The sequence below is a fragment of the Ruditapes philippinarum genome, unplaced genomic scaffold, assembly GCF_026571515.1.
Source record: "Ruditapes philippinarum isolate M1 unplaced genomic scaffold, ASM2657151v2 ctg3882_1_1_1_1, whole genome shotgun sequence".
Taxonomy (NCBI): domain Eukaryota; kingdom Metazoa; phylum Mollusca; class Bivalvia; order Venerida; family Veneridae; genus Ruditapes; species Ruditapes philippinarum.
In genome coordinates, this window is record NW_026861637.1 from 3,862 (window position 1) to 75,950 (window position 72,089).

General features: G+C 33.4%; 3 protein-coding genes, 1 long non-coding RNA gene and 1 pseudogene across 5 annotated transcripts; 1 reads left to right on the forward strand and 4 right to left on the reverse strand.

Annotated features, from left to right (window-relative positions):
* Positions 1 to 17,062: 17,062 nt before the first annotated feature.
* LOC132716380 (armadillo repeat-containing protein 7-like) lies at positions 17,063 to 19,263 on the reverse strand (annotated as a pseudogene).
* A 2,969-nt stretch (positions 19,264 to 22,232) lies between these two features.
* On the reverse strand, positions 22,233 to 35,844 carry LOC132716379 (uncharacterized). The gene is made up of 5 exons (XR_009623799.1): positions 35,729 to 35,844; positions 26,592 to 26,694; positions 26,232 to 26,290; positions 24,455 to 24,614; positions 22,233 to 23,677 (listed from the first exon to the last, which is right to left on the reverse strand). It is a non-coding gene; the product is annotated as an uncharacterized LOC132716379 (long non-coding RNA).
* Positions 35,277 to 55,535, forward strand: LOC132716378 (COMM domain-containing protein 6-like). Of its 2 annotated transcripts, XR_009623798.1 has the most exons (4): positions 35,277 to 35,508; positions 52,838 to 52,891; positions 53,494 to 53,646; positions 54,534 to 55,535. XR_009623798.1 is itself a non-coding variant. In XM_060699642.1 (3 exons), the coding sequence occupies exons 1-3, from the start codon at positions 52,850 to 52,852 to the stop codon at positions 54,582 to 54,584; spliced, it is 246 nt and encodes an 81-aa protein (XP_060555625.1). In that variant the 5' UTR covers positions 52,530 to 52,849; the 3' UTR covers positions 54,585 to 55,535. The 2 variants fall into 2 exon arrangements, 1 of the variants encoding a protein (XP_060555625.1); XM_060699642.1 differs by lacking the exon at positions 35,277 to 35,508 and having other exon boundaries at positions 52,530 to 52,891.
* Positions 42,856 to 48,311, reverse strand: LOC132716375 (uncharacterized). The gene is made up of 2 exons (XM_060699640.1): positions 46,870 to 48,311; positions 42,856 to 46,418 (listed from the first exon to the last, which is right to left on the reverse strand). The coding sequence occupies exon 2, from the start codon at positions 46,415 to 46,417 to the stop codon at positions 44,330 to 44,332; it is 2,088 nt and encodes a 695-aa protein (XP_060555623.1). The 5' UTR covers position 46,418; positions 46,870 to 48,311; the 3' UTR covers positions 42,856 to 44,329.
* On the reverse strand, positions 55,161 to 59,563 carry LOC132716376 (armadillo repeat-containing protein 7-like). Its single transcript, XM_060699641.1, has 2 exons — positions 59,467 to 59,563; positions 55,161 to 58,673 (listed from the first exon to the last, which is right to left on the reverse strand). Exon 2 carries the CDS (start codon positions 58,659 to 58,661, stop codon positions 58,080 to 58,082), a length of 582 nt encoding a protein of 193 aa, XP_060555624.1. The 5' UTR covers positions 58,662 to 58,673; positions 59,467 to 59,563; the 3' UTR covers positions 55,161 to 58,079.
* Between the last annotated feature and the right edge of the window lie 12,526 nt (positions 59,564 to 72,089).

Consider the following 72,089-nt stretch of genomic DNA (forward strand, 5'->3'; position numbering starts at 1 on the left):
TCTATGTAAAAGCTTCTGTGACAAGGTTTTTAATATGTGACAATGGTTTCCCCTTGTTTGTTTTTATACCAGTAATCTTTATTAAAATCTAAATGTATAGCAAAATTTGGGAATTTAAAATAACCATGTTTGTTTTTTAAAAACACCCCCAATAAAAACTTTGGGTATTTAAAAAATTTATTTAAATTTTTTTTCCCTTAAAGAAATTTGATGTTCAAAAAAAAGGGGGCAGGGGCTGATTTTGGGAAACATGTGAAAACTTAAACCCCCCCAATTGTGCCTTGCCCTTGACAGTAGCGACGCAGGGGGAAATCTCAAAAACTTTGAATTGTGGACCAAATTTTAGGGTAAGTAGGAAAAAAACAGGGTGCCCTGGACACATGATTTTTTTTGTTTTATTTGAAAAAAATCTGGGCCCCTATAAAACTTTTTTTAAAAAATTTTTATTTTTTCGGTGGTTTGAAGGGAAAAGATTTTAATATATTGCAAAAATTGTAAATTGAATGTTCCCCCATAGTGAATAACAAAAGTATTTGTCTCTATCACTAAATAAAATTGATTTTTTATTTAAAAAAAATTTGGCCAAGTGAATATTTAATACAGGGTTACTAAAATAGGGGGTTTTAGATGTTTTGGCAATGCTTAAAATATTCGGGTTTTGACTGGGAAATAAATTTAAATGAACCCTTTCCCCCCTTCATTTCGACTTGTATTTTTCCCCCAGAAAAATCTCCCCCCCAAAAAGCCAAAAAAAAGGTTTTCAAATTAAAAAACAAAAAAGGTTAAAAATTTAAAAATTCTTGCAAAATGAAAAAATTCCCTTACACCAGAATTTTGAGAAATTGATTTTCAATTTTGGCTTTAAATTATTTTTCAGATAAAAATGGATAAATGTTATTGAAATTTTAAATTTTGGAAACCTGAAAAATTTTTTATTTTTTTTTCCCAGAATTTTACCAATCGGGTTGAAAAAATAGGAAAAGTGCTGGGAAAGGTCAAAACAAGAACAAAAAGGGGGGAAAAAAGAAGGAATTTATACTTAGAAAAATCCCAGAACTAGTAATCTCTATTTTGAGGACTGCTTTAAAATGTTTAATTTAAACTTATAAAAACCCGAATTTTGATATTTAAATATTTACAAAAGTCAGTGATGTTCGCATAGCCGGGGAAAATAAAGAAAAATTTTTAAAAGATTTTTAATGTTTTTGATTTTTTTGGGAAATCTTCATAATAAAGTAATGCAGGGGGGGGCATCAAAGGCCTTTTTTCCCAATTTTACAGTGCTAGATATTTTTAAAAACCATCCCAAAAATTTTGTAAACTTATTTTAAAGGGTTATAACCCTATTATCTTTTTTTAGGTTTATCGGGTAAAATTTTAAACTTTTTCTTTTTCATTACTGAAATAGATAAATTTTGAAAAAGGTAAAAGTGTCTGACCAGTTTGTATAAATTTTAATTGGTATAAAAAAAAACCCAGAGCATTTAAAAGGCAGAAATAAAACATTTCAGACATATATTTTAAATTTTATTTTACTAAAAAACCCAATGTAGATATTTTTTAAATTGTTTTTAAATTTAAAAAAGAGTATATATTGGGTAAAGTTTTAAAGTTTTTTTTGTATAGTTTTCCACAAAATTTCCGGGGATAAATTAAACTTTTTCGGAGCCTCCCCGTTGCTTTTTAAAAATTTTTTAACAAAAATCGGAAACCCATCAAAAAACCTTTTTCCAAAATAAGTTAAGCAGAAAATTAATTTCTCCTAAAGGACGGGATACTAGTAAAAACTTTATTTTGGGCCTATTTAAAATTTAAAATCTTGCTGGAATAGGGGCATAATTTTTAAAATTTGTTTTAATTTCAAATAACTAAGTCTGAAAAAATAACTGTAAATAAGTTTTTGTTGACCTGTTGGTATGCTGTTGCATTATTATGGGTTAAAAATAGTTTTTTCAAATAAAACCCCGGGGATTAAAAATTGGTCCCCCCAGGGGGTTATTGATTTTTTTTATATGAAATATAAAAAAACTTAGAGAATTTTTGGGAAAAAAACAAAAAAATATGTCATGTATGTTGAAAAAATTTTAAAAAATTCTGCTTTAAAAACAAGGAGCTAGGGTTAGTTTTAAACCTAAAAAATTCCCCTAATTGGTGTAAACCAAGTTTGTTAAAATAAAACCCCTTGGGGTTTAAAAATTGCCCCTGCCATTTGAGATTTTTTTTTATATGAAATGTATCCTCAAAAAATCCCAAAATTAGCAAAGGCTTAGAAAAAATTCTGTGAGTGTCGACCAAGTTTGTTTAAATACAATCCCAAGGGTCCAAAATTTGGCCTGCCCCCCTGTGTCGTTGATATTGCTTTATGACATGTATAATAGGAAAAAATTTTTTTAAAAGTTCACCCCCCTGTGGGGGAGGGGTTTGAGTCGATGACTTCTAATTTCCCGTTACCCCTTGGCGTGGGTTTTTATCCCCCGGGGATGCTTTGGTGTTTAGGCGGGAAGGAGTCTAGTATGGTGTTAAACTCCAGGAAGATTTGGGGGGGAAAAATTAAAGCCTTTTTTGGGAAATACTGTTGAAAAAAAGGGGTAAAATGAAAAAAAAACAAAACCCAATTTTTTCAAAATTGGGAAACCCCTGGGTAGAAATTTGGGCCCCGTCCCCGGGGGGTCAAATTGAAATTTTCCCTTTTTTATGTATGTAGTAAAAAATTTTTTTTTTTAAAAAACCCGAAAGAGCTAAGCTTAGATATTTGGCTGAAAAAACTTTTTTAAAAGATGTTTTCTAAGTTCGTTCAAATAAAAAACCCGGGGGTCAAAAATTGGGCCCCGCCCCAAATGGGTTATTGATGACCTTTTAAAGTATATTTTAAAATTTAAAAAAAAAACTTAAAATTGGGGCTTGGGGGGGTTATTCATTTTCCTTATCGTAAAAAATCTTTTTTAATGTTTTTTTTACTTCGGAAAAAGAGAATAATGTTTTAAACCCTGCAGTATTTCCCGATACAAATTTTTAATTTATGATATCAAATCTAAGATTTGTTTTATATCTGCTTTAGTTAAAAAGGTTTTTCATAAAATTTCTTGTCCCTTTTCATGGAGGTTTTATATTAACGTGAGTTTTTCAGGACCCCTCATGGCCCTCTTGCTTAAATTACAGTATTTTATGGAAAAATTAAACCCTAAAATAAATTTTTTTGTATTGGTGTTTCAAATAATTTGGGTCTCTCTTGAAATCCCGCACATGAAATTTATACTATATTGGGGAAAATTCGAAGGGAAAGGTGTTCAAAATTTTTTCCCCTGGAGTTGCTTTAAAATTTAAAATTTAAATAATAATTTTTTTACTTTTTTTCAACTCATATTTTTTTAAAAAACAAAAGATATTTTTGGGAATTTTTCACATGCACACTTATTTGAGAGAAAAAGGAAGGTTTTTCCCTCTAAAAGGACTGAAATTTGGCTTGTAAATTTTTCCCTTAAAATTTTGGATGGCCCTTTGTTTAACGTAAAAAAGATTTTTTTGTCTCAAAAATTTTGAATGTATTTTTTTAAAAGATTTTCAGTAAATTTCCCAATTATCCAGGGTCTTGTTTTTATTAAGTATGAATTAAAGGGTTTGAATAGTCGAATGAGCTGTCCACTCAACTGATGTTTTTTCTTTCCCACAGGCATGGAAATTTTATTTTATTATAAAATTTAAAAATGTAAATTTTTACAAAAAATATGCCCATTTAAAAGGGGGAAATTAATATTTTAAAAAAGTATAAAATTTGATGCCCTTTTAGCTTGTAGCTATACCAAAATTTTTTTTCTTTTTCCTTTTTTCATTTTCACATTTTTTTCGTATTTTTTATTTCTTGCATTTATCAGTAAGATAAGGGGTTTTTATATGAATCTTTGCAGCATTTTGGGTTTTTCCTCCCTTTTTTAAGTGAATAAATAAAACTGTAAAAACATTTATTTCCCTTTTTGTTATGCCCTTTTTAAGAAAAATTTTAGGGCTGTTTTTTCGTGGGCCAAAATTTTGGGTTTTTCTTTTTTTGGTTCTTTTTAAATTTTAAAAGGTGGCTTGTTTTTGATCATGTCATTCCTTGGCTGTAAAAATTTGTTTGTAGAAAGTGAAAGGGAAGGGGGGGAAACCCCCAAATCCATACCCTTAATCTTTCTGTACGAAAAATTCTGTTCCCCTTTTTGTAATCTAAAAATTTTTTTCTGATTTAGTTGGTAACAGTGAATTTTTCCCCAAAGGGAAAATCTAACCCCTGATGCTGGTTTTATATGTAAAACTTCCCTTTATTATAATTGTTTTTTAAAATAAAGGAAAAACCTTGTTTAATAATTCCCTTTTTTCGATGACAAATACAGATAGGGGTCAACAATTTTTTAGATCATTTTTTCTTTCAATCTCCCCTGAGTACTGGTCAGCTTTTTGTATTTCTTTTAACGGGAGTATAAAATTGAAGCAGTTTAAATTTTTCTTTTAAGCCATCTGTAATCAGGGCAAATGAAATGAGTTTTTTAGGGGACCGGCTGATACGTGTTTATAAATTACGATGTTGGGGTGAAGGGGAGGACAGATAAAGTGTTTGTACAAAAACCCCTGGTAAAAAAAAGAAATGGGTGTCTTATCCAATCCCCTTTATATTGAAGTGGAATGCTTTTGATATATAGTTCTTTAATTTTTTTAAAAGGCCTTATAAGGAAATACTGTCCCTTAAAAAAAACTTATAAGTTTTTTTGGGGTTTTTAGATTTTTTTGGCAGCCCAAATTAAAAAATTCGTTCCCGAAATAGTGTCCTTGGTTTTGAAAATTGGGAAAAAAATTATGAAAATTTTATTGGGAAACTGGAAACCAAAAGCTCACATTTAATTCCCCAAATTTGTTGGGGCCCCCCTTCACTTTTTGATAATATTGTTTAGGTTTTTTCCCGGATATATGGTTTGTGAGGGAAATTTTCCCCCCCAATTTAAAATTTTTCCCCGGTATTTTTTTAAAATGTGGGCAATTTTCCCTTTTAAGATATTGGTGTAAAAAAGAATAAACACTGTGTTAAAAACAAGAAAAATAAGTTTTTTTTCCAGATGGTTTTTAATGTGTAAATTTAAAATCGTGGGGAAAACTAAAAATTTTCACATTTTAATGGATATCACATCCCTTTAAAGTTTGGGGGAATATAAAGCTTTTAAATCCTTTCATTAAGACTAACAGTGGAATTGTGTAATTTAAAGGGTTTAAATTAAAAACCTTTCGCTAAAAAATGTTTATATTTTCCCTTCAAATTGCTATTTTTTACTGCCTCTACTCCAAAAACCAACAAAAAGCATCCAGTTTGGGTGCAATATTGTTTTTTTTCAGCCCGATGGAAATTTACCCTTTCATCTTTTTGTCCAAATTTTAGGGTGTTGCGGCCATTTTGTAATTGTTGAGAAACACTTTATTAATCTTTGAAACTGGTTGTCCTTTTAATGTGTTCCTGCTGGCCATGTTTTCACTGTCTCTATTATAAAAAAATTTCTATAAAAATTTTAAAAAAAATTTCCCGTTCCCGTCTTTTAAAAGAATTTATGGGAAACAACATTAAAAGGGAAAAAGGAACATTATCTTTCAAAAACCCTTGAAAAACAATACCCCGGTTGAAAACAAATTATCTTGAATCATCAAGAGAATTTAAATAACCAGGTATTTAGTCCTCCGTTTGGGATACAGTGATATTTTTCTGTATAAAAGTTGATCTAGGGCTGGGTCCGGAATCCTTTTTTAGTTTTTACCCTTTGATTGATTCCCCAAAAAGTGGGGTTTTAAATCCCTTCTTTCAAGTAGTTGGTTTATTTTTGGGGTAGTGATTTTAGAAACCATGTTCTTTCCTTCCGGGAATTTATAAAATTATACCGAACCTTTATAAATCTCATTGAAAAGTCTGGGTGTAAATTTTTACTTTAAACAATTCCCGAAAAAAAACAAATTTTGTTTTTTTTCCTATTCAAATTTTTTTAATTCTTCTGATTTTTTTATCAAAAAATTTCCCTTATCAGATTAATATTGTTTTTTTGTGTGTTGAATTGTCAAAACCTTTTTAAAAAAATTGTTTAAAAAATAAATTGATACAAACATATCATTATATCATGGTTATTTTTTTTTTTTTTTGAGAAAAGTATTGTAGAAAATTTTTTTTTTGGTGAAAAATTTTTTATAAACGTTTATTTTTTATTTTACCCCCTGGGAAACGGGAAAACTCAATCAAAACCCTTTAAATTTGAATTTTTTAATCAACAATCAGTTTCATATTATTTTTAACCCTTTAAAAAATTGACCTCTTTTTAAAATAAATTTAACTTGTCAGTAGTGTGAAAAATCTTTTAAATTTTATTTTTGTTTTATTGTGCAGATTTAAGATCATGAAGTACAGTTTAGTTTTTAAAAGAAAAAAAAAATATTTTAGAAGTTTACAATAAGAGAATTTTTGGTTTTTGGGTTTTTCTGATTTATTTTTAAACTTCTTTTCTTTTTTAATTTAAAAAAGATAATCTGTTACTTTTTTCATATTGACTTTTGGGTTGTCTCCCTTTGTTGAAGAAAACTGACCGACATTGTCTCCCTTTGTTGAAGAAAACTTACTGACATTGTCTCCCTTTGTTGAAGAAAACTTACTGACAAGCTATTTGGACAAGATAAGATAAAGATAAACTATACTAAGTTCATGCTTCATGTATGCTTCTTGTATGTATAAAGGGACTCCACTGAGTTTTGTGTCATACCGGACTGAAATATTTTTTCAAGATTAATGTTCTATTTCATGTAGGTCTAGACGATATTAACTTTTGTTAAAAAAATCAGATCATTGACTCAGTTTGTTTTTCCAGCAAAGTTATTCTTATTGTGAACAGTGACACAAAACTTTTACTAAGTTACTACGCTTTTCCCTCAAATTGAGCTAAGAATAGCACAAAAGTATAATTTTTGTGTCGCCTCTACAGAGTAGTGGCAATAAGTAGAGACACCCTTTTTGTCGTTTGTCTGTTTCTGTTGTAAAACATAGTATTTAGGGGCTTTTGGAAAATAAAAACAGAAAAATTTCCCCTTTGATGCTTTTTCATTCTTATCTTAGTGGCCTTTTTTTTTTTGGGGTTTTAAAAAAGAACAAAATAGAAATTAAATAATAACCACTGGATAAAACTTTGAGCAAGTAGTTGGGTTTGTCCAAAATTTTAGGGACTACCCTCGAAACTAGGGTGCAATTTTCATCCAAATTTTAAGGGATTATCGTCCCAATTAAGTTGTGCATATCTTGGGCATTTTCTGGTTCAATGATTTTTGTCAGGGTTGTGGCTCGTTAATAATTATTATTTTAAAGTTTGTCAGGACTACTCTTCTTTAACCAGTCATACAATTTTAATTAAACTTTTACAGTTTTGATCTGTAGCTCAAGTACATGTCCAAATTACACAGATTTTCAGGTTAAATAATATTTGGTCGAATAATGGCCTTGAATATAAAAGGTGGTTTTTTTTGTTGGGCGTACATAGAACTTGTCCGGAATTTCAGAATACAGGTTCAATTTAAATTAAAATTCAAAATTTTTTGGGCCCCTTAGATATAAATGGATTTTGCTCTGTTAATAATTTATGTGTTTCTGCTAACATCTCCCCATGAAATTAACTTCATGAGGCGACATATGTTCAAGACCCTTTCTTGTTGAAATATACCCTTCCATTAAATGTTTTAGATTCCAAGGTCAAATTTTAAAAAATCTGAAATTTCAATGATTTCGTTAGTTATAAAAATGTATAGAGGGTTTTTATGTTTTCTGAACCCACTTTTATTTATATTTGTTTAGTAATCATCAATGAATTTAATTTTTTAAATTTACTGCCTGAATTCCATTTTTTAAATTTTATTTACTTTTTTTTAACTAAATTTTTTTAAAATTTTTCACTGGCTGAACTAATTTTTCCCGGCATGTCCCCGGGCGTGCTAAATTCGATGACTGGTATCTCCAAAGTTATTGAAAAATTAAAGGGCAGGCGCTTTAAAATGATAGTTAAAATGATATACCATAGAATCTTTATTTTGCTTAATAGATAAGAAAAAAATAGACTTTTTCATAACTAACAAAAAAAAAAATGCCATATTTAAAAAAAGTTTTTCCTAAAAATTTAAAATATTTTTGAAATTTTCTGCAAATTTAAAATATATGTTTTCCCTGCAAATTGGGAAATTTTTCCCAAAAAAGCTTCTGATTTTTTTTGTCCCTTTGAAAGGCGAAATATAGGGTTATTTTATCGGGGTGTTGGCAGGGTTTTTGGCATGGCGGTGTCGTTGTCGCGCCCCCAAAACTTGTGGGGAAAAGCTCAGTACTATATATATAAAATTTGGGATGCTTCAAACTTGGTATGCATCTTCTTTCAATCCCCAGTGCAGTCCAAAGAAATGTTATTTGCATTTAAAATTTTTTTTGATTTTATTCCCCTTTGTAAATTTTCATATTTGATTTTGTCCGGGCCATTTCTCTTCAATAAAATGGGGGAAAATTTTGCTTTAAAACTTAAAGGATGATAAATGAGAAAAAAGTGCAGTCCCAAAAAACGGTTTTACTTTTTCATTTCTTATTACCCCCCCATGGAATGGGGGGGGGGATATAGTTTTGGCGTTGTCCCCCTTCCCCGTCGGTCCATCCGTCCGTCCGAATTTCTTTTCCGGAGTATTTTTCTTGCAATATGGTTGAATTCAACGAAACTTTAGGGGAATTTTCAATTCAAGGGGAGATGCGCATATGTCAGCTTTTTTTGGTCAGACCTTTACTAGAGTTTGGCCCTTTTGATTTTTTATGTGTATCATATAGAGTAAAAATTTTTTCCCGCACTACTTTTTTGAAACTACTGCCTAGAATTAACGAAACTTTATGGGAATTCAATACTAAGGGGGAGATGCGAATATGTGGTTTTGGCCCCCGGGTCGACATTTAAAACTAGAGTTAGGGCCCCTTGTTTTATTTATGCAGATGCATATGGAGAAAAAAATTTTTTCGGGTACTTTTTGAAACTAGGGCTAAAATTAAACGAAACTTTATGGGAAATTCAATTTAAGAGGAGGGCATATTGTCGCCTTTTTTCCGGTCAGACCTTAAACTCAGAGTTAGGGCCCCCTTGTTTAGTTATGCATATGCTATGAGAAAATATCGTTACCCCGCCTTCTCTGCAATACGGGTGGATATAAATGAATTTTATGAAACCTTCAATACAACAGAAGTGCGCATATTTTTGCCTTTTTGGGGTAAAACATTTAAACCCAAGAGTTTCCCCTTGATTTTTTATGCAGTATCCATAAGAAAAATTTTTTTAAAATATTTCCCTAGGCGGTTCATGAAATTTATTGGAACTTCAATCCCAAGAGGAGAGGGCCCCCTTGTTTGGGTCAAAACATTTTAAATTAAAGTTATACCTTAATTAGGAGATACAACCAAGCAATAATCGTTTATTTGCTACTTTTTGTAACTATGGGGGGAATTTCAAAAAACTTTTGGGAAAAAAAGATGAATTGCATATAGTCGCTTTTTTTCCCGGTCAGATACTTATTCAGATTTTAGGGCCTTTATTAGTTATGTAGTATGCCATCCCCATTGGCATTTCCAGATTTACTTTTTTAAAACAAGTTATGGCTCTGTTATTGCCCGAATATTGATCAAGTTAAAAGAAATTATTTTATGCCCATGTTTAAAATATATAATAACCTTATGTCTTCATTGTTTGTGTTAATTAACCAGTTTTTCGGGCGGGGTTTTTTGAATTCAACAAAATTTGCTTTTTTTTGGTTATTCCCCTTTTTAATTTTTCATACTTTATTTTTGCCGGGCCCATTTCCCCAAATAAAAAATATGAATTTAAAACTTCTTTAAAAATGATAAATCTCTTTAAAGGGAGAAGTGCATGCACAAAAACCCTGTATTTGCATTTCTTATTTTTTAAAGTTTTTGCCCTTTGTTAATTTTCTTATTTTATTTTTGTCCTGGCTTTCCCCTAAAAGTAAAAATTAGGGGAATGAAACATAATGATAGATTCTTTTAAGAAAAATGCAGTGTCAAAAACCTGTTCTGCATTTCGTAATTTTTGATTTTATTACTCCTTTATTAATTTTCATATGTTATTTTTGTCCGGCCATTTTCATTTAAATTTTAAAGATATGGACTAATGAAATTATAAATGATAGATCTTATTGATAAAAGTGCAGTCACAGAAACTGCTGTTTTTTTTTTTTTTATTTTTTTTTTTTTTTTGCACTTCTTATTTTTTCGAATATTGCCCTTTGTAAAATTTTCATATTTCATTTTTGCCTGGCATTTTTTTAAAAACTATATTGTTCACAGGCGACACATCGACTCGCGAGTTCGTAAGTATTTTCTTGTATTTGAAAAAATAAAACGTATGTGTTTATGTATTTTCATGGCTTTTTGTATATTTGTTTTGATTGTTTCTGTGCCCGTTGAAAAAGTATAACCCATGCACATTGATCATATCTTACCTCTTGTTGTATAGTTGTAGTTTCATTCACTGAAACCTGGCTTGCTCTTTCCTTGTAATTTATGTAAAATAAATTTTGATTTTTATAGGATTTTTATACCATTTAGTATTTTTATACCAATAACTTTTTTGAAAAAATTTCAGATTTTTTTGTTACTCTGTTTTCTAGAAAAAAACTCTTTTTTACAAAAAAATCATTGTTATTGTGTAATATAATTGAATCATTTTAAATGATTTTTCCCCCGTATAAACAAAATAAAATTTTCAAATTTTGCTCAGATATGACAAAGAGGGTTTTAAAAAATGGCTGAAATTTAATATAATTTTTTTTGTTTTCTATAGGCATTTCTTTGGGATATAAGTATGGCTTGTTTCATTTTTATAAAAAGCAGTTTCCCCTACCCCTTTTTTAAATTTTTTTTAGGGAAGATGATGTCATGATTTGGGGTATGTGTTGGAGTTGGTCAGGTTTTTGTCCTTTAAGTTTTATTTTTAGATTTACTATTTGATATTTTTTAACCATTCCCTTTAAATTTTTGATTTTAAGGTGACCTTTTTAATTTGGAACTGGTCATTTATTTTCAGGGATTTAAAGGGGATCCGATGAAAGGTTTATAAAAAAATTAAAGTGAAAATGTCTTCCCAATTAATTTTGTATTGTTTTGTAACCTGTTAAATTAATAACATATATATTAATTTGTAAATTTTGCAATAATTTAAATTTTTGTTTCATAGATTAAAAAGAAAACAGGTATAGAGCAATTTAATTTTGTTGTAGTGTAAGGTGATACTGTACACAGTAGGCTAGATAAAATCAATTTAAAATTAGAAAAAATGTACCTTAGTGCTCTAATGGAATTAGTCCCAAATTTAATGGGAAATTTAAAAGTTATTTTCACTAATTTGGGATATAATTTTAATATTGTTAACTTGTCTTTAGTTTTTATTCAATAATGCTAAAATTATTTTATTAACATATTAAATGTTTATGGCAAAATCTGAGAGTTCAGTTCCCCCCCCCCCCCCCCCCCCCCCCCCCCAAAAAAAAAAAAATGATAAAAAAAATGCTTGTAAATTTCTAAATTTCCAGAATCATTCAAACATTGTATTTTAAAAGAACCACTTTGATATGTTCTCTTACAGTTTAAATTTATGTTCAAAAGGAAAGTGGGGATGGCAAAGACTCAGAACATGTAAACTTAAAATGCCCTTTGTGCCTTTGGGCCCTTTACAGTGAACGCAGGGGGAAAATTTAAAAAAATCCCCTAGAATTAGATGGACAATTTAGGGTAAGTTAAGTTAGGAGAAAGTGGATGGCCTGAAAAACTGATTTTTTTATGAATAAATTTAAAAAGTTGGTGTATCTAGTAGTTTGTTGAAAATTTTTGTTTTAAATTAGTGAGTAGAATGTTTTTGGGTTTACTTTTTTCATGATTGTAAATGTAAACAATTTCCCTAAAATTTTTTGGATTTGTTTTACTACATGAATCAAATGATATTTTAAAGGCACTCATGGCCCGGAAAAAAAAATTTTTTCTTCTTAGAAAGGGCAAAAATGAACTTTAGAACATGTTAGATGCTGTTGCCGAAGAAAAGTAGCACTTTATGTTGAAAAAATTGTTGTTGCAAAAGAAGCAAAATGTAACAAAATTAAGTTTTTTTTGACTACTATTAATTACTAAAATCACTATATTTGTTTTTCTAACTGCTAAAAAGCAACATGGAAAAAGAATGATTATAAAGTAAATGGCCAATTGAGTGCTTTTTTTGAACTATGGGAAGTACACAAAATTTAATATGAAATGCCCTTTGAGAAAAAAATGAAAACATTTTGGTGCATAATGGCCGAAATATTTGCAAAGAGCAGAGTTAATACAAATGTTTTGATACTGAAATTACATTTTTAGATCATGGAAATGCTTATCCCCTTCTATTTTTCCTAGATATAAATCCCAAAGTTTAATAAAATATCATTTTGGTATCTATATGGGCAGTGATAATCCCTTTTGTTCTCTTATAATATTAATAATCCTTGCAAAATATAAAAAGTGCTTACATCAGTATTCAAGTCGCATGCTTCCTTCAATAGATTTTAATTGATAGATATTTATTACATTAGATTGGGTTGTATTTATTGTTAATTTTAATAGGAAATATGTAAAATTTAAGTTGGTTGGTGCGGAGATTTAGTTGATATGTCAGGTTGTGCATGATTTGGTCGCGTTTGTTTTTTTTTTGTAAAAATTTTTTTTGAGTTTTCGTCTGGGGGGGCGTTGTATTGTGTATAAAGAAAAAATCGTTTTTTTTTTTGTTTTTTTTTTCTTGGGTTTTTCTTTATCTGGCTATGGCTTTCCTCTCTTTCTTCTGTTCTTTATTTTTTTCTTCTTCCCCTCCTGTATCGTCTTTTTCGCTCCTGTTGTTTTTTTTTTTCTGCTTTCAAAAGGTTGTGCTTTAAATAATAATAAATAAAGGTTTTTTTTTTTTTTTGGAAACATTAAATCCCCTTCCCCCCCCAAAATTATTAGTTTTTCTTGAATTTTTTTTTTTGTTTTTTTTTTTTGCTTTTAGTCTTTTTCTTTTTTTTTTGTGCGTTTTTCCTTAAACTTTGTTGTTTTTTCTCTTTCGGTATTTCTGTCTTTTTTTGTTGTTTGGTTTTATTTTTTTTTGTTATTTATTTGGGCTGACACAAAAAGGGCTTTTTGGGTGCGGACAAAAAAATGGGGGGGAAAAAAATAAAAGGAAAATTTGGAAGGTGGGGTGGGGGGGGTGGTGGGGGGGTGGGGGGGGGGGGGGGTGGGGGGGGGGGGGGGGGGGGGGGGGGTGGGGGGGGGTGGGGGTTGGGGGGGGAGTTGGGGGGGGGGGGGGGGGGGGGGGGGGGGGGGGGGGGGGGGGGAAAAAAAAAAAAAAACGGTAAAAAAAAAAAGAAGAAATGTGGTTTTTGGGGGGGGGGGGGGGGGGGGGGGGGGGGGGTGTGGGGGCCCCCGCCCCCGCCCTCTTTTTTTTGGCTCAGTGGTAGGTGGGTGGCGGCTTTTTCGGGGGGGCCGTGTGTGGGGGGGTGGAAAAAAAAAGAGCAGAAGGAGCAGCAAAAAGATGGAATCTCTATCACTTAGGAAAAATGGGCAGTAACTAGTAATCTTCTATATCCCAGAGGACTGCATTACATGCATTATGTTTAATCTTGGACATTATAAGAGACTGAAAAATGTATCATTTACAATATTACAACAGTCAGTGATGTCCGCATAGCCAGGAAAATAAATGTACATGTTGAAGAGTATTATAATGTATTTAGATTGATTTAGAAACGTCATGACTGAAGTAATGCATAGGGGCGTCTAAGGTTTTCGCTAGGAAATTTCCATATGACTTTTACAGTGCTGTTATGATTTGAAACCTTGCAAAAACATGAACTTACTTGAAGCTTGTCTACATGTACATGTTACAGCTTAACAATCAATTCTGATGATGACTAACACTAATTTTTACATGACAGTCTTTATTACAATTCATCTTGTATAATTTAACTTTTTTTTCTCTTCACTAACTGCAACTGACCAATTGATAAGATAAACAAGTGTCTAACCAGCTATGTATACAATGTATATGGTATACAAAATAAGCTAGAGCATTATGAGGCAGATTATAACAACAATTTATGGCTTCATATTTTAAACTTTATTTAACTAAAAATAGTATACATGTAGATATTTATTATTGTATGTCTAATAAAAAAGAGTATAAATTGTGTGAAATTTTAAAGTTGTTTTTTTGTACAGAATTTCCATTTTTTCAGACTGTCAGAGTATGTATGCTTTTTATACTGAGTTCAAGAACTTGGCAGTCAGTCTACATCAGCGGCTTTCCTCGATAACCTACCAGTAATTACCAATTTCATCTTAAGTGACAGAATTAATATAACACAATTTCTAGTCTATTACATTTAATCCTGTCTGGAATTATTTGTCAGTAGTTACCAGCTACTATTGTAGCAAGAGTGCATGATCATTAAATTAAAAGATAGTTCATTGTATAATGCTATAACTATATCTCTACAATAAACTGTAAATAAGTATGTCTCACTGTTAGGGATCGCTGTTGACATTATTATAGGTAAAACAATAGTTTGTTCAAATAAAAACCCTGGGGTCAAAATTGGTCCCGCCCCGGGGGTCATTGATTTTTCCCTATATGTATATAGAAAAACTTAGAAAATCTTCTTTTGAAAAAAAAAAAGCTACAGCTTAGATATTAAGCTTGAAACATCTGCTAGTGAGGGTCTACCACGTTTGTTTAAATGAAAGCCCTAGGGTCAAAGTTAGCTCTAAAAAATCTGCTTTAAAAACCCAAGAAGCTAGAGCTTAGATATTAAGCTTGAAAGATCTCCTAATTGGTGTCTACCAAGTTTGTTCAAATGAAAGCCCTGGGGTTAAAATTGACCTGCCCTGGGGTCATTGATTTTCCTTATATGAATATAGTAAAAACTAAAAAAATCCTCTAAAAACACAAGTAGCGAGAGCTTATAGATATTTAGCATGAAATATCTTCTAGTGAGTGTCTACCAAGTTTGTTCAAATAAAAGCCATCGGGGTCAAAATTGGCCCCGCCCGAGGGGATCATTGATATTACCGGAACTTATATGTACATGTAAATAGAAAAAAAATCTTAAGATAACATGATTTCTATTCTATTTCATTTAATCCTGTCTGGAAATGTAAGTAGTTGACCAGCTTCACTTGTACAAGTAGTAGCAAGACTGTGTGATCATTAAATTAAAAGATAGTTCATTGTATAATTCTATAACTAGTCTCATAAATAAAACTGTAAATATGTACACCAGATATCTCTATTATTATTGATCATAGATGACATTAATAAATATACAACAATTGTGGTTTTAAAATCATTTAAAAACAAGAGCGGTCACTGAAATGTGACATATGCCACCGAAAGGAAGCTTTGACATAAAATTACATGTACTTTAGATATGTAATTGAATATGAACCTGACCGCCTTTGATAAATATCATTCCTAAAAATTCAGTGCAATTCCATAAGAAGTGTAGGAGAAATAGTTCTCATCAAGGACCCATCACTATGCGGAAAACAATTGTGCACAATATCATGGCACAATGCACAACTAACTTGCAAACAATTTTATAAATATTCACTGAAATTTCCCAAGTGGTTATGAAGATGAAAAAGGACGAATTATATCAACTGAAAAATCAAGATACTTTGCACAACTAGGCTTGGTGATTTACTTTGGCATGTCTGGTATAAATCCCCATAGAATTGGCTAGGATAGTCCAAATTTGCCCGACACATGGAACAGACTTTACAGGTATGTGAAATTTATATTCAATGGACCCTTAAAAGGAATAGAAGGAGAAAAATTGTGTATCTTCTTACATGAGTAGACAATAACACAAAGATATCTAGCAGACAGGCAGGGCTAGCACTGGCTATTTTTTTCTTTAAGCCAATTTTAGAGTGACAGGCTGACATCAAAATTTATACTATGTATCTGCTGTAATTCTTTAACAATCAATAGGAACTTTTCTATCTCTATATTCACTTAACATCTAATGGTTTAATCCAGCTTCTTAATGCACACTTTAAAAGGCAAAACAAGGAATATCATTCAACTTTTATTTTTATAGGTAAATTTTAATATCATTACATTTTAAATTTAACACATTACATCTCAATACATAATATATTCAAAGCTTCATATTATGCTATAATTATCACAATCTGTTTACTATTTAGACTTAATCACATCTAAAAATACATGTAAATAGTGGCTTGTACAGGCATAAGGAAGGGGGCTGGATTCTGTAACATAGGTGTTTGCAGTAGACACTGTAAGGGATCAGTAAAGGGGGCAGGGAAATTTATCATATGTGCTTGCAGTAGACTCTGTAAGGAATCAGGAAGGGGGCTTGGGAAATTTATTTCATTATTCTCCTACTCTTAGATGAAGTCCACAGTCTGAATGCTCTCTTGTATGGGAAGGTGGGCAGAGAAGGGTCATCTATAGAAATTTTCAGAAGATTGTCAAGGGAGGGGAGAGACAGACAGTTTCTGAGTGAAGTTTTTATTAGGTTTTTCTTGGAGAAACCCCTCTCACAGTCAGCTGTTGAAACAGGCAGAATAAGGAATCTCTGGACAGCCTCTGCACCAGCAGGATAACTAGACTTGTTGATTGCCAAATTGCCACATGAAGAAGAATCAGTCACTGTTTGGTTGCTTGGATCAGAACCTAAAGCTCTAGAGTAAATTCAATCAGTAATGGACAAAGCTTAGAAGTTCACTCCTTCTCCCTTCAAAACCAACTTTGCCCAAATAATCTGACACAGTGTCAACAGAATAAAGGTGGGACCTTGAATATTCACTTTGAAAAATTTAAGAGCAAGACTTAGTGCAGTGTTCACTAAATCCTGTATTTGACAGGTACTGATTTAACTTTCTATTTTGGAAAACTTACTTGATCAATTTAACCATTCATAATGTGTCGGCTAAGACCAAAGTACATGACAGTCACAATTAACAGCGTTATTTTAATGAATTGATTTCTGATAATTCTATAACTGCAGTATTAATTTTTCAAAAATGAGGTCATTTTAGTAGAGACTTATACCACAGCTAGCTAGTCTATTACATGTAACTCTGCCTGAAATAAGCTGTCAGTCCTTGTAGCAAGATTCTTGATCATATAATTCTATAACAAGTCTTCTAAAATCAACTATTTATATGTATATCTGATTTTGTTATGATCAATGATGGCATTTATATTATAGGTACAACAATTTTTATGAGGAATTAAACTTGAAGCTTTCAAGACAATGTCTCTGTGACTCATGTGTCCTGTTCACCATGACCTTGACCTTTGCTGTATTGACAAGCCATGTATCTTCGGCTGATCTTTTGTAGTCATCCCAAAATTAATGCTGGTACACAAAAATCTTTTACCATTTTTCATATTTGGGGTATTGTATCTAGCAACTCTACACAAGTAGATAAAGTAACTACACACAGGTAGATACAGTCAAGTTGTTGAACCATTATTTTTCTGCATCATTCTAGCTTCCTGAATCACAGTTTCGTCACAATAATCTTCAAGAAAAACAGTAGCCAAGTTCTTTAACCTAACATTCTTCGACAGTGATAACCTCATCATGCACTGTAATACGGGCAAGCATGTTATTTCTGCACGAGACTCTTTGGTGACAAGATACATTAGAGTTGCCACAGCAGATAAAACTGTGTCTTCTGACAGAGTACCTTGACAGGCACCCTATCACCAATTTAACACCTCCATTATCAATTATGTGCTTCCTGTTCTCCTTTTCAGCACTTGCGTTACACAAACCTCCCACTGCAAACTCAACAAGTTCTTCATCGGATTCTTCCAGGCCATCAAGGAATAGATCAAGTATATTCAATGTTTTAAAATGTTCGTAATTTATTGGATCATAAGCAAAGTTTGCAAGGTTTGCCATAATCTGTTTCTTGGCTTCAATGTCATCGGTGTTTTGATATTCGTTGACCAGTGACTGGAGGTAATTAAATCTCCCTATGCCATAGGGACCTTCTTTTCTTTTCAAGGTAACTCTTTGAACTGAAAATCTTTGTTTAAATCTGAAATTAAAAAAGAGAAGGATAATCTCTTTATAATTTATCGTAAGTTGTTACGTGCTTAACTTACCAATCATAAATTATGTAAGCAAGGATTTACTTGATGCAGGATCCATGCATTAATATATCCATCAAAAACCTTTCTGGTGCACATACAGTTCTCAAGCTCTTGAGAGTATGCATAAATATATAGTGCTGGTTTCACAGATCTTGCTCAACTTTATATTTAGTAAAAAAAAACTGCAGAACACACATTTTTGTTACATATAAGATAAAATAAGTTAAAGCTTGTATTTAGTAGTGAGCTTGAAGAGCTGGCCCAAAGGTCCTGCTTGCAAAGCCACTTTTACGGTAATGCGAGTACCTGCTAGATAGTGATGGTTTAGAAAACTTTAGTCCGAAGTAGTCAATTGACACATCGCAACTTTTCGAATTACAAGATAACGATAAAAGCCGAGGTATTCTGATTAAAAACAGAAGAGTAGACTGGTGTCCTGCGCATTTATATAGGAACCATAATAAGACAGGCATACATGTGAACTCTCCCACTTTTAGCGAGAGACTCCCACTTTCTGCAGCCATATTTTCAAAGATTTTTCTTAAAATAAGGGGTATTTTCACAAATTAAAGAAATCTCCCTATTTTTGATGTCAGAACTTCCTTCTTTGTTTATTGCAAATTCTAAAATCTCCCTATTTTTGAAGAACTTCTCCCACTTGATCATCAAAAAAGTTCACATGTATGGACAGGGAACTAGAATAAACGGAAGCAGTGTATAAAATACCGAATGACAATTTTAAAACGGAAAATGTAAAATAAAAAATGAACAATTATTTTATACTATTTCACAGTAAAAGTAAATCAAGCTCGCTTTGCGGCATTGCCTTTTTCATATTAAGGATTTAGACTGCTAGAATTAGTTATAAGACACCATGAATTATTGATTGATCTCCCTGTATAAATGGTTAGACCCCTAGCTTTAATTTAATAACAAAACCTGCATACATTGGACCCCTAAAAATTGACCAGTGTTGACTATGAGGTAAACCATTCATGTAACTTGTAAGTTAAGATGTACAGTTATAGAGACACAAAAACCTCCTAACCATCTTTAAAGAGGCTGATTCAGATCTATACTTGTAACAGAGAGGTATATATTTTGACTCTTGAGAAGAAAAATACATTTATGCTGTTAAATACGGGACAAACAAATTATAAACCCAGTGTGCCATATCCGAAAATCCTACACTTCAGTGCTTATCTCGCGAAAACATATGTCAGTCAAAACTGTTGCATGTAAAGTTAAATATGTGACACTTAAACTATTTAATTGCTAATATTGTAATAGAATATACTAACCTAGATTTCTACATAATAGATAATTTTGCGCAATCTGCAGTTGCCTATACAAAAATGTTCATGAGAAAATTTAGGTAGCACTCCACACTAAATTTCAAGTTTCTGACGTCAATGTCCTACAAGCAATATGTCTGATAAATCTGATCCCAAACTACACAACCTGGAAAAAGAAAACACATTTTGTTAAGAACATATATGTCATACCATTGCAAATCTGTAATGAAATCATCCCATGTGCAACAGTCAGGCAGTTAAAAAAAATCCAATTCATTCCGTAAAAGCCAAAAATCTATAGTGTTCCGAGACCCAAAACAACATTTTTCGTCCCTCCGGCAAAAAATACCTGCAAATATACGGTCTACAAAAACTCTGTCACTGCTTTAGCAACTCCCTATGCATGCAAAATATCACAAAGAAATAGGTGCTTTGCATTGTAGATTTTTTGCTATTGCTGAAAGTTTGTACCCCCTGTAAAATTACTTGTTTTCACCGAGCATGCTGTTTAAAAGCAATGTTTACAAACAATGGCGACCTTGACATACATAATTATCAGCATGTGATTTCTAACCATGTTTTCGAATTTGCCAATGATCATATTACATGTCACAAAAACAAATTTCATGCTGAAAATGCATTTTAAAGACAACCAGTCATTTAAATCCACAATAGTCACTATATCCATGAAATCCCTGGCCATTCGAAGCTGTGGCTTCATTTAGTGTGGTGTGCTGCCTAATGACTATTTCATTTTTCACGACGTGTAAAGGCAGCACACCACACTAAATGAAGCCACAGCTTCGAATGGCCAGGGATTTCATGGATATAGTGACTATTGTGGATTTAAATGACTGGTTGTCTTTAAAATGCATTTTCAGCATGAAATTTGTTTTTGTGACATGTAATATGATCATTGGCAAATTCGAAAACATGGTTAGAAATAACATGCTGTTGATTATAGATGTCAAGGCCGCCATTGTTTGTAAACATTGCTTTTAAACAGCATGCTCGGTGAAAACAAGTAATTTTACAGGGGGGTACAAACTTTCAGCAATAGCAAAAAATCTACAAGGCCAAGCACCTATTTCTTTGTGATAGTTTGCATGCCTAGGGAGTTGCTAAAGCAGTGACAGAGTTTCTGTAGTCCGTATATTTGCAGGTATTTTTTGCCGGAGGGACGAAAAATGTTGTTTTGGGTCTCGGACCACTATAGATTTTTGGCTTTTACGGAATGAATTGGATTTTTTTTTAACTGCCTGACTGTTGCACATGGGATGATTTCATTACAGATTTGCAATGTTATGACATATATGTTCTTAACAAAATGTGTTTTCTTTTTTCAGGTTGTGTAGTTTGGGATCAGATTTATCAGACATATTGCTTGTAGGACATTGACGGCAGAAACTTGAAATTTAGTGTGGAGTGCTACCTTAACGGTAAGGGCGAAAGTCTATACGAATTACAAGGTTTTCGTCTATACAGATTTGAAAGTCGTAAAATGTGCATGATGTCGTAAAAGTAAATATAGATATACTGTAAGGAATACATGTTTTTCTGAAACTTTTTCATTTTCATGAAAAATAAATTAGGTTTTTATAAGGAATATTTTTAACCAAACCAAACAAAAAAATGCATTACTGCATGTCCTGCAAAAGGTTCCTGACCACCAAATTTTACTCTGCTATTTAGTCTATACAGATTTCACTGGACCACATTGATATGATGTGTCTATACTAATTTGACTATATTTCATCCTATATAATGTGTCTATATAGATTTCAACAGACTTCATTCGGTATGATCTGTCTATACAGATTTCATCAGACTTCATTCGGTATGATCTGTCTATACAGATTTCACTAGACTTCATTCGGTATGATCTGTCTATACAGATTTCAACAGACTTCATTCGGTATGATCTGTCTATACAGATTTCACTAGATTTCATTCAGTATGATCTGTCTATACAGATTTCATACAGTATGATCTGTCTATACAGATTTCATCAGACTTCATTCGGTATGATCTATCTATACAGATTTCACTAGACTTCATTCGGTATGATCTGTCTATACAGATTTCACTGGAGCACATTGATATGAAGTGTCTATACTAATTGGACTATATTTCACCTTGTGTCTGTACATATTTAACTAGACTTCGTTCAGTATGATCTGTCTATACAGATTTCACTAGACCACATTGATATGATGTGTCTATACTAATTTGACTATATCTCAACTTTTATAATGTGTCTTTACGGATTTTTACAAACTTCATTTTTTTGTGTCTATACAGATTTTAAAAGACTTCACTGGACATGATGTGTCTATATTAATTTGACTTTATTCAACCTGTATGATGTGTCTATACAGATTTTGCTTGATTTTGTTTGGTATGAAATTTCCATTTTCATGAGTGACAATTTCTTTTTTTGAATATTTAATTGTTCAACAAAGATATACAAGGTCATCCTCATAAATACTGGTAAAAGCAAATCATGTTCAGAACTTTTCTGAAAACTACATTGCTAATACAGACCAAGACAATTTTAATTTCTTACTGTCGACAATATTCCATAAAAGTGGGCATTCCCTCTACACCAGCAATAACAGATGTATATCTAAGTTCACTCCCTGAAAGAGGAAGTCGTAGCAGTACCAAACCTTGACCACAGGAAAGAAAAGACAATAAATAAAACAGCTGTAAAAATATTCCACCTATAGTTTTATTTTGTACTTTATGGTTTACAAGTAACTCATGACAGTCGTTGATACATGTATTGCTAATAGATGCTCACACAGGACAGCAATATATCAAGTGAAAAGCCAAAAATGGAAATTACATATAATGATATTAATGAGAAAAAAAAACAATTGTGAAGCAGCACCTGGTCCCTCCACAGAAAAGAACATCACCCAAAAAAGTAATTTAAACCTGTACACTGTAACTATTCATAACAATGAGGAAAAACATTTTGTACTTTCATTGTGCCAAACTTCTGTTTCTTCTCCCAGTATGTTTGTGTATATACTACATTGACAAGTTAACATGTTGGTGTCTGAAGCAACACTGGTCTAACCTGATTTTTGTTTCAAAAATTACTTTTTTCTACATTTTTAGCCTAATTGCATGAAATAGACAAGTAAATAAAATATATGAAATAATTGTGAAATTTTATTGGTTTTATTTACCACTTGGAAAATATTAAATGCAAAAAGTAAGAATGATAGAGAAAAGAGAAATGTAAAAAATTACTGTAATAGGAATATGGGAAAAAAATATATTAAAAAACTTCACAAAATTTTGAGTATAGTGGATGATGGCAAAGGATAGTGGACAAAGCAATAGATATAAGATTAAAGTCACAAATGTAACATTCTTTTATAACATGTTAGATTTTCCTGTCAAAACATTAAAAATTATTCTTTCTTTTACTATACTAACAAGCCAACTTAATCAACACTTCCAATTCTTTAAACGACATCGATGTCAAAGATTTATTATACTAGTGTATTATAATTTTTATTACAATCCTGTGACCTCAAACCAGATCTGGTCTACACTGGTCAACATGGCCTGAAACGTTTGTTTCCAGCACTATAAGGGTTTAACCAGTATTTCATAGAGTTTGTTAAAACAAATGTTCAACAAGTCTACAATTAATGCTAATAGAACATTATCATATGTTTGACATCACAGGATTGTAATAAAACCATTACTTAAAAATTATAATACACTAGTGTCATAAAGCTTTGACGTCGATGTCGTTTAAAGAATTGGAAGTGTTGATTAAGTTGGCTTGTTAATATAGTAAAAGAAAGAATAATTTTTAATGTTTTGACTTTCCACATTGCATTTATTAAATACGTTGAATAAATTCTTAAAATGCTCAGTATAGCCTCGCATTTTATTTTTTATATTCAACTGAGCATATTTTTTTTATTCAGCTTGTATGATAAATTCAATAAGAAAATACAATCATGTCATATCCTCCATGTAAATGCATAGCTACTTGAATGTTATTTATGTGTCTGATAATTTTTGTGCCGTGGCACAAACGACTAGATTCTCTTTAACATAATACAGGTAGGACTCTTCAGGGTAAAAATGTCACTCCATTCAATCGACCCTTTCTTGTTTGTAGTTCGGTTTTCTTTGATTCACCTGTAAAAAATGACAAAAGTTTACTTAACTCTGCATTGAAAGCAACATTTATAACATTGAGAGAATCACCATACAGCTATTCCTTTGTTTCTACCAAAATTGTGTTCACTTCAATAAATGCACAAATTTTAAACTTAAATTCTGGCACTAAGTGAACAATTTTGGTTAAGGCTTTCTTCCCAAGCTGAAGTATGTAGTGTTTTGATATGTTTAGATTTAATGTACAGTCAAACCTGTAAGTAAAGACCACCCAGGGGAATGGCAAAATGTGATATTTATTTACGGTACTTGTCAGTCTTTATCCCTTCAATTGCCAATCGGGTGAATTATCTACTCCAGTGCCTAAGTATCAGTATCACAGAACTTAAAAATACTTTAATGATTTTTCTCTCTCACTGTATGAGCATTATGATTATTACATGTACAAGGGAAAATTCCTATTACATGTACATGTCCCATTTTCCAATAATCTCAATAAAAAATCCCCTTGAGATATTTTAGGAAAGCATTTTCAGGGAAGGTTCTGTTGAAATAATAAATATGTGAAATGCTATTTATTTTTGTCTTTTAAGTTAAATACTAGTATGCCTCAAAATTTTTTCCACTGAACAGGGACCTCACTGAGGTGGCAGGATGACTGAGTCTACACATCTAATAATGTTTCTAAGTTCTGACATTCTGAAGGTGGTTAGTAAGATAAATAATTCAACCTTTAAAAAAAAGTTTTCAGAGTTTATGCTATATGTTGTATAAAGTTAAGGAAAAATACATACTAACTTAGTTGAATACCCTGTAACACAGGTTTGTTCTTGGATTTGTTAAGAAATTGTGTACAGTAGTCTTTAGCCTGGCTGTATTACAGTCTAGAATTACATCTTGTAAAATTGCACATTAAGACTCTTTCAGGAGTACCTCTGAGTTGCACTGCTCTTCTACGCTTGAATGGAAGAGAAAAATATTGTTTAAACAATTTATTGTGGGTAAAGGGTTTTATGCTGCTTCCAACAATAATTCAGTCATATCACAGTAGCTGTAAATACTTGCCCTGAGCAAGATTATATCATCTACAGTTTACCAGGTATACTAGTAAATGTTAACTTGCTCTACATTATTTTAATATTAGTTAATCTCATATATAAATGCAATACATGGCACCAAAGAAAATATTAAGGACCAGGAGGTCATCTGCACAAAAAGCATTCAGCCACCCCAAGAGCAGAGACTTGTGACTAATTCCATTGTTCAAATTGAATATTAAACTAGAAATGTGTCATCATGCCACGGATGCCCCCGCAAGCAGCCAAAATTTCAGATGTTATAATATTTAGTTCCAAATTTGTTTGCACAAATTTTTTTTTTCATTTTAAGTTCAAAGCCCTTAAAACTTACACACCATTTTCATACAATGTTTAAGGCACTGAAATTATTCAGTCTTAACCTTTTAAAAATAGCATATTGCATATTTGTAGCCAAAATAATGGCTACATACATTTCCACAAAAGTATGAGTGCTGAAACTGAAAGTTCAAAATTTTTCCACCATTCAGGAAAGATAAGTTTGTCCAAAATCATTGAACCACAACCAAATTCAAACTTAAACTGCTTATTCCTAAGATGTATCTATATTATTTTCAAAGTGAACGGGACATAACTCTGCCAAAAAATCATCAAACCATGACCAAATTTCAACTTGACCTGCCCATTCCTTTGACATATCCATATGTCAAATTTTAGTTGATTATGTAAGACTGTTGGGTAGATAATGAACAGAAACTGTAAATTTCATATTATTTTCAAAGTGAAAGGGTCTTTACTCTGCCAAAAATTATTGAACCATGACCAAATTTTAACTTGACCTGCGCATTCCTTTGACGTATCCATATGTCAAGTTTGAGTTGAATGCGTTGTACTGTTGGGGAGATAATGAACGGAAACTGAAAATTTCATATTGTTTTCAAAGTAAAAGTGGCATAACTCTGCCAAAAATCATCAAACCATGACCAAATTCGAACTTGACCTGTATTTTCTCATGAGATATCCATATATAAAGTTGGAGTTGAATGTGTTGTATCGTTGGGGAGATAATGAACGGAAACTAAAAATTTCATATTATTTTCAAAGTAAAAGGGGCATAACTCTGCCAAAAATCATCAAACCATGACCAAATTCGAACTTGACCTGTATTTTCTCATGACATATCCATATGTATAATTTGAGTTGAATGTGTGCAACCGTTCTTAAGATAATGAACGGAAACTGATGATGACGGAATGACAGAATGACGGAAGGACGGAATGACGGAAGGACAGAATGATGGAACAGGGTAACACTATATGCCCCGGCCATTACATAGCGGGGGCATAATTAAAGTCATGAAAATGTAGACTTCTTCATATTTTCAATGTTTTTTTTAAATATTTCTGACTGTATTGTTAAAACAATTATTGTAATTCTATCAAGTCATATTCACTGATATACATGACAATATGTACGAGTATAATATTAATTTAGTATCAAATCTGAACAATCCATTACATATATAAACATTAGTATACCTTGTTAGAACCTGAGCGCCCTATTTTCACTGAAGCAGTCATACTATCCCTCTGTCCACCTGCAACACATGGGAGATAAATGCTATAATACTTCAATAGTAAGTAGATAATACATATTTACATTAAAATAAACAACTTCTCATTTCATATATGAATGAAACAGAGACACAGTTCGCTGGGGGAGTACAATAGCTTTTCATTCAAGCTAAAAATGATTGTCACTTAAAATATGGACTTTAAAATTGCATGCACAACCTCAGCCAAGTCTAGCACTGCTGCAAACATAGACTTGCAACGCATAATGGTCTTCCAGTTATTCAAATAATCTCAAGTTCGAATACATTTAATATGAATACAAACTTTTAGATTTGTCCTCAGCTGTACAGGTGTCAGAGGTTCTAGAGGTATGACCTTGTAGACATGGTGTTGGCTTATTTGATGGGTTTGATCTACATATATCTCTCTGAAAACAGTACAAATTTATTTACAGATAATTTAGTTTGGCATTCTGTACATATGATTGATTAATACAATTATTTAAAATAATGTAATAAAAATATGTGTGTATAATGTAATCTATTATAGCTCATATGATTTATTAACTATATTGCCTTATGTGGCATCAGAAGGTAACAATCTGTAATGTCCCATGCAAACATCTTGTTTTGGCACCACACAGTATTGAACAAGATATAACATAATGGTCGTAGGACAGGGTGGACCATGAGACAGGGCGGACCGTATGTTTGGACAGGGCAGACCATATCTTGGGACAGAGCGGACCATGACTCGAGACAAGGCGGACCGTGATTAATTTCAAATTTAATACTGCTAGCCTATTTCATTTATTTATTTATTTTATCTTTTTATATCAATGTTATCATAAACAAAACATTGTTAAAAAAAATAAATTAATATAACTTTATACTATTATATACAATGTATATTGCAGTGAATACTTATTAACATTTACAGTACCCTTGCAATTACAAGTATAAAATCGGTAGCGTAAGATAGTGGGAATGGATTGAAAAAATCTTATAAGTAAAACATATTTTCCTTCTGCACTGATGTTAATAAACTTGACAAAATTACCTTAATTGTAATATTTTTATATAAACCATTCATTACATTTAAGTTGTATAAAGGAAAAATGATTATTTATATTAGTTAATTCCTTACTATAGGACAACCAAGAATAGTTTATATACAATTTATACCAATTCGCTAAACAGACAGCATCTTAAAGTTTATGATGTAAACTAACTTGTCAAAGAAATCAAAATTGAAGGAAGTCAACCAGGAGAAAACAGTCAAAAAGGATGACATTATGGATATAATATTCCAACAAGACACTTTCCACCAAAAAAAAAAATTCTGGATAGGTGCGCAAGCCTTAATGGCCCTGAGTAATTGTGCATAATATTATGTGTATACTATACATGTATATGAATATTTGTTAAAATGTATGCTGTATTTAAGTGTTGTACATGCATATATGTTTGTCTGACTTTGTCAATATAATCTCTAAAATAAGTAAGTCATCTTTTCTGTGAACGATGTAAATTTTGTCTACCTTTTGTGTTCATTTTTGTATTGTCACTCATCATCATTTTACGCTATTGTGTTGTATTGTGTTTTAAATGTCAGACGTGAATAACAACCCGTTCTTTATGTGTTGTTAAATGAAGTTTTACCCTCTTATTATTTATATCTGCTGTATGTCAAATTTAACGAACAATGACAATGTTATATCTCAATAATTGGTCAATTATCACCTGCATAATGTTCAACTTGATGCGTTATTAATAATTTCATAAAACAAATTTATTATAAATTAATACACAGCATTAATGTATGTATATGTTTATAATGATATTAAAAGAAGAAAAAGAAACGACACTATCTAAATATTTTTATTACATTAAATCATGGTCCTCCATCGTCTCGAGTCAGGGTCCGCCCTGTCCCAAAATATGTTCCGCCCCATCCAAACATACGGTCCGCCCTAGTACGGTCCGCCATGTCCGTAATTCATAATAATATACCAAAAATCCATTTTTTTTCTATTTTCATTTTTTATATATTGTGGTAAATTAATTAAATGAATAACAAGATTAAACAATTTTATGTCAAATCAATCATTAAATGCGACTAACACTTTTGATTTAACTGCAAATTGCATATTAGAAACTAAGGGAAGTAACTCTAACTGAACCCCATCTGTGAAGAATCAGGGTCAGCTTGGCCCTAAAACGTACTCGGCCCCCCCCCCCCCCGAGTTAGCTCGGCCCTATTCCATCTCGGCACGGGTCAACCCGGCCCATAATTATATATTACTGGTAATGATTACTTTTATTACGTTTTATATGTTTTCATCATAACTTTCATTGTTTAACATTTTCACAGAAACAGACCTCTACTCAAAATTATTGAAAAGTTTTATAAATGAAAGTACCAATTTGTATGTGAATTTGTAGAGATGGAAGAATTTATGTACGTTTTTCCTACTAGTGCTACTACAGATTATAATGAGAAAATTAATTAAAATTTATAACATAGTATGACTTATGTGCTAATAACTTTCCGCCAGTAAAATGGATGTAGATCAACACACAAGAGTATAATCAAATACGTGATTTAATATGAACAAATGGCGTAGTACAGATAAAGGGAGAGAAAAACAGCATTTAGTCCGAAACAGGCAAAGTTCCGAATGTATGTAAATACACAGTCTGACACAGTCTGGCGCTTCCACTTTCCTTTTCCTCCAAAATGTAAAACCATCATAGGGTAGACTGCCCTCCGGTTTTAAGGGGATTATTATGCCCCTGCACTTAAGTGAATCTAGGTTTGATTAATACTACAACAGTCACAGGGGTTTTTGGGGATTATTATGCCCCAAAATGTGCAAATCACTCTAGTACAGAACATAGTCATTTAACTTCTTAGGTAGGCACCGCTTTCGAGACGGGCGACTAGATACATTGGACTCCGCAAAATGTGGAACATCAGTATTAGTTTCCGAATCAGAGCCATTGTCAATATTTCCCTCCTGAGAATCATACGTAACCAATTCTGGATCATAGTCATTTGAACTGATAATAGGTTTCGGAGGTGGAATCGATATTTCCAAAGGGATATCTGGTGTGGCGGGCGGAACGTGAAGCATCTCTTGCTTATTCCTTTCGCTCTCTTCGTCAGAGTCGAACTCAATCGGGGATTCTTTCGTAGAAGCTTTGAAATGTGTCGTTACTTTGAAGCAATCGGAACACTTAACACGATAGGAATTGTTCCTGACCTGGTTACCTATAACTTTACGAATATTACATCATGGAAACTCCAAGGTCACTACAATGTATCTTTCTCGAGCATTTGTTTTGTTGAGGTCTTTTCGAAGATAAACAATATCGCCTACTTTTAAATCAGGAGTAACCGGAGTTTGATTTGAAGGGCATTTTGCTTTTTCACTTTGTACATGATTTGTCGATCTTTGAATTTGTTGAGATGATATTAATTTTTGATCTTCTACAGGAATTTGTCTATTTGAGAACTGATCTCTTTGCATCCACATTTCTCTGGAAGATAAGCCTCGTTTGCGAATGCGCGTGTTAAGACGGGCGGTTATTATCGCGAGATTCATGGGAGTTTGCTCTAAGAATTTCACCCTCCAATTCCTGTATAGCCTTTTCAGCGACCGGGTTTTTGTTGAGGTTTTTGGCACGTCCTAACTCTATTGATATATGGTGTCGTGTTAACAACTGGTCATCTACCAATGCTTTGAAACCTGGAGCTGGATCGGTTCTAATCACAGCGTACGGACCATCCAGCGGGTGAACCTCTGCCAATAATTGTATGATAGCATCCCGTAAGTCATGATGACGCTCACTTTCTAGCAACTTTGTGAATGTAAACGAGGTAACACATTCTCGAACTACTAAAACGAGTTGACGTTCCCGCTTCATTACATCGGCAGCAAAAGCCAATCCAACAGTTTCCGGTGAATCTTCGGAGCTTTGCTCATGCCGCATTTTTGGTGCCTTTGCCAGGGATGCACACTGATGGCAACCTTTAGTGACCATGTCTAATGATTTGTCCATATCCAAAGCACAAAAGTACCTCTGTACGACGGATTTTAATTGGCTGACGGAAGGGTGTCCCAACTTTATATGTATAGAGGTCAAAAGACCGTCGAGAACTTGTCGGGGAACCACAATACATTCCTGACTTGGAATAAACGGCAGGTTCCTTTTAACAATAATGAGTCCATCTCAAGAGAGTGAGGCTATGTTTAAGTATCGCTTTATATCTTTTACATTTGTAAGCTTCTTTGAAAGTCTTGTACCTTGGCGAAGATGCGCAACAGTACGGCGGAGATCAGCACACTCTGATTGAATGGATAACCAAGCCGATTTACTTGTAAACGGACATTTAACGGTTCCATTAAGAACATCCTCAGTAGTAATATGACGCACAACAGATTCTTCTTGCTGACTTATAAACAAACAAATTTGACAGTTTTGATTCGAACATTCGGGTGCGTTTCGGCTAGCGAAATCTGATGGTAAGATTGCTGCTCCAGAAACATGGCGAATTGAAACTTGAAAGCGACTTGCGGTAGATAGAAATGTAGACACACGTGGACTTGATGAAAACTCCCCTCTGCAAAGCTTTTCAAAGGCTTGAACGCATGGCTTACTGTCGGTAAGTATGCATGTAGATGTGGACGATTGGATAATGTAGGGACTGAAGTGCTTTATTGAGGCAGCGATTGATAAGGCCTCAATTTCACATGGTAACCAACGATTCTGGTTCTGACGGAGTTTTGCGCTAAAGAAACCAGCTACATGAAGCTTATCCTTCCTATTGATGTAAAGAGTAGCCCCGAGACCTCTGCTTTTCGAAGCACCATCCGTTACAATCCATAGTTGATCAGACGGACGGGGAAGTGTTATTGAGCGATTGGAAGATAAGGCCATTTGAGCATTAGAAAACGCACTTACTAGGTCGTCAGTCCAAACAATAGAGTCTTTTGATTCACCTCCAGCTATGACTTGTTCTAAAGGAGATAGTATTTCTGATGTGTTTTTAATGACCCGAGAAAGCACTTTGTATGCGCCTATGAATGAGCGCATAGCAGTGACAGTTTTAGGCGGTTGGCATGTAGAAAGCGTTGAAATACGATGAGGACTTGCACGGATACTCCCCTGTTCCCATATCCAGCCGAGAATTGATGCTTGTTTAGGTGCGATAATAGTCTTAGTAGCTGATAAATTGAGGCTGCATGAATGAAGCGCTTCCAAGACACGTTCGAAATTTGTGAGCAACTCCTCTGGTGTATTTCCGCCACAATACAGATCATCTGCGATTTTAGCAACAGTACCATCTTGAACTAGGTGTCCTAACACTCTACACGTGAGTTCTTCAAGTGCTGTCTCAGAACCAGGCATTCCCATTGCTGAACGTACATAAACTCTTACGCCACGGAACGGAGTTGATACACCACAGTACTTCATGGAGTCTTTTGACAGTGGAATTTGGTAAAAGGATTTAGTCAAGTCAGTAATAATTATATACTTCCAATGCGCAATTTGCCTGAGAGTTGAATCGACATCAGGCATCAATGACGGTTGAGGTTTGCTATATCTACCAACATCTGCAAAGGCTGTGACTAGTCGAAAAGTACCATTCGGTTTCTTTACAAGAAAGGACGGATTCAAATACTCGACTGTGATTCCCAACTCCTCGGGGCGTTTGAAGACACCGATACGTTCCAGTTCGTCAAATTTGTCCTGGAGACTAGATAACTGAGATTTTGCATATTGTGGTAATCGTCCTTTTCGCTGAGGAGGCTGCACGGGACCCATATTCACCTTCGCTTCCAATGGACCCAATGCACCATTATAACCTTTAAAGTTTGGATTGAAGACGTCATCATACTTTATAAGTAGCGATTTAAACTGATCTCTCATACCTGTTGACAATAAGTTATTTGGGTCGACACGGACTTGATCGGAATGTGTTGACTTTTTCATGCTTGCATTAGGTAGAGCTTTTGATTCAGATTCATTTCCCACAGGACAGAAAGTAGCGCGTACGTGACAAAAATGTTCATTTTTTAAGAAGCATTGGTTCGTTTGATAAATTCGGTATTCGCAAATTTCCACCAACGCTTGAAACCAAAAATGGCTGCGGCCAAGAGTTGTTGTCCGAGTCCCTGGTATGAGACTCAACCGAAAAGATGTTGTCTGTGGAGCGCATGTCAGACGGTAACATAACATCAATAAAGTCTCCGGGCCACAGCGTAACTGAGGTTGAAGGAGCACGTGCGACGTGAGCACGACGAATAGCGTGATTTGGGGCTGAAGTGCTTGGCGAGCCGTAGTAGAATATGTGGTCATTTCCAATAGACACCTCACGACGAGCTGGTCGTGTGGCAACGTCATTTACCTCCATGAATGGAATACCGGCCAAAACATCTGTATCTGTTCGACAACTAACCCTTCAAAATACAGGTTAAGATCATCGCGTGTAAATGTTATCCTAGTTTCCCCTACAATGTTTAAAGGAGAGGAACCATCGGCTTGGTGAGCAGGTTGGGAGCTAGCGGTGATTTTTGCGTTCAGTTGTGTTGCAGTTAATGCACGAATCATATTACCGGTGGCGCCACTGTCAACAGTTAAACGAATCGGAATATGGCCACAGTAAGTGTCAAGATAAGGAGACTGTGGAACTTGAACACGGTAAGTAGATACCGACACTTGTCGAAACTCTTCCTCGGGATCGTGTAACTCAGAATCATCAAGAGGAATATCATCAATACATGTAGCGCGGGCCCTTGCCAAAAACTGTCGGTCCTGTTGCGGCAAATAAGTACACTTACTAAGGAAGTGGCGATCAGGACGTCCTGCGGCTTTGCAAAGCGGACACGACTTTTGGTTGGGTTTAGACCAAGATGGACTTGACTGCGGCTTTTGTCGTGGAAACTTTCTGACCGTTGTTCTCATGGTTTTGGCATCCTCTGCTGAACGCAACTCTTCTAAAAGTGAGTCCAGTGCTTGCGAAATTTCAGGTTTTATAGAGGCTAATGTTCTTGCTCGTAACTCAGTACCGTATCTCTGTTTGACAAGTTTAGGTAGGTCAGGGTTTATCAGTCTCAGCCATGTTAAGACAACTAGATTTTCAAGCGTTGGAGAGAGCTCCTCATCTTCGGTTATCGGTTCGTCATGGTGTTTGATGCCCATATCCTGATGTAACAAGCTATCTTCAATAAATGCGGTGAGTCGTTGGAACAAATCTTCGGGTCTCTCTGTAGGATCATATCGGATAGAATCGAAGTCAATAAAATGGCCACCAGTAATTTGGAAACCATAGTGGAGGCGGATTGTTTGCCAAATATCATCAACGGAGGTAGAGTTTTTAACAATAGTGTTTCTGGATATTACTGGACAAAAATTTGCTATCTGTCCTAACATCAACTCAAGAATGTTGACCTTTTGCTCACGGGTTTTCCTGTCAGCTTCGGCTACATCCTCACCGTCGTTCACAAAGCCTCTGTGGGGTGCAGTTTTGGTCTTTTTCTGCCATTTAAGCCCAGCCACGAGAAACGGAGCAAAGTTCTTGTCTAAAGTAAGGCTGTAGATTAAGTTCTGTCTCCAGTTTTCAAATGAGTTTACAGTTTCATGTTTGGTAAGGCACCATTGTTTTGGCGCGCGGGTAGAATTTGCCATTGTCAATGTTTTTGTTTAATACACTTGCGTTCACGGTAATAATTCTATTACGAGATGACGTACACAGGTCTTTATCGAGCGTGGGACGTAAATTCGCTGCCACCACGCCAGTAAAATGGATGTAGATCAACACACAAGAGTATAATCAAATACGTGATTTAATATGAACAAATAGCGTAGTACAGATAAAGGGGGAGAAAAACAGCATTTAGTCCGAAACAGGCAAAGTTCCGAATGTATGTAAATACACAGTCTGACACAGTCTGGCGTTCATTCATTCCGTTGAAATGGGCAGTTCAGATGTTGTAAGAAAATAATCTTGCTTATCTACAGTAGCCTGAGTAGGTTCATTAATGAATATACTTGCAACTTAAGATAAAGATATACTTCATTTATTTTTTTTGGTATAGCTTTGTTAAAATTTCATACAAGTGTCCATCGTATTATTTTAAAAAAATTTAATATAGCTTTAATGGGGTATACTGTATTTGGGTAAATTATGGTGATAGGAAAATGTATATTTGGCTATGTTTGATTTTATCTAAGTGAATGTTTATATTGTAATTCATAATAAAAATAGCACTTTTTGTTATAAAACATTTATTTTTAGTATATTTGGACATTATTTTTAGTATATTTGGGCAATATTTGGGTGTATTTGGGTATTTCGTGCTGCCCGTTTTTAATAGAGGGCCGAGTTGACCTGTGCCGAGTTGGTATAGGGCCGAGTTGACCCTTTACCTCTGTGAATTATGATGAACGATGATTATGTCATGATTTTGACAAGTAAGAGATTCATCAATATCAATTTATCACAAAAGACTGTTGAATTTATTGAAAATGTGACCGCAAAGATGAAAGATGTTAGCTTTTATCTTGTAGAACCATTCTGGGAAAAGACACAGACACTTGGGGTTATGTGCGTGGCTCCCCTCCTTGATCCGCACTTGTATACACCTTGTGTATTTTTATCGTGCAAACCGTACGTCCAAATATTTTTGCATATTATTACGACCTGGTCACATGTCTTGAACATAAAACTTGTTTTCCGCTATTTTAACAACGTTTTAAAAAGTCCCAAAAATATCATAATTTCATAAAGATAACAACGTACGCTTTCCTTTGATGTGAGACGACTGGAATGAGTTTCGGCACTGTTTTGCGCTTTCATTTTCATGCCGAGCAGCGGTTACTTCCCCTAATCAGAACAGAAACCAAATCAAGAAGACTGACGGAAAGGGCCGAGTAGTTGCGATTGAATTTCTTTTTCCTAGCGATTTTCCCGCTGTAATTTACGGGAAACATTCCAGTCGTCATGAATTCGGAAAGAAGCATGTGACACGGTTAGGAAAATGTAATTAAAAGTGCAAAGCTTGGAAGAAAGATACGATCTGAAAATAACATGCATTTATTTATGAAAGGGATATATGCATAGACTGATTTACACCAGAAATAAATGGCATGCGATAACATAAATACCTGAAATATATGTAGGTCAATTGTGTTTACATTTCGAAGCTTGGTATCTTCTGGAAATTGAAGCGTTGGTAAAAAATTGACTTTTTTAAAACGTTATGAAATTCGGTTGAAACTTGTTCACGTGTTAGACACTTAACCGTCTCATACTAATATAAGCAAAAATTTAAAACTTATTCTTGTAATAGATAATACTTTTACTTTTTTATATTCAAGGGCGGAGAAGGGCGGGGTCTATACTCTAAGTGTCTGTGGGAAAAGAAACCTTTTAACAAAACAAAATAACCATACCCTTTGGACACTACTAGATCTACTTCACATATCCTAGATGATATCCAACACTGTATTACCTTTCATACTCGTCTAGTTGTAAACATCGGCTTGCGGCCATTTTCCGTATGTTTTGCTGACAATCGTTCTGTCAGACGGTTTACGGCAGATAAATTCGTATAGACAAAGGGCATGAAATCTGTATAGACTTTCGCTTTAACGGGCATTAACACACTTAATTGCTGCAGGTCAGACATACATTGATTTTCCCGTAAACTTACATTATAAGACATGGTCCCTAATCCTACCTTAAATTGAGTCTTCATGCTAAAGAGATGATTTTTCTAGCAGAATGAAATGCCTGACAGATAAAAATGATCCGGTTATATATAGGGGTAGCCAACCAAATTTTGGCAAAATGATTTCAAAGAGGATTACCCACCTTTTTCATTGAAATTTTCTGCTGATCACAGGACTGACATACACTTCTTATAAATGCAAATATCCAAGTCACAAATTATCACGGAGACTTATGAAATATTTCATTTTCTTGGTTTCCTAATTAGTTTTCATACTAAAAAATACCCCATTTTCATCCAATTGAATTTTACGGTTTTCCCTGCACTTTTTTCAACCAATTGCTGGCCATGCTGCAATGCGAGAGCCTGACCTGCACTGTTAATTCTCACAGTAATTGCAAAAAAAATCCTAATTAATAACAGACACGAGTTGCATTGTCATCTGTGCCACATTTTTTTTGCTTTATAAATTAGTTTAGGTACTTAACATTTGCAGCTTTATATGATTTACAGGATGGTGAAGTGTTGCAGTTTCTATAGTATAAGATTGGTGCTGTTAATACAGAAACATGGAGAAAGATAATGAATTCTGGCAAACTTTTTCACTTTTAGGAAAATTTTGTCATAGAGAGCTAAATAGGGAGAAATCTTTGTTCAAAACCCACTGTTGAGAACAAATGGTTATAACATGTATTTGACTGGGGGTTAGTTTTAAACATATTTACCCTCACCGCTGTGGGTTCGAATCCCGACAGGGACTTTGGATTCTTTCATGTGAGGAAGCTATCCAGCTAGCTTACGGAACGTCGGTGGTTCTACTCAGGTGCCCGTTCGTGCCTGAAATAATGCCCGGAAGGGCACCTGAGGTCTTCCTCCACCAGTAAAGCTGGAACGTCGCGATATGACCTATACTGTGTCGATGAGACGTAAAACCCAAAACAAACAAACAATAAACATATTTATTTATGTATGATTGTGAAACAAGTTATAATACGTATATTACTCACTTTTGAGTATGCTTTCTAGGAACTAACCAGCACTGGTGTCATATGAGAAAACGTGGTCGTGGCCAGAGTAGGGCTCAAACCAATGGTCCCTTTGTTGACAGGCAGACACTTCAACCACTAGGTCACCACTCTTCTCTTTTAGGGGAATGATGCAGAATTTCTGCCTTAAATTAGCCTTAAAAGTTTCTAGTTCCTTGTGGTTATATTAATGTCTGATGAGGTAACATGGCCATGACAGATACCATGTGAGACAAAAACCTTAGCCATCTCTCTTGGAATGTATCTGAGCATTAAGGCAGTTCCATCTTATGATAGATAAGTCTGTCAGTTAAAAAAACAACCCAATATCGATATATAGACAGTAAGAAGTCTTTAAGGATGCTAAATATCTTAAATGGACTAGTCCACCTTACATTCTGGACTGTAACAATCATCATATTTTAGAAAAATAGTATCACTATGTACTGAATGAATAGCGAACAGAGGACATCATGATCAGATAGCATGGATGTGCAGGCTGATCTTGGACTGCGATTATTGCATACTTGAGTAGAATCTGTTGCAACAGCAGGCTAAATGATGATCAAAAACTAAAATAGCATTGAAATTGTCTTTTGTATTTACTTTTTTACCTGAAGTTTGTTTGAAGAGTCAGCAGAAGGAAATGATTTGCAGAAAACTCAGAGCGAAATAAATGCATTGATACCATACATTAATTCAGGTCCCTACAATAATAAGTACATGTAAATTCCTTTTAATTGACACTCCTTTGTTGGACTTAAAATGATAAGTAAACGATTGATTTTCCTTTAATTGTTTATCCATCTCTAGTGTCTAGACCCCTTTTTATGCCACCGCAGCATCTGCGATGCGGTGGCATATAGCGATTCACCTGTGTGTATGTATGTGTGTGTGTTTGTTTGTTTGTTTGTGTGTGTGTGTGTTATATAGATTATATAGCGAACTTAAAAAATCTTCTTGTGAAAAACCACTAGTCCAATTTCAACCAAACTTGGCAAGATTGATCCTTGGGTGAAGGGCTTCCAAAGTTGTTCAAAGAATTTCATTCCATGCAGAAATCTGGTTGCCATGGCAACCAAAAGGAATTATAAGAATAAATTTAAAAAATCTTCTCGTAAAGATCCAAAAGGCCTAGAGCTTAGATATTTTGCATAAGGTATTGTCTGGTAGACCTCTACCAAGATAGTTCAAATTATAGCCCTGGGGTCAAAATCGGCCCCGCCCCGGGGGTCATTGATTTTCACTATATATACATATAGTAAAAACATAAAATACCTTCCTGTAAAGACCCTAAAGGCCTAGAGCTTAGATATTTTGCATAAGGCATTGTCTGGTAGAAGTCTATTAAGATTGTTCAAATTATAGCCCTGGGGTCAAAATCGGCCCTGTCCCGGGGGTCATTGATTTTACTATATGTACATATAGTAAAAACTTAAAATCCTTCTTGTAAAGACCAAAACGGCCTAGAGCTTAGATATTTTGCATAAGGCATTGTCTGGTAGACCTCTACCCAAATTGTTCAAATTATAGCCCTGGGTCAAAATCGGCCCCGCCCGGGGGTCATTGGTTTTCTTATATGTATATAGTAAAAACTTTAAAAAAAAATTCTTCTAGCAATTGACAAATGCTAGAGGTTAGATATTTTGCATGAAACATTGTGAAGTGAACTTCTAGCAAGATTGTTCAAATTATAGCCCTGGGGTGAAAATTGCCCCCGCCCCGGGGGTCATTAATTTTCAATAATTTTATATACATATAGTAAAAAATCTTATTGTCTGAAGGTACAAGGCCTAGAGCTTTAATATTTGTTAAATGATATCAATTATAGGTACTCTACCAAAGTTGTTCAAATTTTGCCTCTAGTGTCAAAATTAGCCCTGCCCCGGGGGCCATAGGTTTTCCTTATATGTATTTTGTAAAAACTTTAAAAAATCATCTTCTCTAAATTTACAAAGGCTAGAGTTAAGATATTTTTCATGAAACATTATGTAGTGAACCTCTAGCAAGATTATAGCCCTGGGGTCAAAATTGGCCTGCCCCCCCCCCAGGGGTCATTGATTTTCACTATGTACATATAGTAAAAAATTAAAAAACCTTCTTGTCTGAAGGTACAAGGCTTAGAGCTTTGATATTTGGTATATAATATCATCTATAGGTCCTCTACTAAAGTTGTTTTAATTATGCCCCTAGTGTTAAAATTGCCCTGCCCCAGAGGCGATAGTTTTCCTTATATGTATAGAGTAAAAACTTGAAAAATCTTCTTCTCTGAATTGAAAAATCTTCTTCTCTGAATTGACAAAGGCTAGAGGTTAAATATATGGCATGAGACTTTGTGAAGTGAACTTTTACAAAGATTGTTCAAATTATAGCCCTGGGGTCAAAATTGGTCCCGCCCCAGGGGTCATTGATTTTCATTATGTACATATAGTAAAAAAATAAAAAAATATTTTTGTCTGAAGATACAAGGCATAGAGCTTTGATGTTAGCTAATAATATCATCTATAGGTGTTCAAATTTTTCCCCTGGTGTCAAAATTGGCCCTGCCCCGGGGCAGTGATTCTCATTATGTACACATAGTAAAAACAGAAAATAAAACAAATGTTTTCTGAATGGGAGAAATCTACAACTTAGATATTTGACTTGAAATGTTGTTTGGTGGACTGTATCAAGATTGTTTTGAATTAAATCCTTGGGTCCAAAATTTTGCCTTGCCCAAGGGAACAAATTTTGACCATGTGCACAGTTTTAGTTGTAAAATTGAACTTTGATATCAGGTGACCTAGATTTTGATGATGTGACCTACTTGCTTGTCCTTTGATGTACAGCTATGAAATTTGAACCATGTGCACAGATTAGGATGTAAAGTGAACTTTGATTTCAGCTGACCTACATTTTTACAAAAGTGTCTTACTGTGTTGCATTTGAATGTAGTCATGAAATTTAGGCTGTGTGAAATATGACCTTCACCACCTAATTCACTAGACTCGAGTGCATTGATATATTCCTAGTCTGATCTTTTATTGAGTTAACAACAGATTTAACCACTAATCTGATATTAAGAATTAGATAGGTCAGGGATCTATGCATTATGACAATGTTCAAAATTGCATAGAAACAAAAAAAAATCTGTTCCTACACTACTATTTAGTGTTGTATTAATGCGGTGGCATAGCATTTTTTCAAATGCAATCTTGTTTGTTTAAGAGATGATGGAATACATGTATAATATTGTAAGGGACTGTGAATATTTATCAAATAATTTACTTTTAGGACCTTGTAATGAATATATCAGTTTAAAACAAAATATGTTTTATGACAATTTGAATATCAAACTAGCATAATTAATTGACAAGTGAGGTAATACTGTTAAGTCAATGCTTAAAACTTACCTGTCAGGATTCCTGAACTTGACCTGTCAGGATTTCTGAACTTGCCTCAGCCATTCATATTTGCTGATTTTATTTGTTTCGATAATTTTCCGGTAAATAAAGGAATTAAGAGGTTCTAGGACTATATAAGGCACACTAAGGAGGTTTATACTTCAAGAAATGATTTATTTACTTACTTTTTTATCCTGGCATCAAAATGGCCGATAAGAGTTGTCTACCTTGATTCAAAGCATGAAATGACTTTATTTTCATAAACATATACAAATACTTACCATTTTACATGTAAGAACAAAGAATGTAATCCTTAATTACCTAAGACATAAGTTACTTTCCCAATAGTTAGCTGAAATTGATGTATTTCATAATAATCTTAATGACCAGTATGACCTCTAAGTTTGTCAGGAGGGAAAATTCAAATTTCTGGCACGTGGAACCTTTTTATATCAATTGTCCCCTACGGCTTGGCCGTAGCATAATTCAGTCACTATCCGTTGGATTGTCTCTTAACTTTGAATGCACGCTTCTTTCAATGACCCGAAGTGCAGTGCACAAGAATCATTACTCTGCACTTTTTTTTGAGTTATTGCCCTTTGTTAATTTTCATACTTTATTTTTGTCCAGGCCATTTCCCCTAAACTAGAAAAGCCATGGACTTGAAACTTCATAGGATGATAGATCTTATAAAGAAGAAGTGCAGTACTCTGCACTTCTTAATTTTTGAGTTATTGCCCTTTGTTAATTTTCATACTTTATTTTTGTCAGGGCCATTTCTCCTAAACTAAAAAAGCTAAGGAATTGAAACTGCATAAGATGTTATGTCTTATTAAGACTAAGTGCAGTGAACAATATTTGAGCAATAAATTGGTTCTCTGCACTTCTATTTTTTTGAGTTATTGCCCTTTGTTAATTTTTTGTTAATTTTCATAATTCATTTTTATCCATGTCATTTCTCATAAAGTATGAAAGCTATGGACAGGAAACTTCATAGGATGATAGATCTTATTGAGATGAATTGCAGTGCACAAAAAACAGTATTCTGTACTCCACGATTTTTTAGTTATTGCCCTTTGATAATTTTCTTATTTTATTTTTGTCCAGTACTATCACCTAAACTATAAAAGCTATAGACTTGAAACTTCATTGGATGATAGATCTCATTGAGAAGTGCAGTGCACAAGAACCGGTACTCCGTACTTCATGATTTAAGAGTAATTGCCCTTTGTTCGCCTTGTTCCGGTCAGACACTTTAACTCAGAGTTATGGCCCTTGATAAGTTATGCATTATGCGTATAGAGTAAAAATCGTTTCTGCGCTACTTCTCTGCAACTACTGGCTGAAATTCAATGAAATTTTATGGGAACCTTTAAGACCAAGAATAGATGCGCATATCGTCGCCTTGTTTCGGTCAGACACTTTAACTCAGAGTTATGGCCCTTGATTCGTTATGCAGTATACATATAGAACAATAATCTTTCCGCGCTTCTTCTCTGCATCTACTGGCTGGAATTCAAAGAAACTTTATTGGAACCTTCAATACCAATAGGAGATGCGCATATTGTCACCTTGTTTAGGTCAGACACTTTAAATCAGAGTTATGGCCCTAGAGTGATGGCAGTATGCATATTGAGCAATAATCATTTCCGCGCTACTTCTCTGCAATTACTGGCTGGAATACAACAAAGCTTTATGGGAATCATCAATATGAAGAGGAGATGCGCATATCTTTGGCTTGTTCCGGTGAGACTCTTTAACTCAGAATTATGGCCCTTGATAAGTTATGCAGTATGCATATAGAGCAATAATCGTTTCCACGCAACTTCTCTGCAACTACTGGCTGGAATTCAATGAAACTTAATGGGATTTTCAATACCAAGAGGAGATGCACATATCGTCGCCTTAATCCGGTCAGACACTTTAAATCAGAGTTATGGCCTTGATAAGTAATTCAGTATGCATATTGAGCGATAATCGTTTCTGCGCAATTACTGGCTGGAATTCAACGAAACTTTATGGGAACCATTAATACTATGAGGAGATATGCATATTTTGTTGCCTTGTTCAGACCAGACCCTTCATTACAGAATTATGGCCCTTGGTAAGTTTTGTAGCGTGCATATAGAGCAATATTGCTATTTCTCTGCAACTGCTGTACTGATTTTAATAAAACTCTATGGGAACCATTGATACAAAAAGGCAATTTACATCTCATTAGATATATAACTATTTAAGAGTTATGGCTCTGTTATTTTCCTGAATATTTTTCATGTACAAAGAATATTACTGTTTACAACATGATAAATATATATAAATAAAGCCTTACGTCTTCAGTTGTTGTGTTAGTAATAACCAGTGATGGCAAGGGATATAAGTTCAACGAATTTGCTTGTTGGTAATATAAGAGTTTTATTAATCCTGATGTAACATTGTTACAATCAATTCAAACGCCACTTACGTTAAAGGTACATGTACACTGTAAGAGCATTGTTTATAAATAACCTATTTTCTGTTTTATACATTTTTCTTAAACTATTTTACATTATTTTCAAAATTCTTGTCAACAGCTTCAAAGCAACCCTCTCATTCAGTTAATTTTAAACTTGAAAATATGTTTTACGTCTAATTCTACAATATATTCATTGGGGTTGTACTATATCTAGGGTATTAACACAAGTGAATAAAATACACATCATTAATATGCATTAACATCATGGAATAAAAAGTATAAAAATGTGTTTGTTGAAAAGTAAAAGTATTTACAGTACAGTAATTATATACAACAATTTTCTTATCACAGTTTAATACACATTTTTTTGCTCAGACAAAGTGAGCTTTTGTGATCACAATTTATCCGACATCCGTCCATCTGTAAACTTAACTTTAAGCAAAATCATCATATAAACTGCTTAGCCAATTTCATCCAAACTCCACAGGAATGTTCGTTTGGTGGTCACCTTTTAAAATTGCTCAAACAATTTAATTCCATAAAAAAGCAAACCATGGCAACTGAAAGAAAAAACTTTAAATAAAAAAAAACCTAAAAACCAATTAGCTAAAGTTTAGATATTTGGCAGGAAACATTTTCTAGTGAACGTCTACCAAGTTTGTAAAAATAAGAGCCCTAGGGTCAAAATTGGCCCTGCCCGGGGTGGGAGTGTGGGTCATTGATTTTCCTTATATGTTATATAGTAAACCTTAGAAAGTAGTCCCCCTCATAGCCAAGGAGGAAATTTTGGACATTTGACAGGCTAAAAATGTCCTCAGGTTGATGTTAGGGTAACTAGTAACCGACACTGAAAAGCCTTTTACTATATCTCAATTCATTGAGAAGTTTCAGCACTTTGAAATCAGTTTTGATGGGGGGAAAAACAATGCAAAATAGTGATTTTTGGCAATGTTGAGACATCCCCCGTTGTCATGGTAACAGGAAATTTACGATTGAGCATGCTCTTACAGAGGCTATGGTGTAGTCAACAGTTGTGCCAGGTTTCATCAGTTTTGAACCTTTTTTCATAGTTTCATAGCAGTTTGAACTTGTAACAGGAGGCTTCTCAATGAAAGCGGCCATTTTTCACAAAATGCTCATGGGGTAAAAGGTTAAGACCGTGCTTAGAATAGGTAAAAGAACTTTTTGTATGGCATGTACTTCAAATCACATCGGTTCTTACTATACTATATGAATATTCAAAATGAATATTCAAATAAAGAATGGTGTTCATAATTCTTCTCACCCTGGAGTTGGCATAACACTTTGGTTACAGTTTTAAATGGTTACTTTTTTCAACATCATATTTCAAAAAGAATATTATATTCAAATAGTATAAATGTTGCTGTCCTTTCTAGCTTGTAGTTATTCCAACTTTCTTTTACTGTCCTGCTTTTGTCATTTCCACATTTTTATCATAACTTTTATGTCCTTGCATTTATCAGTACAGATAGTAGTAAACTCATATGAACCTTTGCAGCATTGTTTTTCCTCCTTACATTAAGTGACATAGAATAACACTGTAAAGCGTCTCCAGCCCTACCTTCTTGTTCCATGCACTTTCCAAGAATATTTAGAGCTGTTTCCCGATGTCCAAGGTTTGGTTCTCCTTTTATGGTCCTGATAAGTTTTAAGAGCGCAGCTTGTTTCTGATCATGTCTCCCTAAATGGCTGTAAACTTTGTATTGTAGAAAGTAGAGGAAAGAGAGGGAATCCACTACGGCACAATCCATCCATTCATCGTCTTCTGTACGAAACATTCTGTCCTCTTCTGTAGATCTACAAAATTCATATCTGAGTTCAGTTGGTACACAGTGAATTTCACACTGCAGAAATCTTACACATGATGCTGTTGTATACTGTAAGGCTTCTTCATTATAATTGTCACATAATTGGAAAAAGTCTTGTCTAAATAATTCCTTCTTAAATCGATGACAACTACAGATAGGCTCAACAATTTTAAGATCATATCTACTTTCAATTTCACTGAGTACTAGGTCAGCTTTTTGTATTTTTTGAACGCAGTATAAGATTGAAGCTAGTTTAAGTTTACTTGATGCAACATCTGTATACAGACCAAGTGAGATGAGTTTGAGGGCATCGGCTGATACAGTGTTGTACTGACAGATGTTGCATGAAGCCAGGACAGATCCAAGTGATGTACAATACCATGGTAACAGAAGAAGATTGGCTGTCTTATCCAATCCTTCATATTGAATGTAGAGTGCTTTTGATATATAGTTCTTTAATTTTTCTACAGCCTCATAAGGACTACTGTCCTTGAGAAGATTAAAAGTATTTATTAGTGTGTCAGATATTTCGGCAGCCAGATTAAATAATAGATCTCCTGAAATAAAGTCACTTGTCTTGATTGGACATAAATTATTAAACTTGGCATGAAGCCTGGAACCTAGAGAATCACATTTAATCCCAAGTAGTGCCAGTCCTTTACTGTTGATAATATTGTTGAGTATTTCCAGGATATATGGTTTGACTGCAGGTGAAATTTTTCCCCTCATTAAATTGTTCCCAGGTATGATAAAATGTGGACAATTTTCATTAATGATATTGGTGTAAAGGAGATATAAACACTGTGTTAGACAAGGAAGGAAGTTATTTTTTCTCCAGATGTTAGAATGTGTATTAGCAATACAGTGGAAGACTACAGTTTTACACATGTAACTGGATATCACATCTTGAAAGAATGGAGTAATATATGTTTTTAAAATCATTTTCATTAGGACATAACAGCGAATCTGTGTAATATTCAGGTTGAACATTAAACACCTTTCTGCTAAAGATGTTGATATTCTCCATTCAAGTTGCTCATGTTTACTGCCTCTACATCCAACACCAACAACAAAGCATCCACTTCTGCTGCAATATTGTTTCATTTCAGCAGATGGCCATTGACCTTCATCTTGTTGATCCAACCATTGTCTAGCTTGTTGCGGCCATGTGGTACAATGTAGAGCAAACACTTCATCTCTATCACAGTAGCCTGGTTGTCCTTGATCTACATTTGCTGGCCCATGTATTTCACAGGCATTAAAGATAAAAGATGCTAAAGAATTCTTTAAAAACAATTTTCCTGTTCTGTCTTTGAAGACGAATTGATAAGTATCATCATTAGCAGAAAGAGGTACATCATTTCTCAGACAATGAAGTAAACAATACCCAGGAGATACAGAATTATCTTGAATCATCAAGAGATTACGTACACCAGGTATCCAGTCACTCCAGTCTTGTATCACAGTAGATATTTTACTGTATAAAAGTTGATCTATGTCTGATTGCATTTCTAATGTAGTTGTACCTTCTGATTGACTCCCAAAAATGTGTGTTAACATACCATTCTCATCAAGTAGTTGGTGATTTATGCTCCATAGTGATTCTCTCAGAAGCCATGTTCTTCTCGTCTTCAGTATAATTCTCTCATCAATACCTATATCAGCCAGAACCTCTGATAATTTCATTGACACAGTCTGAGTGTAATTTGGTACTTGATACATTCTGAAAATATCATTAATGTTCATCATTTCTAACATATTCAATTTCTTTATTTCTTCTTCTGATTTTCTTATCTAAGTTACCATTATCAGATTATTATTTATTTTTTTTTTTTGTTAAATTGTCAATTTTTCCTTTCTAGAAAATTGTTTTAAAATAAGTTGATATCATCATCATCGTAATCATCATGATTATCAAATTGTGTTATTTTATAAGAAATGTATTATAGAAATTTTAGATGTTTTTATTTGGTGAAAATTGATTTATGCTGTGTTCTTTTTATAAACAATATGAATTGAAATTTTAATCAAATCCAAAACTTTGACTTTTTAATCAACACTAGTCTGTTTTTGACAAATTTTCCCATATTATCTTTAATCAAATACAAAACTTGACCTCTTTTTGAAATAAATTTTAACTTGTCAGTAGTGTAGAGAAATCATTAAATTTTTACCTTTTTGCTTATATCTGCAGCAGATTTAAGATCATGAAGTCACTAGATGTTCAGTATTTTAAAGAAAAACAAATTATTTTAGAAGTTTACAATAAGAGTAATTTGGTTTTTCTGGATTTATTTTTAACTTCCTCTTTCTCTTTTAATCTTAAGAAGGTAACTCTGTTGAGCAGTTATTTCATATCTGACATTTGTTGTCTCCCTTTGTTGAAGAAAACTGACTGACATTATCTTCGTTTGTTGAAATTAACTGACTGACAAGATATAAGGACAAGATAAGATAAAGATAAACTATACTAAGTTCATGCTTCATGTATGCTTCTTGTATGTAAAAGGGACTCCACTGAGTTTTTTGTCATACCGGATTGAATTTTTTTTTCAAGATTAATGTTCCATTTGATGTAGGTCTAGCCCATTAACTTTTGTTATAAAAATCAGATCATTGGCTCAGTTTGTTTTTCCAGAAAAGTTATTATTATTGTGAAAAGTGACACAAAACTGTAACTAAGTTACTACGCTTTTAACTCAAATTGAGCTAAGAATAGCACAAAAGTATAATTTTTGTGTCGCCTCAACAGACAAGTGGCAACATATAGAGATCACTTCTCCGTCGTTTGTCTCTCAGTCTGTCTGTACAAACATATACATGTATAGATATTTAGGGGGCTATGGGAACAATTGGTAACTGTAAATTTCCTTTGATGCTTTTCATTCAGTAAGCTCTTATGTGGCCATTTTTTATGTGGCTAAACGAACAAAATAGCGAATAAATTAGTAACCACTTGGATACCAAACTTTGAGCAAGTCCATCTGTCCGTCACAAAACTTTTATGGACTACTCCTCAGAAACAATTTCATCAAAACTTTACATGAATAATCAGTACCAAGTTTAGTTGTGCATATCTTCGACATATTTTGGTTCAATGATTTTTGTCAGAGTTATGGCTCTTATATTATTATTTTAAGTTTGTCCAGACTAGTCTTCTTATACCACTAATGCAATTTCGATGAAACTTTACAGGATTGATCTGTAGCTCAAGTACTTGTGCATATAACACGGATTTTTGAATAATGTTTGGCCGAGTGATGGCTCTTGAATATAAAAGGTTGTTTTTAGCTCGACTATACGAAGTATATGGAGAGCTGTCCTACTCGCCCCGGTGTCGGCGTCCGCGTCCAGATTTCAGATTAAAGTTTTGGTGCAGTAAAATATTTTTCACTATAACTTTCTTAACATTTCTTAAGGTATCAACTTCAAACTTCAAATATATGTCCTTATCATCAACCACATCTTATGTGACAAGGTTCATAACTCTAGCACCAATATTTTTCAGATTTATCTCCCCTTGAACTTAGAATTTTTTCCTTAAAAATACTATTTTTTACTGTTACTTCTTTATTTCTTAAGGGATCAACCTCATACTTCAAATATATGTACCTTATCATCATCCCCATCTTATGTGACAGGGTTCATAAACTCTAGCACCAATATATTTCAGATTTATCTCCCCTTGAACTTAGAATTTTCCTTAAAAAATATTATTTTTACGGTTACTTATTTATTTTTTAAAGGGATCAACTTCATACTTCAAATATATGTACCTTATCATCATCCACATCTTATGTGACAAGGCTCATAACTCTAGCACTATTTATTGCAAGAATTATCTCCCCATAAACTTAGATTTTTTTACTAGAGAAAAATGTTATTTTTTACTATAACTTTTTTTAGTTTTTAAGGTATCTACCTGAAACTTCAAATACTTTTTCCCTTTTTATAAATTAATTTTTATGTACAATGTTCTAACCCCTTAAAAGCAATTTTTACGATTTTTTTTTTTTAAAATTTGGTTTTTTCTTTAAAAATATTAAAAACTCTTTTATTTTTAAAAGGTATCTATTTCAAATTTCAAATAAAAATTTTTCTTACATTACACCCCCATTTTTTTGTGTACAATTCTTTAACCCCAAGCATAACTATTTTTAAATTATTCCCCATTATTTTTTTGGAATTTATTTAACAAATGTTTTACTAAAACTTAAAAACCATAATTAACAGAAGGGTTTTTTCTTTCATATTTTGTCCCCCTTTTACGCGTCCATTTATTTTTTTAGCGAGTTTGGGTTTTTTTTTTTCCTTTTGACACCCCTTTTTACCCTCAAAAAATTTTGTTTTTTGCCAGCTACATAGAAATTTGCCCAGACTACTCCTCAGAAAGTTCAAACTTAAACAGGAATGATCTGGAATAATGTATTGTCCTTAGATTTAAATCGCAATTTGCCCTGTTTATATGATTTATGTGTCTCCTGCTACATAGTAGCTCTAACATGCAATTGGCTATCATGATGTGATCACTGCTCGCTTTTGTTTGAAAATATAAACCTTCACACTTAATGTTCTTAACATTCAAGGTCAAATTTTTAAAACATTCATGAAATTTCAATGCAGTTTTCGTTAGTTAAATAAACACATGTCATAGAGGCATTTATGTTTTCTGAACACACATTTTATTTCTATGTTGATGAGTAATCCAGTCAATGAATTTATGATTTTCAATTTACTAGCCCAAATTTCCAGTTTTGAATTTATTCTACTCTATATTTAACTAAATTTTCTTAAATTTTTCACTGGCTGAACTAATTTTCACCGGCCATGGTCCACTGGGCCAGTGCTAAATTCGATGACTGGTAATCTCCAAAGTTATGAACAAATTAAGGGCAGGCAGCTTTAAAAATGATAGTTCATAATGATTATACCATAGAATTTTTATATTGCATTAATAGACTAAGAAAGAATAGACTATTTTCATAACTAATGCAAAGAAAAAAAATCGCCATATTGATATAAATACAGAATTTTCCTGCAAATTTGAAATATATTGAAATTTTCTGCAAATTTGAAATATACTGAACTTTCCTGCAAATTGGAAATTCCAAAAAAAGCTTCTGACCTTTTTGTGTTGCCTTGAAAAGGCGACATATAGGGGTTACTTTTTGTCAGCCGGTTGGCGTTGGCGGTGTTGTTTGTCGGCCGTCCCCTAAAGCTTGTCCGGGCAAAGCTCAGTTACTATAAGTTTGATTGACTTCCAACTTGGTATGCATGCTATCTTTCAATAACCTAAGTGCAGTGCACAAGGAATAGTAATCTGCACTTCTAAATTTTTTGAGTTATTGCCCTTTGTAAATTTTCATACTTTTTTTTGTCCGGGCCCATTTTTCACTTCAAACTACAAAGTATGGACTTGAAAACTTAATAGGATGATAAATCTCAATAAGAAGAAGTGCAGTGCACAAAAAACCGGTATCTTCACTTACCTTTTATCCCCCCGCCGATTCCAATCGGCGGGGATATAGTTTTTTGGCGTTGTCCGTCCGTCCGTCCGTCCGTCCGTCCCCCCCCATCCGTCCGAATTTTCCGTTTTCCGGAGTAGTTCTCTGCAACTACTGGCTGGAATTCAACGAAACTTTATTGGAAATCATCAATATCAAGAGGAGGAGATGCGCATATCGTCAGCTTGTTCACGGTTCAGACCCTTTAAATAAGAGTTAATGGCCCTTGATTAGTTATGTTAGTATGCATATAGAGTAAAAATTGTTTCCCGCACTACTATCTCTGCAACTACTGCTAGAATTCAACGAAACTTTATGGGAACTTTCAATACCCAGAGGAGATGCGCATATCGTCAGCTTTGGTCCGGTCAGACACTTAAACTCAGAGTTATGGCCCTTGATTAGTTATGCAGTATGCATATGGAGTAAAAATTGTTTTCCGCGCTACTTCTCTGCAACTACTGGCTGGAATTCAAATGAAACTTTATGGGAAACTTTCAATACCAAGAGGAGATGCGCATATCGTCGGCTTGTTCCGGTCAGACACTTAAACTGAGAGTTATGGCCCTTGATTAGTTATGCAGTATGCATATAGAGTAAAAATCGTTTCCCGCACTTACTATTATGCAACTACTGGCTGAATTCAACGAAAACTTTATGGAATCTTCAATACCAAGAGGAGATGCACATATCCGTTGCCTTGTTCCGGTTCAGACACATTTTAACTCAGAAGTTATGGCCCTTGATTAGTTATGCATGTATGCATATAGAGCAAATATCGTTTCTGCGCTACTTCTCTGCAACTCATGGCTGGAATTCAACGAAACTTTATGGGAACCTTCAATACCAAGAGGAGATGCGCATATCACTGCCTTGTTGGGGTCAGACACTTTAACACAGAATTATGGCCCTTGATAAGTTATGCAGTATCCATATAGAAAAAAATATTTGTTTCCTCACTACTTCTCTGCAACTACTGGCTGGAATTCAATGAAACTTTATTGGAACCTTCAATACCAAGAGGAAATGCGCATATTGTCACCTTGTTCGGGTCAGACATTTTTAACTTAGAGTTATGACCCTTGATAAACTTAGGCAATATACAACCAGAGCAATAATCGTTTCCGTGCTACTTCTCTGTAACTACTGGCTGGAATTCAATGAGACTTTATGGATACTAAGAGGAGATGTGCATATAGTCGCCTTGTTCCGGTCAATACTTATAACTCGGATTTATGGCCCTTTATTAGTTATGTAGTATGCATAAAACTCACTGGCATTTCCAGATATTACTATTTAAAACAAAAGTTATGGCTTTGTTATTGCCCTGAATATTTATCAAGTTCCAAAAATATTACTGTTTATGCCCATTATTAATATAGAAATAAAGCCTTATGTCTTCAGTTGTTGTGTTAATAATAACCAGTACTCGGCGGGGGATATAAATTCAACGAATTTGCTTGTTTTTTGAGTTATTGCCTTTGTTAATTTCCATACTTTATTTTTTGTCCGGGCCATTTCTCCTAAAGTATAAAAGCTATGAACTTGAAACTTCATGAAATGATAAATCTCATTAAGGAGAAGTGCAGTGCACAAGAACCTGTACTTTGCATTTCTTATTTTTGAGTTTTTTGCCCTTTGTTAATTTTCTTACTTTATTTTTGTCCAGGTCATTTCTCCTCAAGTATGAAAGCTATGGACATGAAACTTCATAGGATGATAGATCTCATGAAGAAAAAGTGCAGTGTACAAAAACCGGTACTCTGCATTTCTTAATTTTGAGTTATTACCCTTTATTAATTTTTCATATGTTATTTTTGTCCAGGCCATTTCTCATTTAAATTATAAAAGATATGGACTTGAAACTTCATAGAATGATAGATCTTATTGATAAAAGTGCAGTGCACAGAAAACTGCTGCTCTGCACTTCTTATTTTTGAATATTGCCCTTTGTAAATTTTCATAATTCATTTTTGTCCCTTGCCATTTCTTTTAAACTATATTGTTCACAAGGCGACACATCCGACTCGCAGAGTTCTAGTATTTTCTGTATTGAAAAATAAAACAGTATGTGTTTATGTATTTTCATGGCTGTTATTGAATTTGCTTGATTGTTTTCTGTGCCGTTGAAAAGTAAACCCATGCACATATGATCATATCTCTACCCTCCTTGTATGTATAGAAACTCGTATTGTCATCCCACTGAAAGCACTGGCTGCATCTTTCCTCTGCCTAAATTTATGTAATAGACTTGAATAAAATTTAATTTTTTGATTTTTTATAGAGATTTATTACCATTTTTTTTGATGAAGGTTTTATACCAATAACTTGTGTGCAAAATTTTCAGATCAATTTGTTCACTCTGTTATACTAGAATAATCAATTCTGTTTTACTTGAATAATTATTGTTATTGTGTAATATGAAAAGAAATCATTTTAAAAGGATTTTTCCCCCAGTACAATGTAAAATTTTCAAATTTTGGCTCAGATATGACAAAGTGGGTGCTTTAAAATACTGGTCTGAAATTTAACATAATTATTTATGCTGTCTATAGGACATTTCTTTTTACACTAGATTATCAGCACGTTTCATTTCTATAAATAACAGTTTCCTCACCCCTTTTAAAACTATTTTCAGGGCAAGCAACTGATGTCAAGTAGTTTGGGGGATCATGTGCTAGGAGTTGGTCAGGTATTTGATATTTTAAATCCATTTCCCCATTAAATTTGTGAATTGGTCTGGTCCACCTTTGTATTTGGAACTGTCCATTCATAATATTAGATGATACTGATCAGAATGCTCATAATGAATGAAAGTGTCTTTTCCAATATAATGTTTGTATTGTTTTGTAACCTGTATAAATTAATAACATATATATGTAATTTGTAATATGCAATAATTTAACTTGTTGTTTCATAGATTAAAAAGAAAACAGGTATAGAGCAGATTCAGTTTTGTGTGAGTGTAAAGGTGCGTACTGTACACAGTAGTGCTAGATAAACTCAATAATATGAGAACAAATTGTCACCTTAGTGCTCTAATGGAATAAGTCCTAAATTTAATGGGAATTAATCAGTTATTGCACTAAGTTGGCGATATAATGTTAATATTGTACTTGTCTTTAGTTTTATTCAATAATAGACAGTAAAAATTTTATTAACATAATAAATGTATGGCAAAATCTGAGAGTTACAAGTTACCCCCCCCCCCCCCCAAAAAAAAAAAAAATTAAAATAAAATGCTTGTTAATTTCTAAATTTCTAAAAGAACCACTTTGATATGTTCTCTTCCAGTTAATTGATGTTCAATGGAAAGTGGGCATGGCAATGAGCTCAGACACATGTAAACAATTAAACTGTCCATTTGTGACCTTGACCTTGACAGTAGCAGAGGCAGGGGGAAATCTCAAAACACATCCACTAGAACTTACGATGGACCAATTTAGGGTAAGTTAAGTTAGGCGAAAAGTAGGATGGCCTGAATACATGATCTTTTTTATGAATAATTGAAAAAAGTCTGGTGTATCTATCGTAGTTTGTTGAAAATTTTTGTTTAAATTCAGTGAGTAGAATGTTTGGATTTATTTTTAGATGATTGTAAATGGAATCATATTCCACAGAGATATAAGCATTTTGCTACTATCACTGAATCAAGTGATATTTTAAAGGCACATCATGGCTCAGGAAATAAATTTTTACTTCTTTAGAAAGGGCAAACATGAACTTTAGAACATGTTAGATGCATGTTGCCTGAAGAATGTAGCACTTAATGTGAAATAATGTGTTGCAAAAGAAGCAAAATGTAAACAAAGAAGTTTTTTGACTACTATAATTACTAAATCACTATATTTTTACTAACTGCTAAAAAGCAACATAAGAAAAAGATGATTATAAAGTAATTGGCAATTGAGTAGCTTTTTTGAAACTAGGGAAGTACACCAAAATTTAATCTGAAATGCCTTTGAGACAAAAATGAAAACATTTCTGGTGCATAATGGCCAGAAATATTAACAAAGCAGCAGAGTTAATACAAATGTATTTGATACTGAATCTACAGTTTTTAGATGCACTGGAATGCTTATCCACTGTCTATTTTTCCTAGATATAAATCCAAAGTTAATAAAATGTCATTGGTATCTATATAGGGCAGTGATAAATTCCACTTGTATATCTTATAATATTAATAATCTTGCAAAATATAAAAAGTGCCTTACATCAGTATTCAAGTCGCATGCTTCCATTCATAGATTTTAATTGATAGATATTATAATTAGATGGTTGATGTTATTGTAATTTTAATAGGAAATGTAAAATTTAATTACTTACTTCTTCAGAATTTTACCAATCAGTTGAAGGAAATAGGAAAAGTGCTGGAAATGGTCTGAACAAGAGCAGAAGGAGCAAAAAGATGGAATCTCTATCACTTAGAAGAATGCAGAACTAATAATCTCTATATCCCAGAGGACTGCATTATGTTTAATCTTAGACATTATAAGAGACTGAAAAATGTATCATTTACAATATATCAACAGTCAGTGATATCCGCATAGCCAGGAAAATAAATGTACATGTTGAAGAGTATTATAATGTATTTAGATTGATTTAGAAACGTCATGACTGAAGTAATGCAGAAGTGCGCCTAAGGTTTTCGCTAGGAAATTTCCATATGACTTTTACAGTGCTGTTATGATTTGAAACCCTGCAAAAAACATGAACTTACTTGAAGCTTGTCTACATGTACATGTTACTGCTTAACAGTCAATTCTGATTATGACTAGCACTAATTTTATATGACAGTCTTTATTCCAATTCACCTTGTATAATTTAACTTTTTTCTCTTCATTTACTGCAATAGGTCAATAGATAAGATGAACAAGTGACCAGCTTTGTATACAATGTATAAGGTATACACAATAAGCCAGAATATTCTGAGGCAGAATATCACAACAATCTGAGGCATCATATTTTAAACTTTATTTAACTGAAAATAGTATACATGTAGATATTTATTATTGTATGTCTAATAAAAAAGTATAAATTGTGTAATGTTTTAAAGTGTTTTGTATGGATAAAATTTCCACTTAAGTCAAATGCCAACTGACATTTTTCAGACTGTCAGAGTATGTATGTTTTTTATGCTGAGGTCAAGAACTTGGCAGTCAGTCCAATGGCCTTCCTGGATAACTTACCAGTAATTACCAATTTCTCCTTAAGTGACAGACTAAATAAAACATGATTTCTAGTCTATTACATTTAATCCTGTCTGGAATTATTTGTCAGTAGTTACCAGCTACTATTGTAGCAAGAGTGCATGATCATTAAACTAAAAGATACTTCATTGTATAATTCTATAACTATATCTCTACAATAAAGTGTAGATAAGTATGTCTGACTGTTAGGGATTGTGTTGACATTATTATAGGTAAAACAATAGAACAATTTCTAAATCAGCGATGGAACACAAAGTTAATGACTATCAGACCCAAAGTTTTGTGTCGGCAACCACTATAATAAAAATATGATGCTTTCCCTATACAGCTATAGTATTGTCACAGAAATAAACCATGGATAAAATACACTGTAATTGGATTCAATCACAAGAATGCTTACAGTTAAATCTGAAACCAGTTAAAAGTCATGGCAGAATACTACAGACCTACAGAATACTACAACACTATAATGGGAGAGAAGAGCAAAAATAATGAAAATTTGAACTTGGAGTATTTGGCATTCTAAAGTGACCCTAATCAAGTCAGCAATTATATTCTGTATGTTTGTCTCAAAACATTTGTTCACATCCATAAAAATAAAATCTATTTTAGAGTCATTGTATTATGTAACCTTTGATTTTATGACCAAAATAATTAATGACAACTTCTTTGCTTAAGATTACATTAGATGATTGGAGCCTGCAGGATGCAATATTAAAGACCATGTCTTTGGGTTTGTCTATTATGCTTAGTATATCTTTTAAGAACCTTACACTGACTCCCGGTACTGACAGAAACATCTAGCTGGACGGTAACTGTTTACAGCAGTAACGAGGCTCTGCAGAGTTTCCTCTAAACAGTTACCCAAGAGCTGGATATTCCCATCTGTACGGACAGCCGGTGTTCGATTCCTTTTTCTTGCATATTACATCAATTATTTTCGGAACAGAAATTACAAAAAACTGATATTCTCATTACGCTCTTTATTCTTATAGTAGCATATGAACTTGCAACTTCATTCATAACTGTAAAATAACGTCATTGTAAGTATGCTGTTCATTTATAAAAAGTGCGCGGTAATGACATCATATAAAGCATGCGACTTATCTTACATGGGCGTGTAAGACAAGTTTTTCTAGCACCGGAGTAAATGGTTGATAACCCGGTCTGATATGCAAGAATAACCTTGTGTTTCATTAAAAATATCAATTATGATTGCTGTGTCGTGGTTGTTGTTGTTGTGGTAGTCATGCAAAACTTTTAATGACTAGCCTATTACTGTATTCCTAGAAATGTTCGCGGATACAATATTTCGCGTTTTTCACAACGTCGGCATTTTCGCGGATACAAACTTTCGCGGATTTGTAGTAACCGCGAATTCTGCGAACATTAAGTAGCTACGGCCTAAAGAGGCTACGTTTCTGATACATTTCCTCGCCAGTTGGGTACATTTAATTTTTTATTTTTTTTGTGGAAAATACCTTTTCATCTATTGACTAATCGAACACAGACAGTTGTTCCGTGAACATTTTTATCTTATTTTTAACTTTTTTATTAAGTGATTCAGTATATATAGTCAGACCCGTTAGCTTTTATTCTCATTTGAATAATAACTGACTTTATCTTCAAAATGTCGATACGTTTTTTTACACAGTATCGTACTGTACATCGCTTTTATTATAACAACATAACAGCTGCTTATCAATGTAGCACTTGATCGCTATTGTACTTTTAACAAAAGATTACACCTACTCCAAGCAAATAAAATCCAAGCCATTCAATGTACGCAAACTGTAAATGCTTTTGTATACGCCGTGACTACCGAATAACGTCAATAAGCATGATAATTACTAATAATTGACAATTTATTTTCTTCAGGGTCCAAACAGGTATCTATAACATACATACATAATTCTTTACACATTTCTATAGCACCTGTGTTTATATGGTTTTTGTGTAAGTAGATTATAATAAATATTCTGCACGTTTATGTTTTTATTTGGTTGAAGCTAGGAATGTTCGCGGATTTGTTATAAGTGACATATTCACGGCTATAAAGATTCGCGGAATCATGCCTATCGCGAAAAGCGCTAACCTTAAAACGCATGAAAAATCTTTTCTAGGAATACAGTATTCAAACATTCTTAAAAGTTATGAACATGGAACTTAAAATGCTTGCTTATCTTGCCAAGGTGCAGTTGTTAGACAAGAGCCATAATTCTGAAAGCAATATTTCTAGAGTTATGCCCCTTTTTAGCATACAATTTTTCAAAAAAAGGTTATTGTAGCAGATGAGCCTTAACACCACATGCAGTGCTCTTGTTATTAAATAATTATGAACAGTTACTGCAAACTTGGCTCACAAAACACAATGTGGTAAGACTATTGCTGATAAAAGTTAATCATCTAATTTCTTGTGAGTTAGAAATTGAAATCTTAAGACAATGTCATTGTGTTGAGCAAAAACTGTTTCAAAGGTCCTGTTCACCATGACCTTGACCTTTGCTTTATTGACAAATCATGCATCTTCTCCTGATCTCTCCTAGTCATCCTAAAAGAAATGCTGGTATACAAAAATCTTTTACCATCTTTCATGCTTTTAATGGAAAGCATTTTCCATATTTGGGGTATTTGTATCTTGCTATATACTCTAGACAATTAGAGATACAATCAAGTTGTTGGAACATAACCATTATTTTTCTGCATCATTCTGGCTTCCTGAATCACAGTGTCATCACAATAATCTTCAAGAAAAACAGTAGCCAAGTTCTTTAACCTAACATTCTTCGACAGTGATAACCTCATCATGCACTCTACTATGGGCAAGCACGTTATTTCGGCATGAGACTCTTTTGTGACAAGATACATTAAAGTTGAGACAGCAGATAAAACTGTGTCTTCTGAGTACCGCGACAGGCATCCTATCACCAATTTAACACCTCCATTATCAATTATATGCTTCCTGTTCTCCTTTTCAGCACTTGCGTTACACACACCTCCCACTGCAAACTCAACAAGTTCTTCATCGGATTCCTCCAGACCATCAAGAAAGAGATCTAGTATATTCAATGTTTTAAAATGTTCGTAATTTATCGGATCATAAGCAAAGTTTGCAAGGTTTGCCATTATCTGTTTCTTGGCTTCAATGTCATCGGTGTTTTGATATTCGTTGACCAGTGACTGGAGGTAGCTAAATCTCCCTATGCCATAGGGACCTGTTTTCTTTTCAAGGTAACTCTTTGAACTGAACATCTTTGTTTAAATCTGAAATTTAAAATAGAAGATAATTTACCCTAAGTTGCAACATGCTAAACTTGCCAATCATACATAATGTTTAAAAGGTATTGAACTCCCCGCAGGTACCGCGTCTTTGCCTATTCCGGTGTAATCAGAAAATGTGTTTCATTACACACTGAACGCCACCCATTAACAGTTTCCACTATTTAAGTGAAAGTGGAAGAGCAACTTTTTGATTTTGGTTAGAAATATTTTCATATAAACTCGTGTTTAATTTCATGTTCTAACAAGTGAAGGTCATCTGTAACTGTAACATATACCAGTACTGCAGTAGTGCTCTCCATTTAACTTTTTAAGTTCCAATTCAAAACATGACTGTCTGACAAAGATGTTTTAAATTTAAATCATTGAGTTATTCTATGGATTACATATACATTTAAAGTCAAGATGTCACAGTAAGGCACAGTTTAATAAAACAGTAAACACAAGTTCGTTTTATATGTACACTGAGTTTGCTGGAAATAATAAGAATGTACCATAGGGGACCATCCTAAATATAACTTTAGAAACATAAAAACCTCCCTATCATTTTAAAGAGTCTGATTCAGATGTATACATGTAACAGAGACGTATATATTCTGAATCTTTAGAAAAAAAAACATTTATTCTGTTAAATTAACCGAAGAGTGTCTTATCCGAAAATCCAATACTTCAGTGTTTATCTCGCGAAAACATACGTCATTCAAAACTGGTGCATGTAAAATTAAATGTGTGGCACTTGAACTATTAAATTGCTAATATTTTAATAGAATATACTAACCTGGATTTCTAAGTAACACGTAATTTTGCGTAATCTGCAGTAAACTATAAAAATATTTTCGTGAGAAAATTTACACGTCGTGAAAAATGAGTTAGGCATAAACACACTAAATTGCTGCACTTTTATACTTGCAGGAATACGCTAAAATCCTTTGGTGTCTGGCTGGGACAGAAAGATACAGTTATCTTCTGTCCCAGGTGTCTGAAACAATTTTTCATGGGAAAATTTCATTCATGAATGAAAATCCGTGTACATGCATATAACCTTTTCTGAAAAAAATGCGGAGAGTCGTTTAGTAATTTTTATGAGTGACATATACTGATGTATTTATATAATACTTAGACCACGGTCTTTCAAATTGAAACATATTTGAAAGTGTTAGACCCGGTTTTGACACTCAAGGCTTGAAGCACGATGTTTTGAATATTCTGTTTGAAGTTATAACCTCAACTCTAGTACATGTGTAGCGCAGTGGTAATAAGCCATCACTGATCTGTACCAGTAACCCTGCTTCCATCTACCAATCTATCCCCTAGATTGACAATGTCAATACGTTGGCACACGGCGGGATAATTTCCACCTCGGGGGCATTTAGCAGGAGATTTTACTATCTTTCTGTGCCATAGGATGGGGACTTTTAGATCAAGATGAGTATATACATCGTATATTTGGTGTTACACTTTGCAAATATCGAGTACGCTATGTACAGCATGAATGTGTAGGCCTATCAATTGCACAACTTATCGAAGTCATGATAAAATAAACACTCTTCAGAAGGAATCGTTCATATGGGTTATCGTTTGTGGCTACAAATTAAAATAATTGATAGGCTTAAAAACAAGAGAGAATACTCGATATATGCACTCTTTATGAAATTTTAGGGGTTATGTCCCTTTAGTAGTTTATTGATCATTAAAAGGGACTACTCCATGACCAAATATTTTTCCACACAATTTGATGTAGGTCTATACCAGTAACTTCTATGTAAAATTTCAGCCTATATTAATCATGACCCGTTTTTCCAGAATAATATTTTTAATATTGCAGCTATACTTAGATTGAAAAGATACTTTTAACTTAAATCGGGTTTAGAATCGAAAAAAAAAATCGACTTAAAATTTGAGAATATTTCTTTTATTATTTTTTTTTCTGTAAGTGCCTCAGTTGATCAAAGTATATTTTCAATTTTCAGGTTTGTATCCTTTGGGCCTCATGTGATGGGGTTCCTTTAACGTAAATATACAGATCAATGGGAGGCTGTTTTGCGAACAGCAATTTCAATGATGCTCCATATACGGAAGAATGGTTCTGAACAGAACATGATAATTATAGAAAATGTTTAGTCATTTTCACCGGAGCTTGATTAAAGGTGATGGTCCGCATCATGAATTATACTTATTAAAACACAGTAAAACTACTACTACATTACGAGCCACATACTTTAACTTCAATAAAAGTCTTAGGTAGACATGTGAACTGTAAATAGTGATCCTTTCTCCTTTGGTTTTATACTTTTCTTATGGGAAGCAACGATTTTATGCCATTTTTACAAGGAGTTTTAATAATATAATTATAATAATAACAAAATTGAATGCATGTATATTCGAGAACTGTACGTTACTTATGTACAATAACTTCTCATTATTATCCTTAAAAATAATATGAAAATATAAACGAGGTTGTAATTACAATTTGTTGAAAGTTAACGATTTAAATTTCAACTCCATAGATACTGTCGTGGAACTTTTTATATTGCCGTACAGTATACATGTATATGCGAGAACTTGTAATAGCTCTTGTATTTCTAAAATACACTTGTTCTAAAAATATTACTTTTTTTATCGCATCCCATGGACAAAATGCACCTCATATCATTTTCTAGGTTTTGCTCATTTTGATACACTAATATGAAGAGTGGAAAGTGGACAGTCTGTTTATGCAAAGCCTAATTTCGCATGTCATACTTGCCATTTATACAGCATCAAAATGTCCGTCATACTAAGTATGAAAACGTGCACTTGTCAGTCTTAAATAAACAATGAAGATCAAGGTTTTTGTATCCTTTTTATGATACTGTACACAATTGATAGACATTCATCATTTGTTTAAATGTTCGACAGACACCCGACAATAAAATGATGCATATTTTCAGCTCCCGTAAGCCGTATCATTTACATTGCTGTATTAAAGGGACTCCACTGAGGTTTTTAACATGACGGGACTAAAAAAAAATTTTCGAGATTAATGTTCCATTTGTCTACGTCTAAACCAATAACGTGTGTGCAAAATTTTAGATCATTTGCTCATTCTGTTTTTCTAATTAATATATGAAAAATGATGTAAAATTGAAAAGCGTCTTTTCACTCAAATCTGTGTTAAAATTAGCATAAAAACTATTTTCAATTACAGTATGATTTTTGCGTGTGTTTCTTAATAAGCCTTTTGTTTTAAGTGCCCAATCTGATCTATGTTAGAAATTTAAATTTTATGTTTTTAGGCTTCAGGATCTCAGCGGAGTTACTTTAAGATAGTCACGCATCGTCTAGTTCCTATTTGGTTTTAAAATTATTCTTTATTAAGCATAGTTGTTATTTTAATATCTAAAACAATTTATTGAAGAATTGTGAACAAATTAAATACTAAAATTCGTCAACATCATCTCCGATATTTCTAAATAATGCTAGATACTGAAGCGGAGGTTACCAGCAGTCTTTTCATGTTTATGTATAATTTAAACCTTATATTTATCATTAAAGGGACTCAACTGAGTTGTTTTTTTACATTAAGGAACTATAATATTTGTTCGAGTTTTATGTACATGTACTAATTAATGTAGGTCTAGACCGATAATTTGTGTGCAAATCAGATCATATTCTCAATTTTCCAGAATCACAGCCCCTTTATTGTGCAAAATGACCCTAAAAAAATGAACAGCATTATAAAACCTTTCGTTCAAGTCTGACTAAATCGCACCCAAAACTGGATTTCAATACAAATCTGAGCATCATTCGAGATTATCCTTAGCAGAGTTTTAAGTGCTAAACTTGTTGTTTTTTTCTTTTGGCCTCAGTGGAGCTCCTTTAATGAAGAATATAAAAAAATCTGTTCTGGCTCAAAACAGTGTAGTATCAGACATACGAGCGTTTTAAACAACATTTCAACCCATAAAGATGAAAACATATCAAATACGTATGAAGTCTTTGTCATTTACATTGTTAGCTATGTAATGTAAAAATTTTGTTCAAAAGCTGCCATATTTTTACCGCGTCGTGCATTTTGGTCAATATATTTTTAGTTCCACCGTTTTGAACAGACTAATAAAGTTGCAATATAATTCGTCTTTTTGATATCTAAATTACCCTCCAAAATCTCTCAAAAAACGAAAAGGCGATGAAGTAGTACACTCAAAACTGTCCGTACTTGTTTTGAAACAGTTGCCCATATTCAGGAAGAGATAATGTTATATTTGTTTCAAACAATGCTGAATTGTTCTCATAAAATAATATTTTGTAAAGAAATATCCATCATTAGAAGCATTTTTACAAGGTATCATTTTCTCCTCGACTTGTTTCGCATTTCATTTTATCTTGTTGTGCTTTCATTTCCTTGACACCCGTGAAAGGAGTCAACGAAGCCCAATGAAATCTCTAATAAGAGGTCTGGGTAATGTTTTAGTATCATATAGAAACCGGAAGTTAACACGCGCCGCCCGTGCTAAAGCACGCGGAATATAGCTAAGCGTCTGAATGAAATGATTCAGAATGGCGCTTTTTTCAACCATCTATTTTTTGTATTTATAAAGAAAAACATACAGTACTTACTTAAATTCCGGTCGAAGTAAAACATTGAAAACTTACATATACATTAATTAAATTTGTGTAACTTATAATATGTTAAAATAAAAACAAATCTGACAGAATGACTCAATAGAAAGAAAGCAATAGCCCTTCAATTTTTTTATGTTCTTCAGACCATGGTTTCAGAATATTCAGAATATATTCGACATTTCTTTTCAATACTTTGCTTCCCAAAAAGTGTTGCATTTCATCTGTTCAGGCGACATGTAACAAAAATTAAGAACGAGCAGGCACATACTTTGTCGTCTGCTCCCGTAGCGTGAATGTACCATTATAAATTCGCGAAAGGTTTCATTTACAGCAAAATGGTTATTAATCAACTTCCACAGTAACAAAAGTATCATGAATTTCAATAAACTGCCTAATAAATCTTCTTTTCTACAACGTGTCCAGTTAAAACTCTTCATTAAATGTCTGATGACCAACAGAGCGGAGTTTCCAATGAATTTTGCATTATCCGCGCCATCGAGAAAAACTGCCTTTGTCGGGAATCGTTTATTTGACGGAAAGTTACTTTTGAAGTTATAACCTTGTTGACACATATTACTGGACCGGCTGAAAGACCCTCGGACAGGCATACGGATGCTGATCGAACTGAGGTCATGACCCACTGCTGTTGTAATCATTGGCAATATTTGATGATTGGCATTCGTCAAAGTAGATTTTGGTTAATATAAATTGCATTCTTGTCATTGTATTTGACGACGGTATTTGCAAATTTATACAATGTTCTAGCAAAATTGTATGTCTCTTTCAACTGCGCATGACCGGAGAGATTTAACCAGCACCGAGAAAAGAGAATTTTCGTCAGACTTTTTCTGATACTGAAATCATGTAAATGTTTATCATTTGGTTATAAAATGTTTATAAATGGTTTTTTTTTTATTTTAATTATGGCGGGGGGGGAAAAAACCCCTTTTTAAAACAGATTTTTATCTTTGAAGGTAAGACCTTTAAATACTCTTCTGCTTCATTTGTCTGCGCATTAATCTAAACTTTTCTAACCCTTAACTTGCTGGGTTTTTATAATAGATGCAACCGTGTTTTGAATTTGAAACGTTAAAAGGATTTCAATATCAACACACATAATAATAATAATAATAATAATAATAATAATAATAATAATAATAATAATATTATAATATTTTCAGAAATTTCCTTCGGCCATAAGAATTATTTATCTTTCATGCGAAACAGATTTAAAAAAATGAATGGAATGATGGCAAAATGTAAACTTATTTTGACTTTCACCAATTCATTCACTATGTACTCGCGAATGAGCATAATGTCACTTAATAATAATAAAATGAGTTACAAACAGTAGGCCTATAGAGTCAGGTCAGGCTGGCCAGGTTGTATACTAATGGCAAAGTTTATAATCGGTTCCATCATGGTAAAGTTTAGATAAAAGTTAAACAATGAGCAAGGTTTGCTATCCTTTTACACTGAGAGTTTGAATAATGAAACTGAAATTAATCTGTCACTAAAGTCAACAATAGGACATCATATCCTTTTAATATTATATAAATAAGACAGGTGAAATCTCAAGCACGGCTATGCATCCACGATGAACCCCGCGGGTCTTCAGACAAAAAAATACTGGCGAGCCGACAAAGGGCATCAAGGACCAGCCCGTAAATATCGTGGGACCATGGGCAGTGTATCAAAATAATTGTGAGAGCGTTGCGCACACGTCTGTTGTCAATGTTTCCTGATTAATCATCGAAATGAATAACGGCTAAACATTGAATATTTCATATCAATCAAAATATCTGTTTTCAAAGAGTCGCTAATTATGCAAACTCATGTCACTGCATCCAAGGAAAGTTGAGTATCCGCGCTGAGCACCTTTCTTGCGTTACCAGTGAATAGTTCGCAACGCTTGAGCTGCAGTTATTATATGCACTATAAATACTTAAAGGCCCATTATGCCTCAGAAATACTATTAATTTTTATTTCTCAAAAACTGGTTTATTTTTTGGTATCTTGTTACAGTTTCCAAGAAACATACTAATTTGCTATATACATGAACTATCTTTTGCATCTTAAGTTAAATGCATTTTGTCATACATTTTGTTAGTGCTTATAGACTGATACATGGAAATGCCTGAAATCCAGAAATATAGTCATATATTTAGACTACAAGTGTGTAGTTATTTCATCAAATAAATTATATAACAGGCATGTGCGCTTTGTCTGAGTGAACATGTACATATGCTGTACAAATAGTCCTCTCTGACCCATTTCCTCACGCGGAGACCTTCCCGAAAAGTAGTTTCTGCTCAACGGGTGTAATTTTCACTTCACAAGTTGCCTCATTACCTCGTGTCCTGGTTTATAATTATTATCGCGCAAAATATTTACGTTTGACTCTCATTAAATCCCTATTACCCAGCAAAGAAACAATGGGATACAAACACCCAGCATCGTGTACACGAATAGCGCCATCTCTCGGAGACTGTCGACCTAATGAGCAAAACTATCTGGCTGCGGTAATCTTAAATAAATAAACGAGTGAAAGAAACTTTCTCTGTTAATCATACTAAAAGGAAGAAAACAAGAAATGGATTAATGCAGAGATAAAACTAAAGAGATAAAAGCAGACTCGAGTTTAACTGAAAGGTCCATCTGAAAATATGAAGTTGTTTGTTTTAATTTTAACCGAAATAAGTGTCTTACAGATAGCAATTTGATAGGCCCTGGCGAAATCTAACAGCACGTTTGAATTCATGGTTGCAGCTTCTTCCAAGATTATATTTGGAAATGCAAGTTCGGTGTTTTTGTAATTTTTTTTTATATGAGCCCATATAATTTCTATATTGACGTCTAAATCTCATATGCAGCTATATTAAACAAGCACTGTAACCAGTTATAATTGCAGTTGAAAAAAAAAAGAAAGAAAAATTCACGCACACGCACGCATGCACGTACACCGAATTATTTCTAATCGTTACTGCGCGGACGGACGAAATATCTTCACATTTTCTTGTGCGCAATCTGAAAACTGATTTGAAAACTTCTGATTTGAAAAAACAAACAAACTGCACAACATGAATTAACGTCTGAATGAACGATTATGACAAAGTTAATGTCACGGCGGTCTTCATTCCAAGGCCATTAAAATAGACCGACACGTTCTAATTTAAAAATCATTAACATTTTAATTGCAAGATAATACCTGTGGTCAGTAGTGACCATCTTGACTATGGTATAATTTATCTATACTAAAATTAATGTTACGCCAGGACCTGAGGCAAATACTTGCGTAACTTCGGAAGAACAACAAAATGTCAACGTGTTTATTGATTATTGCGGTCGTGCGGTACACAAGTTTAGTATCTTCTAACAGTTCAAATATAGCAAAGATAGATGTTCATCTACAAAATGGACTTTGACCATGCTCGCCCACGCATCTTGTACTTTATCATTGGTAAGGAATAGCTCTGATGTTGGTTAGGAGAGAAGCGTATGTCAAGGGTTCTTTTTGAAAAGCCCCCTGACTTAAATACAGAACGTCATTTATTGCTGCCAAAAGCAATGACAGGCATAAATTTTTTCATTTTAAACCTTTCCCTATTCTTGTAAAGCTCTTGCTGTTCTCATGATTGTAGTGGGAGATTCCGGGTGCATTTTCATGGATCCTAGGAGTTATGACAAACTTTAGGAGAAAATGCCATGCACTTAAACATCTTTTAAAAAGCAACTAAGATGATTTTGAATCATAGAATATGAAGTCAATGTAGCTGTGATTGCGTCTTTTTTTTGTTATATGTTTGGAACTTTGAACAGGTGTGATTTAACATTGCCACGGATTGGCTTTTAGTCTTTACATTCTATACCGTGTACAGTACTTAGTTGAGCATGACGAAAATACCTCAGACGTTTTAAGGATCGAATACATGACATTGCCATGCACCATTTTGAAAACTACAATTATTCAAATTTCATGGATACATTGTAGCATAGACTACATATCACATTGTCTATTGCTTCTAGTTTATCGAAGACTGTGATCTGAGCTCTTATTAAAGTATAATGAATACAGATGAAATTTTGTTATTTGGTTCAGTACTGTCCGCCACGTGTTTTGCGTTAAAGGACTTAAACATAAACACTGTGCGCGGTCATGTGGAATTGCATGGTCCATACGAAAACGTGGTTGTTATTTAAGCAAACATTAGCCAACTAAATGACAACAATTCCGGATCTTTTAATTGACTGTAACAGGTGCGGCGATCTGTACATATAAGAGAAGCTTAAGAGGACCAACGCTAGAAGAGACGGTCAACTTTGCGGGATAAATTTGATATTAGAGAGATATACAAAGGCTTCTGCTGTTACAATTACAATAAAGTTTGGGCTCCTTTGATTATTTCGCAAGATCAAACGCCCACATTTGTTCTTTTTGTAGAAAATAATGCAAAGCGGTATTTTATATTAAGATATAATTCAGAAGGTAACATGACACTTCTTAGACCTGGGAACACTAATGACTGTTTCTGGCATCAGACTTTTGCCTAGATAACCTAAGACAGCGCAACTAGGCAAATCCGAGATGTTGCTGGGCAGGGATTTCGCCGATTTTGTTAAAAGTGGCCTATTGAAGTGTATTCACAATTTGACAGCAACTTTAAAAGTGCCAATGCTCTGAACTGATCTCGTTTGAGACGCACAGTTTTAAGTTGAATATATATCTAATAAAGAGAAGAATATCTATAATGTTAAACTATTACAGTAGTTAATTGTTCATATATATCATTCAAGCATCATGCGACGTAATAATGAACCATCTTATGGAGCAGGTGGGTCTCAATGAAAGGGTCCAGCCAAAGTTGCCTTTCTTTAACGGAACACGTGGACCGTCTTTTCTTAACCACAGCGCTTAAGGCGTGTGACAAAGATTTTTATTTTTAATGAATCCACAAATAAATAAGTTTGTTTGAACTCTAATTTCGGTCAATGGTTATCATATTAAAAACTCGACAAAAACAAAGTTGTTCAGTGATTTTTTTTTCCAAACATCTAGTTCGGAATGTTCTATGTTTTCTTACGTCACAAATTATAATGTCCGTATCAGCGTACAATAACTTCATACTTTGTCCCAGATAGGAGTCAACTATCGTTGGGATTCGCAGGACGATTTTGACGCATTTGTTCGCCGTATCTCGGCCGTCATTCCACCTAACTCGGCTTTCCTGGATGACTAACCAGTAATACCTTGCCAACTACATGTACTTATCTCATATGAACTAAAGAAATAGTATGAAAATAACACATGTTCATTTTTCTTCACTTTTAATTTCTTTTTTAAGATTATCTCATTTTTTCAATATTTTATGCACATATAACAAATATTATGTACATAGATATATCTTATAACAAGGAATACGTTTTCAATACAAAGGAATGTAAATGAATGTTAGTAAAATATTTCTTGAAAATCTTTTAAAATATAATATCCAAATATGATTTAAACATTTCTATTTAATCATTAATTTTAAAGACAGGATTGTTTTTGTCATATACATAACAAAACTTGTATTTACTCTGTAAACATGTTCTTTTTGTCAAAAAATACATGTATAATGAATTACATATGTACAACAGTTCAAAAATAGCTTAAATTAAGCAATAGTTAGCACTGATTGGTAAAATATTTCTACAAATCCAGTGGATGTTTATTATAAATAACTTTTAAGTAGAAATCAATAAAATTTAAGTAAAAATCAAAGATTTTGTTATTCTCCCAGAAATCAATAATTTTTCAGTAAAATGCAAATTTTTTTCTCAGTGGAAATCAATCATGTTTCAGTAGAAATCAACAAGATTTTAGTGGAAAATAATATTTTAGTAAATATTAATATAAATCAATAATTTCAGTGGAAAATCAATAATATTCAACAAAAATCAATAAGATTTCAGTGGAAAATAATATTTTAGTAAATATTAATAACTATTTCATTAAATCAATAATTTCAGAGGAAAATCAATAATATTCAATGGAAATCAATAATTTTAGTGGAAAAAATTATGTTCAATGGAAATCAATAATTTTAGTGGAAAAAAAATATGTTCAATGGAAATCAATACCATTTCAGAGGAAAATAATATTTTTGTAAATATTAATAACCATATTTTAAATCAGTAATTATTCTATGGAAATCATTATCTTCACAGCAGAATTCAATCAGGTATTTGGAAATGAACAATATTTGTAGAAATCATGGAAAAATGGTTTACATTCCATATTGCTTTGTGAAATAAAAATAAGCTTTTCTTTCAAAGATTTCAATTTTATGTATTGTCTAAAATACATTTTTGCCCCTTCATTTAACTTCATAAAAAACCTGAATAAAGACCTGATAAAATAAATCTGAATAAAATATCAATTAATTTAACCATATGGTCACATGATTTTTAATTTCACAATACAAGACAACAGTATCACATAAAACATTATAAAGGAATCAACTAATCAAAACCTTTGTTTCTACATCATACAGAAAAGCACCTGGTACCCAAACATGTAACATGAATTTTGATTGGTTAAAAAATTGAACACATGATCTACTGATTATGCTAAAAAGACAGCTTACAGGAAAATATAAAAATAGAAATTAATGACAATCAGTATTTCAACAATGAGTGCAATAAGCAGGCAGCCAATATGCAACAAAATTAATATAAACTTTTAGTCTGAGATCATTTAACAATAACAAATCATCCCCTAAAGCTGCATGCCTCCAGATGAAAGTATTAGTTTTAACAAATGAAGGTATGAAAAATAGTAAATTTAGTTCATTTTTTATCTTGTTTAATAATGCTTTTTGTTAATCCAGCAAAATCACTGCTTTTCTTTTGCAGTAATTACTCACTTATTATATGTAATGTTAGAGACCTAGACGCAATGCCAAGGTATGCCTTACAATGCAAAATTCATGGTAAAATTTTATTACAAAAAATATCCACAGTATGCTAAATTATAGAGGTAAATCCATGGCCATAATATATAGAGTTATACAGTTAAACCATGAACATCTTGTCCATAATTGTTTATAATACATTCTTGCATCTGGAGTATTTAAGATCATTCAATATCCTGAAAGTGATGAAAGTTTTGTCTCTACATCTGGAGCTTTTCCTCCAACTAACCTTTATTGCAGGACCTGAGAAAGAAAAGAAGAATGAAATTTTACTTAATGTACATGTATAACGATAAATACATTGTATTTAAATTCACAAGCTTTTAAGGAGTTTGATAAAAAATAACATGCCAATGCAAATTATTTACAAGTCGGCTGACATTTCGTAAAAATACTGTCACTTGCTTTTTACTACACATAAGCAAGCCCTTAAATTGAAATTAAGGTAGTATATAATTGAAAAAGATTAAATTGCAAACAATATAATTAAATTTTTATAGTAAAAAAATTTTCCCTTTGTAAAAAATCAAAAGCGGGTTTTTTTAAGCTCGTCAAAAAGGGGGGGAAACCCCAAAAAGTTAATGATGCAAGTTTATAATTTACACCTTAACTCAGCCCCTTAAACCTGCTATATATTTAAATGGACCAAACTATTTAAACGGGAAAAAAACCCACCCATTTAGGGGAAATATTTGCTAACAGTATTGATTGAAGCCCATTTCTTGGTCTGTACTTTTTTAAAGAGTTTTTAGTTTAAATAATAGACTTTTGGCTAAGCACTTGGTAAAGCCCAACCCTTAAAAACCCCAATATAAAAAATTTATTTTTAACACAGATTTAATTTTAAAATGATAGATCATTCTATATATTTTGTAATTTTCTAACTCTGAGTTTTCAAAATAAGCTTGATTAAAAATAGGATACTTACATTGATATACATTTCTTAACTGCCAACCAGTGTGCCCCTGCATTCAAATCCATTTAACATCCTTGATAATCAAATTCAAGGCTTTTTTTCCACCATGGGCATTTCATATCTTTCATTCTTGGAGAAACACATATGATACAAAATTTCCTTTAGTCCTGGTTTGATATTAATATTCAACCTTTTTAAAGCCATTTTTACTGAGAGCATTCTATGATTATAATTTTTTGTTAACGTTAACATGGTTAACAATGAACTGTATATTTGACATCATTTTAGTTTGAACACGGGAAGTGTTTCAAGGTTAACAATGTAAATTTGGCACTTTGAGGTAAAACAAATGCATATTCAGCACAATTTACGTCATGTGATCACACGACTTGCGACACGTTTGAAACTGCGCTGCAGCAAGGTCATCATCAAGATCGTATGATTTATTGTATAACTTCCTGACGTAGGTCGTCGTTTCGTCATCGTCTCTGCGTGCTATTGCTTCGATACGTTGAATAATTTCCATATCCTTATTATAATATCCGGTATTATGAACCGGCGGTTTTTAACGAGTTTATATTATGAGTATTATAATGATACTTAGGGTCTCTGAATGGTATGAATATGCCCTTGAATATAGTTATGATTTGAGACTTAAACTAATATAGTCTGAATCCGGATAACTTCCGGTCGAGTCAAGTGTGGATATTGCCCGGAATTCTGTTTTTGACTTTTCGATGACTAGGCCGGAGCAATGTGGAATTTATTTGTCATTAAAAGGTGGATTTGGGTTTTGAGTTGTAGTTTTTATAAGGCAGCGGTAAGGTATTCGGCGGAATGTTTTTGACCGGAGAAGATGGTTTGGGTTGTCCCTGTAATGAGCTGTGTGATGGTCGCCCGTCTCGGATGAGATACGCTGATGGATCA

Excerpts from the sequence above, each read along its gene's own strand:
- LOC132716375 (XM_060699640.1), bottom strand. The coding sequence starts at position 46,417 with ATGTATCAAGTACCAAATTACACTCAGACTGTGTCAATGAAATTATCA.
- LOC132716378 (XM_060699642.1), top strand. The coding sequence starts at position 52,850 with ATGTCAAGTAGTTTGGGGGATCATGTGCTAGGAGTTGGTCAG. Across the intron at positions 52,892-53,493 it reads ATGTGCTAGGAGTTGGTCAG|TTAATTGATGTTCAATGGAA; the intron begins GTATTTGATATT and ends GTTCTCTTCCAG. Across the intron at positions 53,647-54,533 it reads TTACGATGGACCAATTTAGG|AATTTTACCAATCAGTTGAA; the intron begins GTAAGTTAAGTT and ends TTACTTCTTCAG.
- LOC132716376 (XM_060699641.1), bottom strand. The coding sequence starts at position 58,661 with ATGTTCAGTTCAAAGAGTTACCTTGAAAAGAAAACAGGTCCCTATGGC.